General features: G+C 40.4%; 1 protein-coding gene across 2 annotated transcripts; it reads left to right on the forward strand.

Moving 5' to 3' along the window:
• The first annotated feature begins 11,563 nt into the window (after positions 1 to 11,563).
• Positions 11,564 to 53,699, forward strand: LOC148033920 (uncharacterized). Of its 2 annotated transcripts, none has more exons than XM_087681900.1 (5): positions 11,564 to 11,939; positions 33,369 to 33,466; positions 48,551 to 48,670; positions 48,953 to 49,010; positions 53,445 to 53,699. In XM_087681900.1, the coding sequence occupies exons 1-5, from the start codon at positions 11,737 to 11,739 to the stop codon at positions 53,512 to 53,514; spliced, it is 549 nt and encodes a 182-aa protein (XP_087538026.1). In that variant the 5' UTR covers positions 11,564 to 11,736; the 3' UTR covers positions 53,515 to 53,699. The 2 variants fall into 2 exon arrangements, with proteins under 2 accessions (XP_087538026.1, XP_087538025.1); XM_087681899.1 differs by having other exon boundaries at positions 11,588 to 11,939; positions 48,551 to 48,766.
• The last annotated feature ends 18,390 nt before the right edge of the window (positions 53,700 to 72,089 follow it).

A 72,089-nucleotide genomic window follows, 5' to 3' on the forward strand; every position in this document is an offset into this window, starting at 1 on the left:
TACATGCTTTTGACAATCCTACATATGCCTTGTGTGAACTAGACATGACATAGCTTAGGGTTCCAATTTTGCAAGTAAAAGAATCAAGATATTCAAGAGAAGAGAATAATAGGAATATGAAGAGCCAAAGCTTAAAGATAAAGAGGTGGAGTAGGATATTGAAGAAGAACTAAATTTAGATCTTCTGGAAGATGATGGAGATCTTGAACCTATAAAATAGTAAGTGGCACATGTCAAAGGGCATGTAGGTTTAGAGGGGGTGGATGTCAAGATATTACATATCTGAAGTGTGAAAACAAATATATTTTTCAATGTTATAAGATTTTTGTGTGTGTCTATGAAACGAGTTATCCATTGATTTATGTAACATATCTCAAGACTAAGTAAGTGTATGACATAATGTAAAGTATCAGTTCATATACGGACATGTGAGTGACCAAAAGTGATCTACTAATGTGATTATTAGGGCTGAAGTAAAGGACAAGTGATTCTACCTCTTTATGAATGCCTTTAGCCTAGAAAGACTTGCTTATAATAGGTTAATTTTGGGACAAATATGAAGATATCTTTACCTACTATTGTAGCTGAGGACTAATAAGTTTTTATGTGCCTATAATTGAAGTGATCTCACATGGTTTTACCAAACAAAGAGGGTTGAAGTGGTTCCATGTTATTTCATGCATATCTAGGCTATTTTGGCAAGAGTATTCTACATTATTTCCAAGTGTTTCCTTTGTATTTGTTGTGATAATTTTCTTCTAGGCTAAAAAAGTGGCATTGAGCTATCATCTCAAATAGAGTTTGCCTAAGCTTTAATCTTAGGTGCAGTCTATTTAGCTCAAGGGGATTTATTGCACTTGTATTATAATACATTCAAGAGTTCTTGTTCCAATATTTTGTTCTTCCATATATCTTCTCTTTTCCTTGATCCCCAATTGGATTTAGGGCTAGACCTTTCCAACCCCTGACACCATGGATCCAAGAATGATATGGGATCTTAACATCTTAGCAAGCAACAAGCTTGCAACTTGTGTGATATAGGCGAGTCTCCTTGCATGCAATGACTCCACACCCTCCCTTCTAGCTTCATGATGCATATTTGTGGGATTCGATGCTCCTCAAGGATCAACATCTCTCTCTCTCTCTCTCTCTCTCTCTCTCTCTCTCTCTCTCTCTCTCTCTCTCTCTCTCTCTCTCACACACACACACACACACACACACACACACACATTTGAAAGTTTCTACTCACTCTCTCCTTTAATACCTCTCCATCTAGCATCATGTCAATCTCATATTCTTATGTGGAATAGCTGCAATTCACACAATAGTAAGGGTCTTGCCATTGATCTTTCTCATGAATCTTAACAAAAATGTAGGTCCAAAACAAGATCATGCTAGGATATGATGTGTATGAGGTCACAAATTCCTATGGTATACTTCCCACATGTATGGTATTGGTTATCTCAATTAATAGTCCTATCAATTCCAACTAGAGCACCTTGGTGTAAAGAGGCAAAGTGAAAGAAAGGAGAGGAAGGTAGAAGTTGCAAGGAAGGGCAAGCTAGGTAGTCAAGAAAAAAATGGACAAGCTAATGATTACATCAAACATATCCATAATATCTATTTTGACGAGTTTAAGGGTTCTACTAGCACAAGGCTTCAAATACCAATCATTGCAACTCACTTCCATGGACCAAAGCACATGAATAATCCTTATTGATCCAAAAGGAGTCCACTAGAGCATCCCACTCTATCATCTCATGGATCCTCTTATCTACATAATTCAATTCAGTCATAGGGGTTTTTCCCTTCTCTATAGCATGCTTGGCATGAGACCAAATTTTAGCTTTCTTGCTAGACATAACAACACAACTAGGATTTTTTCTCAATGTGAAGACCAAAAGTAGCAACTTTCATTGTAACATAAGCATTCTATATGGCCATATCATCCACCAACTTTTACATTCCGCCCTTTTCAAAAATTAGATTGAGTGGTAGGCTTGTCTCTCCTAGGTGGATCTTGCCATCTTTTCCAATGCATCCCTATATGTCTCACAATCCTTACAGTCATGCTCAGTGATATCATACAAAATACATCATCTATAAGCCTTCCTGAATCAAGGCTTTTGGTGCAACAAAGCGACCCTTTTTCTCCACCATTACAAACTTCAACTACAGGCTGTGTATACCCTTGACCAATTCATCAATTACATCCCTTTTTACTAGAGAAGCTATGGAAGTAAGCTACTTTCTTGCATGCTTTGTCACCTTACTAGTGGCCGAAGACATAGACCCAACATGCATCCTAGCATGTCTTCTTCATCTCTTGATAAGCATAGAGACAATATCCTTGATATCTTGCCAGGGTGTTTTTAAACCTCGGTTTCAATGGTTTCATCCTCAAAAAGCTCTTCCAAGCTCAACTACAAAGCAAAATCTGTGTGAAGTGCCATTGAAAAAGTGATTTTCAGGGCACGATTTTTGTGGTCCATCAGGAGACATTCTTAGGTGATGTCACCATCACTCCTTAGAATAACATGAGGTTTATCACTTGGGTTCACCTAAGTCCACATCACAATAGGAGACTCTATTAAACCCACTAGGATCAACCTAAATCCAGGTTCCTAGACCAAGCTAGGGTTACCTAAAAGTTCAATAGTGTTGGTCTTCGAGTGTCCACTTTGCATAAGTTCACCCAAATTGAAGTGGAATCATGTTGCACTTGGTTCAAAGAGAGTGAGAAACTAGGGGGAGTGTAGAACATCGACCCCTCTATCCATAATGTTGTTGAGATGGCAAGCTCAATATGTGCAGACATTGATGATGGACCGCCTGGCTAGATGGGTCTGCATGTCTACACTTAGCATATCGATAGTAATTATGATCCTCACATGGCCATTGACTTATCACTTATTATATTTAGTTTGTTGCACCTACCTATAGTTGGCATAGTTATAGCACCAATCGATTAGTATAGTCAGTTATGCAAAACTGTTTGACTTAGTAGGCCACTTTTCTTTATGTTGTATCTTATCTATATTTTGTGTGCATTGTGTTGTGTGTGAAAGAAGAAGAAGAAACTAGCAAGAAAACGATTTGGCCTCCATCTCTCTTCTTGTGTTCTTGAGTGAGCTTCCTTTTGTGTGTATGGTATGTGTTTGGCACAACAGCTCAAGCAAGACCACCCCACCATGTGATTTGTGACATGGTATCAAAGCGATGCCACTGAGAGAGGTTGATTTTGAAGGCTAAAGTGAAGGAGAAGAAGCAAGGATTTGGGCAAGTGAGCAACAGGTAAGAAGCTCTCCCATTCTTTTAGTCTTTCTCTTGGATAATGCTTGTGGAGGCACCAAAAGTAGGACGCAAAGTAAAAATCTCAAATTATTGTGAGACTTGGTGTGTGAGCAAAGCACTATGTATTCTAAAAATTAGCCCTTTAGGAATGGTCCGCTGATTTTTTGGCCATTTAAGGCCATTTCGAGTCCTATTTTAAACACACAAGGTTGCAAATAGTAGTTTCAAAGCATACTACAATTTTGGTTATGTCAACTGAAAGTGGGTGCACAGGTTATAGATTTCAAAATTATAAGTTTTGAGGTATTTGCCAAGAAGCAAACATAAGTTTTATCTACAAACAGGTTGTAGACTACATGTATTATTGAGCAGTCATTAGTGAATAAGGTTACTTGGTGTATTGCTATGCACTTGTTGTGAAAGGTTGGAGAAGACTTGCTAGCTGTTTTGTATAATTTTTGTGATAGTTGCATAGAACAGTGGAAATTCCATCATTGAGAAGTTAGACAAGAACAACTACCCATCATGGAAATTCCATGTAATGAACTTCCTTATTGAAAAAGGCCTTTATAAGTTCATTTTAGGTGAAGAAAAGGAGCCAGAGGAGCTAAGTAACCCTACAACTGCGAATGAATTAATGGCATTGAAAGAATGAAATGCCAAAGACAAAAAGGTGATGTATTGGCTATCTGTGGTAGTCATTGATAATACTATATTGGGGCATATCAAGAATGCAAAAACTTCACATGCAACTTGGATAAATTTTTAGTGCTTGTTTTAAATAAATACAAAGGCACAGAATATTCAACTCAAGCAAGAGTTGAATACTTTGAAAAAAGAGAAAATGTGTGTTGATGAGTATGTTTTGAAGGTGAGGAGCATTAATGCTTTGGCATCAATTGATGCAATGCATGCATGATGATGATTTGGTTTCATCTACTTTGGGTAGCCTTAATAATGAGAAGGCTTGGAAATCATTTGTCACTTATGTATATGTACGAAAGCCATTTTCAGATTTTAATGAGTTTGCCTCTTTTATTATTACCAAAGAGATCAATATGCAAGGTGACTCGTCTGTTTTGAAAGAAATGGTGAACATGTCCAAGCATTTTACTCAAGTTTAGAAAGAAGATGTAACAGATCCTCTTCAAGAGGCCATGGTATGGGACGTACTAGTGATAACCACCAAAATAGGTTAAATTAGCAATTTAATAAAATTCAGGTTTCAAGAGGTCGTGGAAACTTTAGAGATAGGGGGAGTTCTAGAGAAAGAGTGGATAACAAAATAGAGGTTCTAAAAATTCTACTATTATTTTTCGTGATTGTAGCAAAACATGTCATATTGCAACCCATTGTTAGTCTAAGAAGGATGATATGTCAGTAGTAAATTATAGCAAGAAAGCTATGCATTATCTTCACGACAAAATGAAGACAAAAATGAGTGTTTATTTGTTATGCAGCATATGATAAGAAAAGGGATGCATGATGATGCATGGTATGCTCATTTGGCATATCTAATCATATGACTAGTCATGGTGAATGGTTTGGGGAGATTTAGGATTTACAAAATCTAGGTTATGTGCAAATGGGTGATGATTCATGCCACCCAAATTCACACATTGAAAAGGTTCCCTTGTCCTTGCATGATGGCAAAAAAGAGAGTATATCAAATGTATTACATGTGCGATTAATCACAAAGAATTTAGTGTTTTTTGGCCAAATGGTAGAGCAAGGGTTGCAAGTTTGATTTAATGCAAAAGTTTGTTTTGTAGAAGACTTTAATGATAAGTGTGGATTAGTCACAAAAGAAAGTAGAGTTGGTTGTATGTTCACTTTAGATATTGGAATTCCTACTATGTATGCTAAAGGGAAAGGAGTGATGGCAAACATTGAAATACGGTATAAATGTATTGGATATGCAAATGTGCAAATGCTAGAATTAATATAGTCCAAAGGATTAGTTATAGGGTTACCTGCTTTTAGAGTTACAGAATTTCATAAAGTATATGAAACATGTCAGTTTCATAAATAGGCAAGGCAACCTTTTTTACATGGTAGAGATGTGAGCAGAAACATTCTTGATGTTGTGCATACCGATGTTTGGAGACTTACACAAAGTGTATCTCTTGGTGGCAGTAAGTACTCTGTCACATTGATTGATGATTGATCAAGGAAGCTATGGGTATATTTCATGAAGGAAAAGAGTGATGTATTTAAGCACTTCAAAACTTTCAAGGCTACTATTGAAACAGAAACATGTTTGAAAGTTAAGTGCTTGAGATCAAATGGAGGGAGAGCATACCTCTCTAATGAGTTTAGTGGCTTCTTGAGGTCTCATGGGATAAAGAGACAGTTTACTTGTAGGTATACCCTATAACAAAATGGGGTCACATAAAGAAAGTATAGGCATATTGCAAAAGTTGCACGGGCATTGATGTGGCTAAAAAGAATATGCCAAAATATTTTTGGTATGAAGTTGTTTATACTATTGTCTATATTATGAACAAAACTCCCACATCTGTGCAGTTCATGAGATGACCCCTAAAGAATTCTTTATAGGCAAGAAGCCTGACGTGTCACACTTGAAAGTGTTTGGTTGTATCACATATTTTCATGTACCAAATGAGTTGTGAAAGAAGCTTGATCTAAAGGCTGAAAAAATGTATTTTTATTGAATACTTGTTAGAGCAGAAAGGGTATCATTGTTATAACCCTATCACAGGTGAGTTTAGATTGAGTAGGGATGTTATTTTTTATGAGATGAGCAATTGGTATGCATCTAGCAGCGATGCATTAGATGATGATAGTTATGTGCAGAAAGAAAAGCAAGAATCATTGAGCTTTAGTGGACTAGAAATATCAATTGGTACTACATCTACAGTTAGCCCTTGGTCTAGGAGACTAAGGAGTAGTCCCACATCTTCAGATGGATCTACAAGCGTTGTATGTAAAGACAAAGAAAAGAAGAAAGCATTGGATAGTAATGATGCATCTACTAGTCATTTGGAATTTGATGGAAATTCTAGTGGTTCAAAGAGTTTGGATGATAAGCTTGGTATTCCTTTAGTCAAGACTCTAGGTGTACAGAGAGCACATGGTAATGTAAAGTCTCCATTAAAACTGATCCAATGATACCAGGTCTAACAGGGTCAGATATCCTATTAACAGATTTGGTTTTGAAGATTATGCAACTCACCGTTATGCTTATATGGTAAAGGTAGTTGAGGATATTGAACCCACTTGTTTTGAGAATGTTGTTGGTCATGCTCATTGGGATGCAACAATAGATGAGGAGATGGCTGCATTAGAAGCCAATAAGACTTGATAATTGGTACCCTTGCCGAAGGGAAAAAAAGCTATTGCCTGCAAGTGGGTTTACAAAATCAAGCATAATGCAGATGGTTTGGTTAGTAGGTATAAGTCTAGGTTGGTTGTAAAAGGCTATGCTTAAACATATGGCATAGATTATGAAGAGAGATTTAGACCATTGCTAGGATGGAAACTATTAGATGTGTGATTGCTTTGGTAGCAGGGGCCAAAGTTTGGAATTAGCAGCAATTGGATGTCAAGAATGTCTTCTTGTATGGTGAATTACAAGAAGAGATGTATACGGAGGAGCCAACATGTTATGAGGATTTAGAGCATCCCACATATGTATAGAAGTTAAAGAAAGTGTTCTATGGGTTGAAGCAAGCACCTAGAGCATCGTCTGAAAATATTGGAGAGTATCTTATTAACATTGGCTTTTATGTTTCTAATGCTGACCACTCACTTTATATGAGAAAGGGAGATGCAGACTTGGTCATCATAGTCATCTATGTGGATGACTTGATTATTACAGGTGACAGTGGTAGTGGGATTGTTGAAGTTAAAAACTTTTTGAAGAAGAATTTTGAGATGAAGGATTTGGGTGAGCTAAGGTACTTTCTTAGTATTGAGGTGATCAGACATGATGATGGTATATGGCTATCCCAAAGGCAATATGGTTTGAATATGTTATCTAAGTATGGTATGACACCATGTAAGCCTCTTTCTATACCATTGGAACAAAATGTGAAGTTGAGTGCTGATGTTGGGGATGAGATAGAAGACCCTAATATATTTAGAAGAATAGTAGGGATTTCGATTTACACGACTATCACACGGCCAGACTTGAGCTATGTTGTTGGCCTTGTTAGTCAATTTATGCAGATGCCTAGAAAGCCTAATTTGGATGTAGTTAGATGCATGCTGATGTATGTGAAGTCCACTTTGCTTTATGGAAATTTTTACGAGGTAAGTAAGGATGTATAGGTGTTGAGATACACAAATGCAAATTGGGCTAGTAGCACGATAGATAGAAGATTTATCAATGGATTCATGTTTTTCCTTAGTAGTGCAGTAGTTACATGGAGTAGAAAAAAAGTAACATACAGTTGCTTTACTGAGTATAGAGGCTGAGTATAGAGGTGTTGCTATGGCACATGTGAGGTGGTATGGCTATAAAAGTTATTGGGTGATTTGGACGTGTAGGAAGATGGTCTAGTTGTCATTCACTATGATAACATGAGCAACATATAGCTAGCTAGGAACCGAGTGTTCCATACTAGGACAAAACACAGATGCACTGCCACTTTGTGAGAGAGAAGGTACTTGCAGGAGAGATTGACTTGATATATGTCAACATACATGATCAGATAACTGACATTTTCACAAGGGATTGGATGCAGAGAAGGTTCGAAAGTTTCGAAGCTTACTTGGAGTTGCAGAGTTATAGTTGAGCTTGAGAGGGAGTGTTGAGATGGCAAGCTCAACACTTGCGAACACTAATGATAGACCGCCTAGTTAGATGGGTCCGCACGGCTACACTTAGCATATCGGTGGTCATTACGATCCTCACATAGCCACTGACTTATCACTTATTATATTTAGTTTGTTGCACCTACCTACATTTGGCATAATTATAACACCAATCGATTAGTATAGTTAGTTATGCACTTTTTGACTTAGTAGCCCACTTTCCTTTATGCTGTATCTTATCTATACTTTGTGTACATTGTATTGTGTGTCGAAGAAGAAGAATCTGGCAATATAACATTTTGGTCTCTATCTCTCCTCTTGTATTCTTGAGTGAGCTTCCTCTTGTGTATATGGTATATGTTTGGCACAACATCTCAAGCAAGAACCCCCACCATGTGATTTGTGACAAACGCATAGTCTCACTTCGGTCCCCTAAAATGACATAGAGTTAAGGGTTCTATTAAGTTCCTAAATTAGTCAACATGAATTTCCTAGCTAACATTAAGTTTTTGAAAATAGCTTTCAACTCACCTAGACCACCTTGCCATAGGATGGGGATCTATCATAGGTCACACCCTGCTCATTCCCTTACTTTTAAAAAATCATTTTTGTTATCTAATTACCTACCATACTTATGCTCGACACATAAAATCAACTTCCTTAATTAACCCTTTAGTCACTTGGTTTGTTTGCCTAATTTAGGCATGAGACAAAGACGATATAAAACAATCCTTCCACATAAAAATCTTTTATTTATTGTGAGAATTTTATTATGAATCTTCCTTCTACCCATAAAAAAGTAAAAATAACCCAAAGGTTGAGTATCCACTAAGATTATGCCCATTAACTAGTATCAAGGTCCCCAAAAAGACCATTTTGGTCATATAGGGACTAGGCGAATCCTTGAAGTATAAGGACTTTACAAGCCATTGCCTCCCTCGCATCCTTACCTCCTCCTACCTAATGAACTCTCTACGAAGCAACCTTCATAATCAATGGGGCCGATTCGAGCTCTCCAAAGTGGTGACTTGACCCCCTTGAACTAGGGTCCCTACAACTAGCCTTGGGGGAGGCCTATTGCATTCTTCCTTTAATTAAACATGATTCCGATTAGATTCAATCAAGACCCTATCTTATGATCACAATAAATTCATTCTTGGTGCATCAACAGTCCATTGTATACACAATCAAAATCACATTTAGTATTTTTTCAAAAGTTGATTTACCCTAGAAGGGAATATTTGAACATTCTTGGATTGCTCATCCCCTTAGGGCTTGTTTGGAGTTTCAACCCACGAGTTGAGTCTAACGTCTTTACCACTCAGGTGTAAGTCATCAATCCCTTTAGGATTTTTAATTCAATTTGATCTTTGTCTAAGATCAAGTGTATGTGAGAAGCAAGCTTTTTTTGGCAACCTCAAGTTTTATTCCACATAGTCCACTTTGTCCTCTTTTTCTCTTGGGCATATATCAAGCACCAATGCTGCTTCTTCATTGCCATCGCCATCGTCGCCACCATCACCACCACATCTTACTCTCCCCCCTCCTCATTAAAGCCACAATCAATTCTCCTCTCCTCTCTCTCTCTCTCTTCTCATATATCGGGGACCAACCACTAACATCTCACTCCACCACATCTTACTCTCCTCCTCCTCATCAGAACCACAATTGATTCTCCTCTCTCTCTCTCTCTCTCTCTAACAACACATTAGTAGTTCTCTCTCCTTAATTGCTTTACATCACTACATTAAGCTCGTGTGATTTTTTTGTAATATTATCACAATGTTAGTGGTTGAATTACACATACACAAGTGATATCACACTCCGTATACATTCACATCTCCCCTCTCTCAATTATTCGTATATATGTTATAATTACATCATGATGTATTAGTACTTCTATTGTACACACATAATCAAAACCAGATACACTTACACATTCCTCTCTCTCTCTCTCTCTCTCTCTCTCTCTCTCTCTCTCTCTCTCTCTTACACACACACACATGTTGGGGATTCACAACATCCATTTCCCTCTCCTCCTTTCTGAATAACAACCTCTTTCACACACTCTCTCTCTTTGTCTTTTTCACCCCCAACTCTGTCATTTATCATCACACACACACACACACACACACACACAAAAAATGAATTATTAGTTCTCTCTCAACTTATTTACATTACTAGATTAATCTTATGTGCTTATCTTTTTTATAATATCATCACAATGCTAATAGTTCAATCACGCATGCATATGAGATATCACACTACATATACATTCACATCTCCCCTCTCTTCTTTACACATATTTTATAATTAAGGAAATGACCAAGAGAGAATGGGTCTTCATTGATCTTAATCTTGGATAGGGCAATGGCCTTTGGTAGAAATTCAACAGAAGATGAAGGCAAGAAGTAACATGAACACAAGAAATAGAAGAAACCCGATCGTAGTATGTATTTATCGCAATAGAGCTTTGGTTCAATTCTTGTATTGCATATACATCCATTTTAAAAAAGCATAAGTTTTCTACCCTATTTTGTCCGCTGAAGGTGCATGTCCATAGCTCATGATTTTCAACATAGTTTGTAGGGCTACCCTAAAGGACTCAAGCACTCAAAATTGACTTCTCCAGTCAACTAGGGACATTTACTTTGTCCACTTGTTGCATAGGAAAGGCCTTGTCACTTGACATATAGCATTAAGGTGTGAACTTACTTCAAAACATCATGACAATTGATCATAAACAAAGTAAATTCAGCATAAACAATGATAGATAAGTCCCATAAGTACACACATCTCATAAGTTTTTTACTTGTAGACACAGAATCACATGAGAGTATGCTCGACAAAATTAGCTAGAACAAAAAAGAATAAACTTTTTAGGCTTTACAAGGCCTAATATTAAGGCCTTAAACAAAAGCCTTAGCTCCCCTTCATATGTGTATCCCATCCATGAAATCTAAACCCTCATCAACAAGATCTTGGGTATTACATGCCTTAAACCTTATTCCCATGATTTAAAAGCACATGCATCGAAATCGTTGATGTTATCCCCATATTCCATCACGATCAACACAAGTTAGTCACGTAGATGGCATGACATCTCCTGTGTTGCATATTGGATGGCCATAAGATATCATGTGCCTTTAGATTGCACCCTTATGCTATCGAATCTAGCTTCACAATGAGACAATTGTCTCCAAATTTAAGACATGGAAATCCAAGTCCTCATAGTCCTACCTCAGCTCAATAGATATTGGTTGTTCCAAGAAAAACATTGTTAGCCATGGGAGAAAACCCTCGGACACTGTCTATCATCCCTCATCGTAGCCACTCCATGAGACAATCTCCTACGAAGAGTCCCGTTTTAGGGCTTTAGGGAAAAGGCCTCATAAAACGCAGTAGTGTGGCTGATTGGCAGGCCAGCTAGTATTTTACAGCACAATAAAGATTGTGTATGCACGAGACTCACTATCCACGATCTAAGTGTTTGGATCGCAACTGGCAAGGGTTCAATACCTGCAACGTAGTGAACTCTGGTTAAAAGCTCTTCTTCTAGGTCTTTCTCCCTCCTTCCTTCCTTCCTCCGTTCCCCCCGCCCCCTCCGCCCCCTCTCTCTCTCTCTCTCTCTCTCTCTCTCTCTGTGTTGTATGAGCGCTCTTTATGGAGAGCTTTCTCGGCGAAGTCCATTTCGAGGACTTGCCCGGCTCCGGAAGGGTTCGATGTGTGGAGACAGGGCATGAGATGCTAGCTGCTGACAAACTCTGGTACGGCAGCAGCAAGAAATGCCGCCGTGCCCTGTTCGATTTGTGCCTCCGCCAGCGAAAGCCTCCTCTTAATGTGTTCGAGCAGAGTCCTACTTTCAAGTATGCTACCTGTGTTAATAGTTTGATGTTATATATGAATGAATGAATGAATGAATGTGTGTGTGTGAGAGAGAGAGAGAGAGAGAGAGAGAGAGAGAGAGAGAGAGAGAGAGAGAGAGAGAGAGAGAGAGAGAGAGAGAGAGAGAGAGATTGCACCTCTTAGGCCTAACCACTCCGTGTCCAGATAATTGGTATGTTTTATTCTATTCAATATTCAGACTATTTGCTTAGGAATCATTGAATATAAATGATCATGCCGAAATGTAGCCTCAACTATTAGTGCGATTCAAGGGTGCTCCGTAATATTATGAACAACAAGGGTGACGCACAAAGTTAAGGTAAGAAATGTGGTTTGAAGGCCAGTGTGGCTTCAACTTGGGGTCATTGTAAGTACTAAGACGGCGTTTATGTGCAGTGTCATATGACAAAGGCAGCATATATACCTGCCCTTAAGTTTGAATACAAAAAGCTTTAATTGGTATGAAGGAAATGGCACTTAAAGGAGGAACTTTGAAAAGGTATTGCCGTACATGCAATAGTTCCAAAAGTTATTGTTGTGAATTGCATGCAAGAGTGCCTCTTGAGAATTTGACCAAGGTCCAAAAAGTTGGATTGTGTTGACGATCATAATTGGACACGGTTTGTTAAATCACCTAATTTGGGAAAGAGGTGATTTATCTAGCTCATCTAAGTGTGCATTGAGACACCATTGTCACTACATGGAGATTGAAAACATCTCAAATTTTTGGAAGCTTGGAGTGCTCTTTTGTTACTAGGGTTTACTATCCCTTGAATTTGACGAAAAAGCCTCCATAATGCATTAAAAAAGAGTGGCACAACTCTTGAAGTATTGACATATCTGGCATTTGGTGGCAGCCTAAAATGGATTATTGATGGATGAAATCGACTAAAGAAATTTGGGGTGAATAGAAAGGAACTTTGAATTGAAGAAAGAATGGGTGATTGTTGTAGGACTTTCTTTGAATTGTATCAAAGAAAGTATCCTTTAGCATTATTTATGCCCCATTTTGGGATTGCTTTCTCAAAATTGTCTTCGTCCTAAGTAGAAGGAAGAGGAGAGGGTCATTAGGGACGAGGAGTTGATCTTGAGATGAGATATTGTTGTTGCTTGTGCACAAACCAAGCTTTCGTAATTGCACTTTGAGTTAGATTGTTAGGGCCTTTTAAGTTTACTATAAGTGCTAGTGCATGGATGAGCCATTGTATGGTTGAAATGAGAAAGAACCTAAGTAAGGGTTTGAGAGAGTATACGTGTCTTGGGGCACTTATGATTAATAAGCCCATAGTTAGAGGTGCAACTGTTCAAGCTAAAAACAAACAGCTCAATAGATAAACAAGAGGAAGCAAAATAATGTGAAGGGAGTGTGGTGGCTAGGCACAACAAGCAATGCACACAAGCTCCCTCTCAAGTGAAAATAAGGTCAAAGTTACCACCGGTTGAAAACCCAAGCTAGAAAAGGTGTAAGTCAGATTGAGATTGCTTAGAGAAGCAAGTTGATTGCAATTGAGAAGAGAATGCAGGTGTTGCTGATCTAAACACATCGTTGGTAGCATACAACAGTGGCAGAAATAAGTCGACTAGCAGTTGGATAAAGTTGTGCAGCAAGGACGTGATTCACCCACATTGACCGAGTTGGAACAATAGCAAAAACCCAAAGTTTCCTAGCCTTTGAAGCAGTCAATTGGCTTGTATTAGACCTACACTAGTAGTCATAGGAGATAGACAAAGCAGTGGGACTAAGGGTCTTGGTTATTTGGTACCATGTGAGAAAGATATAGCAAGGAAAACAAAAGAAAGCATTGATGACTACACAAAGACCACTTGAACTTAGAGAATGAAATATCGGCCATGGAATTTAGATGTCAAAGCATGAATAGAAGTAGTACATGTTAGCAGTGTGCATTTCATGGGTGCTAAACGATCTACTGGGCTTTGTATTGCGTGTCTTGATGGGTAGTTGGGCAGCCCATGTATGGCTAGCTCATTTGTCTTGGGTCTTGTCCTTAAGCTCATATATACTGTGCTTTTAATTGATTCTTGTTGTATTGGATCGCATCCACTTGGAGCTAGGAGATTGGAGGTACTTTTCGTCACCATGTGCCATTCATCTGTGTGGTTTGCATGGTACATCTTAGGTATTGTGGTATGGATTTCGTACTATAATCGCTTTTGCTCAAACCATGCTTTTAGAATAGTGCTCTTGGTTAGGCAATTAATACCATGAAGTTTATCATTAGTTGAGGAGCAAGGAGGTGCTATTTGGAGAAAGTATCAAGGAAACCTCTTAGAAAGTTCAACTTGATAAAATCCTAGAGATCAAGGAAAAGCCTCTTAGGAATCGTAACTCTCTAGGAGTACCTTATTTAGTGGAAAGACTTTCCCAAAGAGGATGCCACATGGATCGAGAAGTTTATTCTTAGGAGAGACCACCTCGAGTTTCTCTCTAGATGAGGATCTCGCTTTTATCCTCTCGCCACCGCACCCTCTATCTCACATTAACACCTCTCTCTCTCTCTCTCTCTTTGACAGACCGTGAGGAATCCCTCCCAATCAAAAATTTTAAAATAGATTTAGGGATACCTCCCTCCCCAATTAGTATGGCATAGGTCGGCAATCATCCCTCCCTTCCCTTCCCCCCACCCCACCTTGGCCCCCCATTTGTAAGTTGTTTATATATATACATATCCCTTGTCTAGTGTTTACAAGCAGTGAGTAGATAAGCTGAAAAAAGAAACCATTGTTGCACATAAAGAAAATCAGGTCAAAATTAGCCAAAGCAACTAGCTGAATATCAAGGGCAAGTATTGAGCCTGAAAATGATGTCACCCAGCTTGCTAGAGGATTCAAAAAGTGAAACCGTAAAGGTGAATGAGTCAAAACATTGAAGATCGAGGGCAAGGATTCAGAAGTGGGTGCAAGAGAGTTCAAAAATGGTCGTACCAAACAAAATAATCAACAATAGCAATTGGTAGACCTGTGTTGAGAAACCCTTCACTCTTCATCCGCAGTTTGCGTTTTTGCGTTTTGCGTTTTGCGTTTAGGGTTTGCAGTCCCAAAAAGGGGCGCCATCTTAGACTGACAGTGCCTATTTATAGGCCACTCTCTCATTTATTCACTGCGGCTAATTCATTCACTCTGTCACCTCTTCTCTCCAGCCTCTCTACTACCCTCACACTCCTTCAGGAGGACATTGCGGTTCGTGGTTCGTGGCTGTCTCCATCATCTTCCTTGTGCTACAGCACCCTTGTTCCCTTGTATCACATTCACTCCATGATTTAAAACTTTATCATTCCATTCATCAAAGTTTTTTCTTTCTTCTCTTCTCTTCTCCATGTTTGCCAAGTTCACTCCGTGTTCCTTCCCGCCAACCCTACTCTCTCGTTGGTATGTCATCTTTTGACATGGTATCAGAGCTGGATTTGCTCAAACAGCGGCAAAGATCCTTTACTCCAGTGAAGGCAAAGACCGGTGGTGGGTTCGGCTTTTACTTCTCTTCTTCTTCCACTCCATCAAAATCTCGTTTTTGCAGTTTCCAGGTGTTTCAGATTGCTGCCCACACCCCGTTCGCGGTGGATAACTTAGCCGAAGCTGTCCATTGCTGTCTCCATTAGTTGGCGCTTGATTTCTAGTACTCTTCACACTGTTTGGAGTTGATTCCAGCCAGACAACTGCTGTTCCTGTGCAGGCTTGCTGCCGTATAGCCTGCCACGTCATCACAGTCCTGCTGCTTGCGTTTTTAGTCTTTCTCTCTCTTGTTGCCTGCGTTTTTAGTCTTTCTCTCTTGCAAGCTGTCCTGCTTGCGTTTTTAGTATTTCTCTTATGTTGCCTTCGTTTTTAGTTTTTCTCTCACCTGCCGTCTATGTTTTTAGTATTTCTCTCTCCTCATCTGCGTTTTTCTACTGGTTGCAACCTCTTACTGTTGTTCGCATCCTCCTCCCACTCGCAGCTCACTTTTAGCCCTTCCACTACCCTCCCACCCCTTGAGACGGACATTGCAGTTTGTGCTTTGCATTGCCCTCACACCCCTTGAGGCGGACATTGCGGTTCAGGGTTTGTGGTTATGCTTTTCCACCTCTTCCTTCTTCAGCAAGGCACATCGGTATCCATGGCTTCTTTACCAATAGATGAGCAGACTATTGGGTGCTCCTATTGTGGAATCACTAGACACACCACCGATGCTTGCCGACTTCAACCTTTGCTCCCCAACCCCCGGAGTATATGCGTCTTCCACCAGACACTCCTTGTGCTACCTCTCCTTTCTGGGCTAGAGAGATCATTCTGCATCGGGTTTCAGAGTACTATGCTCAAGGCAATAAGACACATCCGATGCGCACTAAGTCCTTTTGAGCACATGGAGGATCGATTGGCGCTACAACCTCCTCGAGATTGTCATAGTGTCAGCGGCAGTCTTCTCCCACTTATTTTCAAGTACAGTGGCTTCCATGACCTACGGATCTGCCGTCCGCTCCATCGAGAGACAATGATTGTTTAATACTGTCTCCTCGTCAATTTGCTCCTTCGAGAGATAGTGGTTGCTCGACTCCTTCCTTTTCTTCGGCTACCCAATCTGCTCCACTAAGAGATAGCGCCTGTTGCCCACCTCTTGCTCATTCTGAGCCCCATCCTTTCCCAACCTCTACTACTCAGGTTCGAGAGGCTACATTTGGGAGCTCTTTGGCACCCCAGATACCTTCTTCGGCATGATCGACGGCACTTCCTTCGTCATTAGACATTTCAAAGTCCATGATCCATGAGTTTTTGGATTCCCTATCTACTTTAGAGGGGGATTTAGAGGGGGATGCTATTTCTTTGCTCTTAGAGGGGGCATCTATTTCTCTTCGACTTTAGCGGGGGCCCCTCCACCTCCCACCTCAGAGGGGGAACCTACTCCACATGAAGTTCTTCACCCATCCTCTACTTTCTTGGGATGGCTGTCTTCGACCAGTCATCTTTTCTACTGATACCCAGGATCTTCAGGTACCACCTAGATCGGGACCTCGGAGGTTCAGCTACGACTTGGTGACGAGGCCTTCATATTCCTTCCAGCATGGATGCACGGAGCTGGTGGCTTCTCTCCCGAGGTTGGGTTTCGGGTTCTCAGTTCACTCTGTCTATTGTTCTTTACTGTAGGTTCCCTTTCCGGTGGAAATCTTGGATTTTAGGGATCCTCTACATCTTCTTTCTCCTCTTCTCTTCTTGCCTTGGTCACTTGGTTAGCATGGAGCCACCTTCCGAGATCGAGTATGGGCATATCCTTATGGTTCTCGGCACCACACAAAGTCCCACATTCCTCCTATGCATTGCATGTTTTCATCATCTTTGTACTAGGGCGCTTGGGCAAGTGAACAATTTCCCCACGAGGGACATTGTCCAAGTGGCACCTGCTGCATAAGCATTGCATCTTCACATCACTCCTCTTGTTTCTCTTTTTGGGCATGAGAGGGGGTGTTGAGAAACCCTTCACCCTTCACCCACAGTTTGCGTTTTTGTGTTTAGGGTTTGCAATCCCAAAAAGGGGCGCCATCCTGGACTGACTGTGCCTATTTATAGGCTACTCTCATTCATTCACTACGGCTGATTCATTCAGTCCGTCACCTCTTCGCTCCAGCCTCTCCACTACCCTCATATCTCTTCAGGAGGACATTGCGGTTCGTGGTTCGTGGCTGTGTTTATCATTTTCCTTGTGCTACGGCACCCTTGTTCCCTTGTATCACATTCACTCCATGATTCGGAACTTCATCATTCCATTCATCAGAGTTTCTTCTCTCTCCTCTTCTCTTCTCCATGTTTGCGGAGTTCACTCCGTGTTCCTCCCTGCCAACCCTATTGTCTCGCTAGTACGTCATCTTTTGACAACCTGCAATAGTAAAAAGCAACAAAGAACTCAAAAGAATGCTTGGGAAATGGAATCCATATGGCAAGGCATGAGACGGTCAAATACAATAGTGAATCACCAATTGAGGGAGCTGAGACTCAGCCTTTCTTCTCAAAAAGGGTACCAGGTAATATGATTTAACACTTATTACAGCAAGTAAATAAATTTATAAATGTGAAATAAAACTTTATCACAAAAATCTTGGATAATTGTTACTCGATTGGCCCCAAAATTGGCAACTCTTATGGTCTTTAACTTGTATTCCTACGAAACATTGATATATAGATTGATTTCTCTACAAATTTCGATACATTTGGCTTTATGACTAGCTACATCAAGGTCCAATTTGCCCCTTTATTTTGACACAATTTGGGCACAAATTGAAACTACTATACTTGCATGTTGGTCAATTTCAACGTGGGTGTCCAATCTTCACTAGATCTATTGTAAATACTTCATTTCTAGTAGTTGCTTTAATCTTTGGGCTTTTGTTGGGCATACACTTTGAGGTGGTTGAGAAAACCTAATTGTAGCCACAATCAAGTTTAAATTCAGCAAATAGTGTTGAATAGCTTCAGATTTGTTGAGATGAGGGAGAGGGATGACAAAGGGGAGAGAAACCTTCAATCTAATGCCAAGAAAGTGTTGTAGTAGCTACCCCTCTGTGTTTTAGAGAGAGAAAATCAGATCACCTACTGGGTGTCAGGGTCTTGTTGTTGTTTAAGACCCTAACTTTTGCACCCACAACTATCAATGACCTCGTTTTTATGGTTTTGTGTTGTTTATGAACCTTGAATTTGCTCTAGATCAGATTGCATTGCTGTCATGGAGTTTTAGCAGTTGTCTCCCTACTCACAACTGAGTTCTCCACCCTTAGATCTACCCCCAATGAAACATGCCTTCCTTCTTAGATAGGGTAGTAAGTAACCTGATTAAGCACTAATTAAAGCAAGCATAAAATTCACATAAATTGAAATTGCAAATGTTACCACTTAATCTTGGACATTGGGTTCTTAATTGGCCCTAAAACTTGCATCCATTGCAGTATTTCTTTGACTTGTAGTGCTAAAGGTTGAAGTACACTAAGATCTAACTTGATCTCCTTCAATCTTCACTACACCTTGCTGTCCATAGCAAGTGGCAAGTCTTAAAACCAATTTGCCCCTTGGTTTGTGCTTGGGGATTGGCCTTCAATCTGCTCCTTGGATGACAAATTTTGCCCCAAACTTAATGTTGGCTAGTTGGCCCCTTGAAATTTGTTGGAATCCCCAAGTTTCAGCTACGAAATTTCAAAGTGCCAGGCCCTAATTTTTGAGTACTCTTCCTAGGTGACTTGTAAATTTCAAATTTTGCTGTAAATTAGGGTTTGATAGTAGAAATTCTTTTCTACTCGTTCTTGGTATTCTATAGGTTTTGGCACTCGGCACTTGTCTTCAACATCAACCTTCCTTCCTTGTTGTACCTCTCCTTTGCATTACATAATCATCATCATCTTTGTAATAGGTCACTTGGGCAAGTGAACAATTTTCCCATGAGGGACACTATCCATGTAGCACACTACTATATGCATCTCATTGTACAGAGCACACCTAGGTGGATCTTGAGTTGTGTCCATCAATTGTTCCTTATCACCACATCACTTTACTTCTTCACCTCTTTTCCTCGTCATTGCCACCCTCCAGTGGTTGGGATAGCTTGTTTGTTTTGTGATGTGTTGGATCTAATCATCCCTTTTCGCTCTCTCCTTGGGGCATAGTTACTTGACAGGCCGCAAACCATATCTATTCTCGCTGGTGGAGAAGGGGGGAGGGGGGGGGAGGAGGGGAGGGGGGAGTTCCATGTGGTTCCATTCTCCTTTGTAGTTCTTGGTAGGCCATTGGGCAGCCAACGAGCACCCTTTGTCGATCACTTGAGCTCTCTTGGTGAGATAACCATTGCCTCTATAGTCTTGGTAGGACACTAGGCAGTTGATGTGCACCTTTTGTTCAATGCCCTGGCATGCTTTGGGTTGGCATGCCTTGGTCTAAAAATGGGCTTAAGCTTTTCTTTCAATCTCTTCTTGGCTCGAGTTTTGGGCTTGAGAGGAGATGTTGAGCTAACAATGTATTACCAATTGATTAGCTCTTTAAAACAGCCCCAAAACACCCCATACAGCTTGTGTTGATAGTTTTTAGTTGTCGCTCTACTGAATTGCACTCTGTATAACATCAGGCAGCTGGTGTTTTGACAATGCAGGCCCATTTCATTGCTGTCACCTGTTTTCAGCCTGTATTTTGCAGCTGTTCAGTTTGCCTTGCATCAGTACACTCTCCTCCTCTCTTCCTATTGTCATCTGATTGATTTCAGCCTTGGGCGATTAGTTTCCAGTTCTTTCTTGGTGGTACACTACTGCGTTTACCAATTGGCAGCCTCCAACTGCTGCATTTTGGTGACTAGCTTGCTGTCATTCAGTATTCAACACTTCTACAGCTTGATTGTGGTTACAACACTTAGTATCGATCTTTGGTAGACATCACCCTCTAACATCATTCATTGCTTTGCCCTTAAGCATACTTTACTTTCTCTCATTTATTTATTGCATTCATTTCATGTTTCTCTTCTCTCTCTAATTGTGTTTGTATTTTTGCATTTTGCGTTTTGCATTTACTGTGTTACTATTTGAGTTATTGTGTTTTAGTCATGTTCTTACATTCTATGTTTTCTTAGTGCAAATCCTAGCATATCTTCACATATAGGGGTTGCCACTTGCCTTCAATGGCCTCCTGATTAGCTAATGGTTGGAAAATTGCAGCAACATCTCTCTCTCTCTCTCTCTTTCTCTCCCAACCTCCATAATGTTGGAATGAGACTCCACTAGCCTCATATAGCCTTTCTCTCACTTGCATGAGAAAGTTTTGCCAAGTGGTAGCCTTCTAATTGCATTTTTCAATAATTTTTAGCCCAATTAAGTCAAATTTCAAAACATTAATTTTGAAAATCAATTTAAGTGTTAAGAATAAAAACTAGTCAACAATTATATTGACCAGACCAATTTGTCATCCAAGTATTCCTTAGCATTTTCTAGCTCTTGAATTGCCATTAGGTAACTAATTGTCGCTCAGTTTCTAATGTCATCACTAATATTAACAGCTAATAAAATCTTTTAGGCCAAAATATGATGCTAGGTACCACCTAGTACTTGTCAAAGATAACTTATTACAACTTTTGCCTTTGACTACTGACTTCTTAAGGTCCTTGGCTTGTCATTGTGAAATGTACATTTGATTAACACTTAATCAAATGCTGAGCAAAGGATCAAAATTTCATGGCCTCGAGTCTCAAACATCCTAGAATTGGAGAAAAATAGGCCGACATGGAAGATACATTTGCATGCAACCCAAAACTAATCCAAACTTGACATTTGGCAAAACACCATTTCCACCCATGTAAAACGAGTTTCCTAGCCCTTTGGCTCTACCCTCATAAAAATATCATTGAAGGCTATCCAACCTCAATTTAAAATTTTTGAATTCTTTGAACTTGAAAGTGTTGAAACTTTCCACAAACCTTAGTTTGGAACATTAATAAGTCATTTTAAATCTCTAAACACCACGACATCAAAAGTCATCTCTAAAGGGAAATTTAATATGCTTGACCAAGATGTGACTTAGGCACTCCACTGGCACCTATCCATCACAATTTCTACCAATGTTCTCCATTGCAAAGGCTAGGATTATCCGCGTTACATATTTTAACTTAATCTCACATTTGCACCTCACATGTGCACAACTTAAGTGTCCCAACTTAAGTATCCATAGAGCATTAAGTTAAAAAATTCACATCCTCCTGATAGAGTATCAACATCAGCTCCCTCTATGTAATAGGACCTACAAATAACAAAATATGTTAACAATTAATCTAAGGAGGAGGGAGCTTGGGTATAAATAGCCAAAAAGCAAAGATCAGATCAGTGGCTAGTCAACATTTGGGATAAAAAATAAAGTTGGTTGGCCAAAATGATCAATTGTCCATAAAACAGGGCAAAATAGTGGTGTCCACCATTGATCCATCTTGAAAAAGAAATGCATAGCCTTATAAAACTCGATTAGACTCACACATGGACTGACTAATTTACTGACAACTTCGTCTTTGTTTCGTAGCTTTAGGGTTCTTCATATTCATCTTTTTCTTCGGCCATGTTTTGAGATTCTTTGGTTCATTCTGCATCTCTAGTGCTCCTAGAGACTTCATTGGAGAATGGTGGTGTTTGGTGTGCTTCATTGAGTTCTATTTGTGGCCGCTTTTCGGTGGCTTTGGTGGTTCCATCTCTTTGCTATCAAGATGAGACAATGTCATGTTTCCTTTATGGTGATCATGTTGATCGTTTGACAATAGTGATTGATAAAGAGGATCATTGTGTTTGTTGGTGGTATGGCCGTTTTGTTTATTTGATGGATAGATGGTTGCTACTTTGATTCTTGATCTTTGGACCGACTCGGATAGTGGTTTTGTGTTATGGAGGGAATTCAACTTCTCCTATGACTTGGCTAGGCTAGACTAGTGCTTGATGGGTTTGTGTATGTGAGTTCCAACATTCCTTGATCTTCTCGATGACGGCAACTACGTTGCCCCATTGCATGTTTTGGAGCAGAGTAGGGATATTCATGCTCTATAGTTGTAGAAAGGTGCTCGGGCCAAAGAGGGATGATTGTGAGAGGGCAATGGTAGGACATGTTGACGCTTGCTATGTCAAGATGTGCAACAGTGCATAGCGACAATAGGGTTTGCAGGGAGAGACACAATGTATATATGCAAACCTTGAGAGAGAAGGGAAACATAGAAACACATAAGAAAAAAATGGTGATGATGCATTGAATCATTCTATGAGAAGAAAAGCTGATACAGTGGAACTGATGCTCAGAAAATGACTACATTGTCCTGCCTGAATTAGGCATAGCACATGTGGGAATGCATGGTGAAGGGAGCGAAATGCAATCCTTCGAGTAGTGGGTATCGAAGTAATTAGGAGAAGGTAAAGGATAGCTATTGAGCAAACCAGAGTCCTTTGATGTTGTTGGAGATGAGGGAGTTGATCATTGATTGTTGAGGGAGTGAACCGCAGTCCTCAAATGTCGGAAAGTGGGCCAAGATGGTAAACACACATGCTAGATGTCTCTTGATTAGATGGAAAACACACATGCCGGATGTCTCTTGATTGCCAAACACAATGGTGGATGATGACATTAGTTGGTGGAGACTGATGCTTGGGTGAGGAAAGCTGACGCATGATGCCCCTGATTAGCAAAAGCAAGTTGCAGAAGTGCCACTAGGTAGCAGTGATGTCACCAAGTATAGGAATTACCTCTAGGCTGCGAAATGCAAGATACGGATGATGCTTGATGGGTGGAGGTTGTTGCCAACTGTTGAAGACTGATGTCATATGATGGGGGAGATGTCGCCGCCAAGGGGGAAGGTTGCCAACTGTGGAAGACCTCCAACATAGACCTGATGATGAGGGAACATGGCATTGGCGCTTGAAGGAGAAGAGGAAGGGTGACCACGACTTGGATGTCCTCTAGTAGGGGTATGGGCAGTAGTGGAGTGGAGTGAGAGGAGTATCGGAGTGACGGAGGAAGAGGGGTGAACAATGGCTGAAGTAGTGTGATGAATGATGTAAGAGTGCGTGGCGGAAGAAGAAACACGAGGACAAAAAGAGAGAGAGAAGGAAACAAAAGATGAAGGAAGAAATATTGCACTGACTGAAGAAGAATGTTGAATACAATGATGAGGATGGATCAGTCCTTGCATGTAGCCCGGAGCTTCAGTGAGGCACCAGATCAGGCTTAGATGATGAAGGTAGCACTAATGACGGAGAGTGTTGGAGAGGAGTGTGCTGAAGATAACGTGCAGGCTGCTTGAAGGATTTTGTGGTTCCTACACGGAACTCTTGATTTTGGGATCTATATCTTGTTGGTACAAGTGCTACGGACTTGGTCCTTACAGGTTGGAGTGATATAGATTGGGCTGGTGATGTGGATCATCGGAGGTCCACCACAGGTTATTGTTTTATCTTGGGTGTTGGTGCTATTTCATGGAGCAACAAGAAGCAACCTACGATTGCCCTCTCTTCGACTAAGGCAAAGTATCGGGCGGCATCTTCTACTACTTGTGAGACAATGTGGCTTCGCAGGCTTTTGGAGGAGCTTGGCTGCTCGTAAACAAGTCCTACTGTTCTACAATGCGACAATGAGAGTTGCATTGCCTTGGCCAAGAATCTTGTGTTTCATGCTCATACGAAGCATATTGAGATCCAATACCATTTCATTCGGGAGAAGATTTTGGATGAGACCATTTCCCCGGTCTATTGGAAGACAAAGGACAATCTTGCATACTTGTTTACCAAGGGGCTTTCCCAGGCTTTACTTCGACAACACTTTAGATCCCTTAGCCTTCTACTGTGTCTAGGATCTGAGAGGGGGTGTTAGAGAGTCATCTCCCAAATAGGTAGGACACGTGGCAGGTTGTCGCAGCCGCCACACGGCAGGCTATTGGCCAATCCCCACGTGGCATGCAGTCGAGCTGCACTAGTCGGCCAACAGTTAGCTGCATTAATTGCAGCCGAGCTGCATTATTTTGGGCATTATTTTCAGCAGCCTCTATGAGTTTCTTTCATAGATTTCAAGCTGCAAACTGTGGAGACTGCCCTCGGGGCTGACGGAGACTAAGATCTTCGAGGTGGAGACATACACATATTCTCTCTACACCTGTGTATAATTCTGCATCCTTATATAGCATTCTTCACTACAGATTTTCTGCATTTCATTGTCTCTCTTCTCTCTCTGTTCACTCTTTGTCTTGGTCATTCGCTTCCGCATTGCTTCACTTTGGCGCAAGAGGCCACCTCTTAGAGTTCTTCGACATCTTCAACACCCCAAATACCTTCTTCAACACAACCGATACACTTTCTTTGTCATCAGCTGATTCAAAGCCCATGATCCATGAGTTTTTAGATTCCCCATCTCTCATAGAGGGGGATTCAAAGGAGGAGGTATCCTTTTTGCCCTAAGAGAGAGCTCCTACTTCTTCGGCTTCAAAGGGGGCCCCTGCGTCTCTCTACCCTCAAAGGGAGCACCTACCCATCATGAAGTTCCTCCCCACCATTTACTCTTTGGGGATGGCTATCTTCACATAGTCATTTCTCTTGTTGATACCCAAGATCTTCAAAGACCACTTAGATTGGAGCCCTGGAGCTTTAGCCATCGCGACTTGGTGGAGTTACAGAGCTAATGGCTTCTCCCCCGAGATGGATCCAAGTTCTACAATTCATCCCATCTATTGTTCCTTACTACAAGTTACCTTTTAGATGGAAAAGTTACCTTTCAGATGGAAATCTTAGATCTCCAAGATCCTCTATATCTTCATATCTCTTTGCGCTCCTCTTTCTTCGTCCCTTTTTGGGCTTGAGAGGGGGTGTTAAGAAACCACTTCTTCAATTTTCACACTTCATTTAGGGTTTCACATTGACAGTCCCAAGAAAGGGATGGTGTCCTCATTTTGGTCACTTTTTCAATGGGCACCCGCTTAGTGATGCAACATCCTAAACAATTTATGCTTAGAAATAGGCTGTCACTTCATTCATTTGTTAGCCTACCTACTTTAGTCATGTCAGGCTGTCATCTCTTGCTTGTGAGCTCTTGTCAGAGTCTGATAGAGACATGGGAGCTCTGACAGTTTATTGTGTATTTCTCCCATTTGAGGTACATTTCTTGTGCATTTCCCTAATCTGCCAAGAGGTTTCCACCTCTAGTCAATGTTAGACTGCTCCACAACTATTGGTTATTATTTTGTTATTATTTTCTCCATTTATTTACTGAAGTCAAAACTGCATCGAATGCAGTCATTTTTGGGCATTTATTGCAGTTGGCCAAATTAAGGGTCTCCTACAACAGTCGGCCAGATTTGGAGGGTGTTGGCTATTTATAGCCACCTCATTGATCACACTCTCACTTCTTTTGTGGGGAGGTGTCCGTATGACTTCAATACCAAGGAAAAATTTCAGCCCTCCCAAATCTTTGATTTGAAACGTTTTTTGCAACATAGACTCGATCTCATCAATCCCCTGTGAATCATCACTTGTAATGACCAAATCATCTACATACTATACCAAAATCACATAGCCTTTCTCTGTCTTCTTGGTAAACAAGCTATGATCTGCTTTGCCAACTTGAAATCCAAGACTTTGTAAGTATGAGCCGATTTTTGCATTCCATGCCCATGGTGTGTGTTTCAATCCATATAATACTTTCTTTAGTATGCAAACATAAGACGGGTATTCAAGTTGTACATATCCTTCTGGCGAATCCATGTAAACTTTTTCCATCAAATCATCATTCACAAAAGCATTCTTTACGTCCATTTGATATAAGTTCCAACCCTTGGATGCAACTAATGCAATGATAGTTCATATAGTTTCCATCTTTGTGATATGACTAAATTTCTCTTCATAGTCCAACCATACTATTGTCAAGCATAACCCTTCACAACTAACTTAGCTTTGTATCTCTGAAGTGAGCCATCTGAGTTGCATTTGACTTTATAAACCAATGCACCACTTTGGGTTACTCATGAACCCGGCTAACACACCTATAGCATAACATAACTCAGCACGGGTATTAAGAAGCCAGATCAAGGAACCAACCAACTGCCTATAACGGGTGGCATTCGCCAAGAGAGAATTGGAATGAGTTGTAGCCTTTCAATTCGGGTCCATAGGAGTTGTAAGAGACTTGCATCCCTTCATCTCACACATAGCCAAGAGTTCTTGTACATACCACTGTTGGGAAATAAAAATTCCCCTCGGAGTTTGATAGATCTCATGACCTAGAAAGAAGTGAAGAAGTCCCATGTCTATAATCTCAAACGTCTCATGAAGTGCTGCCTTCGTTTGCTTGACCATTTGAGTATGGTTACTTGTCATAATCAAGTTGTCCACATAAAGGACAAAAAACATAGGACCTCCACCTGAGGTGCGTACATACAGCTAGGGGTCGGCTTTGGAACGCCGATACCCTAATTTCTCCTGGAAGAACAAGTCAGTTTTCTCATTCCAAGCACGAGGAGCTTGGTTAAGGCCATAGAGAGCCTTCCATAACCTGTACATCTTACCATTAGAAGAATAGAAGCCTGGAGGCTCCTCAACATAGATCTCCTCCTTCAACTCTCCATTTAAGAAGGCAAACTTCACATCCAGTTGATAAACCGGCCATCTCCTGTGGCTAGCCAGGGCAAGAACTACGTGAATAATGGCCATCCAAGCTGTAGGGGCAAAAGTATCATGGAAATCAATGCTTGGGCATTGTACAAAACCTTTAGCAACAAGGCGGGCCTTGTGCTCGTCGAATGTGCCATCACTGCAATACTTGGTCTTGAAGACCCATTTGACTCCAATGATCTTCTTATGAAGAGGCTTTGGCATGAGATACCAAGTGCCATTCCGCTCAATCGACTCTAGCTCTTGCACGGTTGCTTTCCGCCAATGATCATGCTGTAAAGCCTCCTTCATGGAAGTGGGTTCCTGATCTTGCATGACACGAGTCATTAAACAGTAATTAGTGTAAACAAGCTCAGTGTGGTGGACTTGGTTTCTTTGAGAACAGTACGGGCCATTTGATGGTTGCCACTCCTCAGGGATCCCCTCAATCCTTGCATCACGAAGAGTGTCACGAGCCCAACGAGGAGGAGGTCAAATCTCGCCTCGTCACTCTCCATCTGTTGAAGTTTTTGGAAGGTCCATTCATGGCGGGGAGCAATCGGCGAATCTAGTGGCTGGGAACTAAGCTCCGAAGAAGAGTCACTGCTTCAAATTTGTCACCTTGTGTTTTTAGGATGTGAACATAGACATCACACCCATCTTGAAATAAGAAACATCTGGCTTGGTCCCAAAGTATGCCTCATATGGAGTCGTACCAACAACAACAGAAGTAGGGGAACAATTACGGATGTGAACTGCGGTAGCCACAGCCTCAGCCCATAGACACTGAGGTGTTTAACAATGCTCCATCATAGTACGGGCCATCTCGATCACATTGCGATTCTTCTGCTCCAAGATGCCATTCTCGTGAGGGGTGTTTGTATTGGCAAACTCCTGGTGAATACCATGATTTGCATAAAAACGAGCAAACTCATTAGAAACAAATTCTTTGCCCTTATCTGATCATAAGGTCTTTAGCTTCTGACCCGATCGTTTCTCCTCAAAGAGCAACCAATTTTTAAAATTGGAGAAAGCCTCTGACTTTAGCTTCAAGAAATAAGCCCATGTCATCCTACTGTGATCATCCACAATTAGCATGAAATACAAGCCCCTCTAAGGGACTCCATCCTCATCGTCCACAAAGATCAGTAGAAACAAGCTCCAAGGGGCTGAAGACTGCCTCGAAGCCTTGCTGGGAACAACATCATGAGTGTGCTTCCCGCGGATGTAAAATACACAAGGCTACTGGCACACCACAATATTCAGCAAACCTTGAAGAAGCTGTCCTTTTGACGCCTTTCGAAGGCAATCATAATTGAGGTGACCAAATTGAGTATGCCAAACCTTGGACTGTGTTTGTGCGGCAAGAAGAAGAGAAGTCAAGGCAGAAGAAGACCGCAACTTGTAGACTCCATTCTCCTCATAACGTGAAGAAAGAACTTGTCTCGATTCTCGATCAAGGATCCGAAAAGAATCCACATCAAATTTGACCAAAAGGCCTAGGGCACAAATCTTGTGCACCGAAAGTAGATGGTACCCCAAAGCCGGCACACAAAGGACCTCGGATGTATGGGCACCACCACGTCCATTTGGAATAAGATGCATGTTGCCCCGTCCTTGTACAGGACTAAACGAACTGTCACCAATGAGAATCTGGCCAAGCGAAGGCCTCAAATGAGCAATACCTGCTGAAGGAGTCATGTGCCAGGAGACACCATTGTCAACAATCCATTCCTGAGTGTATGGGGCCGTCAACGCAATATCAAAAGCCATTAGGGTTGAATCCTCAACCACCTCTAAGTGGAGGAAAGCAATTGATGAGGGAGTAGCCACTGCTTCTGAATTGTTTGAAGATTTCTCCTTCTTCTCCTTGTTGGGGGCAATCCTTCTTCCAGTGACCTGTTTTGCCACAAATGTGACAAGTAGACTTCTTGTCTTTGTCCTTCTTAGATTTTTCCTCCATCTTTTGGGCCATCACTTTATTTTGGGAGGACTGACCAACCAAGGCCTCAAATTTCGAAGCATTGGTTTCTTTCAGTTGCTCCTCTCGGTCCAAGATCATAGGAACCAACTCTTCCCACCAAAGAGTCTCAGACCCCCCTGAAGCAATCAAGGCGGAATAAAAACCATTGAAGTAGGGCAATAGCTATGCAAGAAGAGCTATCACCATATCTTCAGAAGTGATCACCTTCCTTGTGTCTTGAACGTGCATTTGAAGTTGCCTTAGCTTGTTGATATGTCCCCGCATAGAAGATGACTTGTTGATACTCATGGTCTGCATTTGTACTTTCAAAGAAACTCACTTCATGACGGTCATCCGATTATACATTTGATCAAGATTCAGCCATATCTCTCGAGCCACCGTCAAATGCTCAATATAAGAGAGAACAGTTGTAGTATATGAGAGAGATAAAAACGGGCGAATGCGAGCATTGAGTTTATCCCAATGTGCTTGAGCCTTTGCCAACTCTAACTTTTCATTGGAAGAGAGTCTAGACTCGTCTTGTGAAGAAGAAGGACGATGAATAGCCTCCGTAACAAGCTTCGCCAAATCATAGGACTCTAGAATGGCAAGCATTATGACCCGCTAGATGCGGTAATTCTCACCATCGAGCTTTTGATTTGATGGAAGAGCCAATAAGATGGTCACTTTCCAACCCATGACGGCCTAAAACTTTGTCTCGGCCTCAGAAGACATCTTCACCTACAATGCTTGCACAAAACACAAAGAGCACCCCTTTGACTGAAAATACAGCTTGCTAAGGCTATGGTTTGCTCGTCTTGCTCCTTCTTCACCCGCCTGAGGCGATGAAAAGGTAAAATCTGCACTTGAAGGCCCAAAACGCAACCTTCTTCCTTCTATAACAGCAAAAACTAGCAAGCAGCTTCAGCAAATCTTCTCCTTTCTTGCACACTCATGCTTGCATCAGCCTTGTTCTGATGTGTAGCCCACTTGCTCGCACTTGAATGCTGAAAATGCAGCCTTGTGTCGCGCTGAAATCTCCTCTTTATATGGGTCCACCCTAGGTTAGTCCTTCAATGCTTTGATACCATGTCAGAGTGAAGCAATTTGGAAGCGAATGACCAAGACAAAGAGTGAAGAGAGAGAGAGAGAGAGAGAGAGAGAGAGAGAGAGAGAGAGAGACGGTGAAACACAGGAAATCTGCTATGAAGAATGCTGTATAAGGATGCAGAATTATACATGAGTGCATAGAGCATATATGTGTATGTCTCCACCTCAAAGATTTCTCCACCTCAAAGATCTTAGTCTCTATCAGTTTTGAGGGCAATCTCCACGATTTGCAGCCTGCAATCTGTGCAAAGAACTGATAGAGGTTGCTAGAAACATAATAAATAGGCTGAAAATAATGCCCAAAATAATGCAGGTCGGTTGCATTTAATGCAGCTGATTGCTGGTCAATTGGTGCAGTCCGACTGCATGCCATGTGGCGATTGACTGATTGCTTGCCATGTGGCGCCTGTGACAACCTGCCACGTGTCCTGCCTGTTCGAGCGACGACTCTCTAACATCTCGAACTTGAGTAGTTGAGGGTGGGCAACAATCGGTGTCTCTGAATGGAGTGGACTATGGAACCGAAGTAATGGAAGGTCTCTTGAAGGAGTGGATTGATGAGTAGACAGTAGCGAACAATCATTGGCTCTTAGTGGAGCATATTGTAGAAATGTGGGTTGTCGAGGTGGCATTCTTGAAACCCTAGAAGAAGCAGAAGCAACCTTCGTAGCGCATTGCAATTGTTGTGAGGAAGCCATGGCATTGGACAATCCTCCGATGTGGAATAAACTCTATGGCCCAGAAGGGAGAGGTGGCACAACAAGTGCCTAGGGGAAGACACACATACTTCGGTGGTGTAGGGAGCAAAGGTTCATGTTGGTAAGCATTGGGGGGAGGTCTGATAATGTTGGAAGATGGGCACCCGTGGTGGTTCGTCCATTTGCTTGTGGAGAAGTCATAGCACCAGAGTGTCCATTTGCTTGTGGAGAAGTCATAGCACCAGAGTGTCAACCTGTAAAATGGAGGGTGGGTGGGAGAGGAAGAGAAGGGTATCTTTGTCTTCCGTTGATGCAATGAAAGTGAAGGGGGAAATTAGTAGATGATGTCGAACTTGCAACTTGTCTTTGCCTTCTCTGATGAATAGGATCTTTAGCTCTCTGATCTCCTACACTTTGATACCATGTCACGACGTGCGATGGTGTAGAGAGAGAGTAGGGTTTGTGGGGAGAAACAAGAGTGTGTATGGCAAACATTGGGAGAGAAGAGAAACTCAGAAACACAAGAAGAATGTGGTGATGATGTATTGAATCATGTTATGAGAAGAAAATGTGATACCATGGAGCCGAAGCTCAAAAGATGACTGCATTATCCTATCTGAAATAGGTGGCAGCACTTGTGGAAATTCGCACAGTGAAGGAAGCGAAATGCAGTCCTTTGGGCAATGGGCTATTGAAGTAATCGTTGGAAGGTGAAGGATAGTTGTCGAGGGAGTGAACCACAGCTATTTGAGGCTGTCAAAGATGAGGAAGATGATTACGAGTTGTCAAGGGAGCAGACCGTAGTCCTTAGATGCTGGGAAGTAGGCTAGGATGCAAAATGCAAATGCTAGATGCCTCTTGAGTGAGTGCCAAACACAATGGTGGATGATGATGTCAACTAGTGGAGGTTGATGCTTGGATGGGGAGAGTTGACGCTTGATGCCCTTGATCAGCAAATGCAAGTTGTAGAAGTGTTGCTAGGCAGCAATGATGTCGCCAGGTATGGAAAATACGTCCATGCTACCAAACACAAGATACAGATGACACCTAATGGGTGGAGGCTGTCACCAACTATAGAAGACTGACACCATATGATGGGGGGGATGCTGCCAACAAGGTAGGAAGGTCGCCAGCTGCAAAAGACCTCCAAACGTAGACTTGATGATGATGGAACAGGGCGATTGAAGGAGAAGAGGGAGGGTGACCATGAACTATGATGTCCTTCAATAGGGGTATGGGCAACAATGGAGTGGAGAGAGAAGAGTGTCGGGGTGATGGAGGAAGAGGGGTGAAGGTTGACTAAAGTGGTATGGCGAATGAATGAAGTGACGGCCTATTTATAGGCACAAGTTGTCTAGGGTAGCGCACCAATGAGTCGGCGCCCATTGAAAAATTGACCAAAATGAGGACACCAATGCTTTTTGGGGGCCGCTAGTGTGAATCTTAAATGAAGTGTGTAAACTAAAGAAGTGGTTTCTCAACATGCCATACATTCATATGAAGCATTGAACCTTGTGGGAGGCCTTTTGCTTGTATTGACATAGTTTGACAGTTCAAATCTTGGAGTTGGTTTGACATTTAGGTCCATGATGGGAGGTTTGGATAGCAAACAATGTTTTGCTCCTTTTGTTCTCACATGGGGGGACCCTTTGAGGGTCTGGTTGAAGGTGGGAAATCCATCCTCTTGGTGTGCTTTCTATTGGGCTGTTCATGACAGGCAGATTTTGCTATTTCCATTTTCTATGATTAGGGTTTAAGTATGATTGACATTGTGCTTATTCTTTAGATGACTTTTGGATTGGGAGTCATGACCCAAAGTCCCTAGTATATTTGCTTTCTCATCATTGCTCTCATCTTGGGCGAGTCTGCTTGTTCATCAGTGGCTTCATTTTTGGTGCCATTGTAACTGACAATTCATGTCTGCTATAGGTTCATTGAATGCTTTTGTGCCATCGTCTAGAGCTTTCCAATCATATAGGCTTGTGCATGCTCACGTTTTTCCTTTCTGATTTGTTAAGACATATGTAAGAGACATGCTTATGTATTTTTTGTGTCATAAAGGAAGGGCTGTGTCCAGTTTATGCCATTGGTTGTATTGCAGAGTGAGTTTTATATTATAAGGTTTCAGCAAAAGGCAGTCATTGGTAAAAAAGTGGATTACATTAGCCAACTCCTAAAAGTAGTAATATATTTGATTGATGATTACTTATATACAATCATCATATAAGTCAATTAATGTATTTGATTGATGATTACTCGTATAAAAAATCGTATAGGTCAATGTTCAATAATCTATGTGTATTGATATATGTTGCCTTTTCTATATAGTGTGTCGTGTATTATAATATTTTGGCCATCATATGAACTACGTAAAACTAAACAACTAAACCCTTATATCTGCATCACATGAAAGCTTGTAAGGTAGCTGTATTTCAAGCACTTCTTCATTTCATACTTTTTTCTACAAGAGTAAGGTAGAGAGTGGTACACACTCAAAAATTGATTGTATTGATTAGGTGATTGGTCTTATAGGGACAAGATAATATGCAAACTGACTGGAGATCTATTGAACAAGTCAGAAGAGGCTCTGTGGAAGCATATGAATGGCAAGAAGTTTCAACGGAAGCTTGGTAATTTGAGTTTGTACTTTGTTTGGAGTTTAGTATATGCATATCACTTGGCTGTTTTAGAATGGATGATTGGAGCACTTTTCTTGAATCAATTTTCTATAAGCTTCATGAAACAAATTTGCATGAGCATTGTAATTGTAGCATTGAGAATCTACCAACTTGTCTAGATTTGATTGCTATCTGAAAGAATATGTAGAGCAAAGCTCTTTATCATCACTAAGTAACGGTATACACCTGCAAGAGAACTGTGCTGAGCATAGTTACATACACAAATAAGTAGTTCACTAGCAAGAAATTATTACAGTTGTAAAGATTTAGTGCGTTGTGCTCAATTCAAGCAAGACCTCTGAAGGACAAAAGTGAAAACTGGAATTATGATTTTTCCATATTGTTTCTTAGTAAGAGTCACTCTACATATACCAAGCAATTCATATTGCCAATTGGGCTAGTTGGGCGACAACTGTTGGATGTAAATGCAGCAAGTAGAGGAGAGAGAAAGTTAGGGCAGCAACCACAAATAGTAAAGGCAGCTTGGGGAGGAGAGAGAATGTCAGGGCAGCAGCTTCAGATTGTAAATGCAGCCTCTAGAGTAGGTGATAGCTCTAGGGTACCAAGCGACAGCTGCAGGTGGCAAAGGCTGGAATTAGGTGCCAGATGGTGGTAGATGGATGGGGGAAGCTTTCATTGCAATGTCCTCTACAAATGGGGTGTGGGTAGTAGAGATACAACTCTTGAAACTTGCAAAAATGAGATTGAGAGAGAGTAGTAAGCTGCATGTCTATTTATAGAAAGTTTGGGGCATCCAAATTAGGGTTGGGGACATAGTATCTCTCTAGGATCACGTTTCTTTTTAAATAAGGTTTCTTTATTAATTAAGTGTGTTTTAGGGATGTTTAAGTCAGACTAATGCATTTTTAGCTCAATATCCTCTCTCAGGCCCAAAATTAAGCCATGAGAAATAAGCCCTTGACGTTTATTTTTTGTTACCCCAAGGCATCCCATCCCTAAGTAATGAGGGCATCATTGTCTTACCAAGGAAGCCCTAGTGATCACTCTAGAGAGGCCAGGGTATCAGACCAAGGGTGTGTGTCGGCTACCCAGGATCTACCAAGTGTTGCAAAGGTGGATGGGATTAACAATGTACTTTTTGTTTGTTTGTTGTTTTTTTTGTTTTGGGTAATTTTTTTGGTTTTGTGGGCTTTGGGTTAATTTGTTTAAAAGATTTAGCATTAAGTGATGGCTTCAAAGTAGTGTTCGTCCCATTGGGTCATTGTGCTGCAAAGTAGGGGAAAATAAGGATAGATAGCTCCACTACCTTCATAAAAGAAGCAAAACAATTCCATGCAAAGAGAATAGGTGCCTAGGGATTCCTAAGAGAGTGTGTGCATGTATCAATCTTATGGAGAATATGTGGAGAGAAAAGCACTACGACGGGTAAGGAAGTAAGATTGGCAAAGTTATGCAAGCATAGGAAAAAAATGCCTTTGGAGACTGCCATGTGCAATACCATAAGTATAGTAGATTCGGAGTTGATCACTCCAAGGGTGATTGAAAAGGATAAATGCGCACAAATGCATGTTTAGATGAATAGAATGCCAAGGTATGGGTTAATGCAAAGGAAGATACAAGTATTCATGCTCATGTAGAATGCGGTACATCGGTGCCACTTGGACAATGTCCTCATAAGAGAACGGTCCAAGCCCTTTTACAATCATGTTATTGTGACAGTGCGGATGAAGTTGCAAATGTTAGTAATGTACAATACATAATAAATAAATGTCTAAAGGTGAAAAAAACTATCACTATTAAGTGAAGAAAACTGTCCCCTCTCAAACAGGAAGGAGAAGTAACCCCGTCAATTTGAAGTAGAGGAGGGTGTATCCAAGCCGATCTGGGTTAAAAGATACTATAGAATTGGCTTGCTGACTACCTTGGTCAAAATATTTGCAAAATTGTCAGTGGATGGTACAAACTCTTGGCAAATGGTGCCTAGCTCTACCTGCTCTTTGGTAAAGTGGTAGTAAACTACCACGTGCCATGTTTGAGAGGTGATGATAGGATTGCTTGCAAGGGTAATGGTACTTTGGTTGTCGTAGTAGACAATTGTAGGCAACTCGCAAGGAAACTGTAGTGCGGCCAGCAAGTTCCTCAGATAGATGGTCTCTGTAGTACCATCAAAGAGAGCCCAATACTACGTCTTAGTTGCCACCATCTCTTGCTTACATCTAGCCCAAGAGATGGGTGTCGTTCCCAAGGTGTAGAGTAGCCACTATGGGATCGTCGGGTGCAGGATCTTCCGTCCAATCAAAATTAGTGTATCCTTGAAAGTATAAACCATGACCATAAGTTAGTCCATAATTATAGGTATACCTTAGATATCATAATACACGAAGACAAGCAATCCACTGAGACATTCTAGATGCATTAAAATACGAACTAAGCAAACTAACTGAGTATACAAGATTTGGCCTAGTATGAATCAACCAGAGTAATTTTCCTACAATGAAACAATAGGTATGGGCATCAAAAGGCCGACCCAAGGTATTCTTGTGCAGATAGACAATGGGATCTAGAGGTGTGGCCACATGTAGTGTCCGATCAGTGTAATACTGTTTCACCAGTTGTAGGATGTACTTCTATTGTGATAGAAAGATAATTCTCTCCGATCTAACAATCTCCATTTCCAAGAAATAAGACTACAAATCTAAGTTGGTTATCTGGAATATAGAGCAAAACTGTACCTTAATTTTTGCTATAGTTGCAGAATCTAAGCCAGTGAGTAATATATCATCAATGTATACTAGGATATAGCTGACCCCCGTGCTAGCAGTGCACACATATAGATTTGAATCATAGGGGGTAGAATGGTATCCATGAGCCTGTAAGAACTCGTCCATCCTATGGTACCAAGGCCTCAGTGCTTGCTTCAGTCTATAAAAAGCTTTTCACAAGCAAAATATCTTATTAGTTCTGTCACTGGAAAAAAACCAGAAGACTGCTCCACATAGGCTTCTTCCTCCAAATAACCGTTTAGAAAGGCACTTTTGATGTCCATGTGATAGATTGGCCAACCATGGTGAGTGGCGAGCACAACCAATAGACGAAATGATGTCAACCAAGAAGTGCATGCGAAGGTTTTCTCATAGTCAATGGCGTGCTTTTGCTTGAAACCTTGCACTACAAGGTGAGCCTTGTATTTATCTTAAGTATCATCAGCCTTTAGCTTGGTCCTAAAGATTCAGATGATCAGAGAGTGATCCACCAATATCCAAGTGTTGAGAGTCATCTCTTGCCACGTCAGCAGTGCCATGTCAGTAGTGCCATGTGGCAGTTTGCCATTTGGCAGCAATCGGACTGTCCGATTGCAGTCCCCGACTGTAGTTGGCTGCATTAAATGCGACTAACCTGCCTATTTTGGGCATTTTCAGGCATTCTTTTCAGCCTTTTTAAGGCTGAGTTTCCAGCAGACTTACTCACTTGTATCTGACAGATTTGAGCCTGCTAGTGACGGAGACAGCACTCGAGGTTGACGGAGATCGAGGTCCTCAAGGCGGAGACATATGCAGATATTCTCTCTGCACCTGCGTATAATTCTGCATCCTTATACAACATTCTACAATGTAGATTTTCTACGTTTCACTGTCTGTCTGTCTGTCTGTCTCTCTCTCTCTTCTCTCTGTGTTTACTCTATGCCATGGTCATTCACTTCTGCATTGCTTCACTCTCACATGGTATCAGAGCATTGAAGGACTGCTGACCTAGGGTGGACCTATTTGAAGAGGCGTTTTCAGTGTGACATAAGGCTGCATTTTCAGCGTTCAAGTGCGAGTAGGTGGGCTGTGCATCAGAACAAGGCTGAGGTGAGTGTGGGCGTGCAAGAAAAGAGAAGATTTGTTGAAGCTGCTGTTGTTAGAGAAGGAAGAAGGTTGTGTTTTTGGCCTTCAAGTGCAGATTTTACCTTTTCATCGCCTTCGGCGGTTGAAGAAGGGTCGGGATACGGAGACAAGAGCCCTAGCAGGCTGCATTTTCATAGTCAAAGGGGGTTTCTTTTGCATTTGTGCAAGCATTGTAGGTAAAGATGTCTACAGAGACTAACGTGGAGTTCTAGGTGATCATGGATTGGAAGGTGGTTGTCTTACCGGCGCTTCCATGAGATCAAAAGCTTGATGGTGGCAATTACCGCATATGGCGTGTGATGATATTGGCCATATTGGAGTCTTATGATTTGACGGAGCTTGTGATGGAGGAGATAAGGCGGCCCTCGGTGAGAGATGAGTCTAAACTCTCTTCCAGTGCTCCTGCGGAGTTGACCAAAGCCCAATCTCATTGGGACAAACTGAATGCTATGATTCGTTCCTTTCTTTTTCTGTCTTGTATAATAGTCGTGATAGCCCATATAGAGCATCCGACGGTGGCTCGAGAGATATGGTTGGAACTTGACAAGATGTACAATTGGATGACCCTTATGAAGAGGGTTTCTTTGGAGGTGCAAATGCAGATCTTGTCCGTGAATAAGTCTTATTCGCTTCGGGAACACATCAATAAGCTTTGACAACTTCAGATGCAGGTTCAAAATGCGGGGAAGTCCATTTCCTCTGAAGACATGGTGATCACTCTATTGTCCTTGTTGTTGCTACGATTCAGTACTTTTTATTCCACTCTTATTGCTTCAGGGCGGGAGTCGACTCTTTGATGGGAAGAGTTGGTTCCTATGGTCTTGGACCAAGAGGAACAATTGAAGGGACAGAATGCTTCCAAATCAGAGGCATTGATTGGTTAAGCCTCTTAGAAGAAGGGGAAGGACCAAAAGAAAAAGAAGGAGAACAACAAATCCAAGAAGGACAAAGAGAAAGAATCGACATGCCATATTTGTGGTAAGACCGGCCGTTGGAAGAATGATTGCCTCGACAAGGACAAGAAGGACACCAAGAAGAAGGACACGAAGGATTCTGGAGTGGTGACTGCAACCTCATCAACTGCTTTCCTATACTTAGCGGTCATTGAGGACTCTACACCGAAGACTTCTGATGTTGCGATGACAGCTCTCCAGGCTCGAGAGTGGATCGTGGACAATGGTACCTCACGGCACATGACTCCTTCGACAGTTGGTATTGCCCATTTGCGACCCTCACGTGGGTAGATTCTCATAGGAGACAACTCTTCTGTGTTTATTGCAGCATGGGATGAGATGCAGCTGATTTCAGATGGACATGGTGGTACCCACACTTCCGAGGTATTGTATGTGCCAGGTTTAGGGTATCATTTGCTTTCGGTCCATAAGATTTGTTCTCTTGGTCTCTTGGTGGAGTTTGACAATGATGCTGTTCGAGTTCTTGATCGTGGATCGAGAAAGGTTCTCTCTTGAGGGTATGAGGAGAATGGTATCTACAAATTGAAGTCGTATTCCGCTCTTACCTCTCTTCTTCTTACCTCTTAGACGTAGTCTAAGCTATGGCATGCTTGGTTTGGCCACCTAAACTTTGAGTACCTTCAGAAGGCGTCGCGTGGATCGCTTATTCGAGGTTTACTGAACATAGTGGTGAGCCAACAGCCATGTGTCTCTTGCATTTGTGGGAAGTAGCATAGGGATGCGATTCCCAACAAAGCTTCGAGGCGGTCTACTTCACCTATGGAGCTTGTATCTATGGATCTTTGTGGCCCGATGAGGAATGAGTCCTTGATAGGGAGCTTGTACTTCATGTTGATCGTAGATGACTACAACATGATGACATGGGCCTACTTCTCGACGTTAAAGTCGAAGGCTTTCTTCCACTTCAAGGATTTACTTCTCTTCGAGGAGAATTGATCAGGTTGGCGATTGAAGACCTTGTGATAAAAAAGGGTGGTGAATTTGTTTCTAACGAGTTTGTGTAACCGGCTTGTTCTCTTGAAAGGGTGGTAGTGTACAACCAAAATATATAAATGCTTTCACCCAATTCACAGTCGCCCACTTTACCTAAACTTAAAGACACAGAATCAAGAAGAAATATAGGAAGCTAGAATGCTCCTGTTGCCACACAGACACCTTGTTGGCCCCTAAGTCAGGCGCCCCTTGCGGTATTTCTTTATTTTTAAAAAGAGAGAAAGTACAATGGGCTGTCTTTCACCTATTCTGGGTGAAATTTGGCAGCATAACAGTACAATTACTGACCCAAAACAAGCTGACCAGGAGGGGAAACTCTGCCCAAGTCTGAAACTTCTGATTGGAGTGCAGAATTGACCATTTCAGCCTGCTGTAATTACTGGTTCAGACCTGTTTTAACACTTGTTTTCAGCTCATATTGTTCCCTGCACTGTTCTCCAGCATCTGTGCCAAGTGCCCCTTGATTCTGACATCAATTGGCCTCTGAAATAACCTCTGAACAGTCCGAAATCAGTACTGATTTAGTGCTGTTTCAGACACTTGCTTGGTGAGGTTACCACCCTCACCTGTTCCTACTTGTGGGCAGCAAACAACTGCTCCTGTTCCTGGAGAAAGGAGGCTCTTGCCTCATGCAAAAACAACATATTCCCACACAACTGTACATAAATCAGCAGAAAGGCCCTCAACTGAGGCATATCCATAGCTGTCAGGGGGAGAGAAAGAGAAAGTAGGGAGCAAACTCAACCCTCTGTGCATCATAGACAAGGTAGGCCAGCTCTCAATAGCTCTCCATCTGCAGCTATCCATCTTCCCTTTCACAAATGAGCCCCCAATACCCAAAAAACTGCACGCCAGTCCCTCTTTAAAGAGGTAATTGCACAAATTTGTGCCAAATGGCAGCACTGGAAGGTGTTTCCCGTTCTAGCCTTCTGGTCTAAAATTCTCCATCCTCGGTGCAAAATTTGACCTCGGCACAGACCAAAGGATTAATCCTCGTGCAAAAACGAAGATAATGACGCGAACAGATTTTGGGGTCCAAATTTTAGGAGTTGCTTCGATTGCATCCCCACATACTTCTGACCATCTTTGCATACTATGGCTACATCCAAATTTGTAATGTAGCTCAACTGAAAGTGAATTTCCATTGATGACCCCACATGGACTAATCTCTTGGAGATTTGTCCATCTTCACTTTGAACTAGTCTCTTCCAGGCTAGTTCTTCAACACACTTGTCCATATACACTTTCGCAAGTCTACAGTGCCATCAGTCTCTTCCAGACTTATACTAGATCTTAACTGTCCAGTCTTGACTCACTAGATATTCCTATCCGTTTCACATACTGGCCATGCAACTCAGGCGTTTAGATTTTAAGAGGGATCCTCAAAAAGAAAAACCAAATAAAGTATGTAATAAAGAAATCAGCAAAAAGGTAATAGTTGTCACAGTCTTGTGACATACCTCCCTCTCGAAATCGCAAACGTCCTCGTTTGCATGAATGTCATACATGCTTCCAGCTAACCCAGTGAACTTACACTTGGCAGCACATGTACAATACATACATGCTATCAGTTAACATTGTGTATTGAACACACTGTTAACACATGTATGTTCTAATTGTGAAACATGGTAGACTATCATCATGTGACTCCACATCACTGTTTCTAGATATAGTGGCAGGTACACCACAATGATATCCCCATAGTGGCAGATTCTCATTTGATGACTCCACATCACCCTGACTAGAGATCTAGTGGCCGGTACATCAAAATGATATCCCTACTGAGTCAATTCACAGAATACATGCCCGATCGAGTAACCATTGTTACAATATGTATTCAATTCAATAGAAGTAAAAACTGTAATCTTGCAAGCAATACTTACTTCTTTAGCACTGAGAAAACCATATGGACACAATAAGTGTTAACCTGTACAAAATCTGTTTTTGTACATAATTTCTTTCTTGAGCAATTGTCACTTTGACAATCTATTTCAGCTTAGAGATACAAGGGGTCAAGGTAGGTTGGAAGCGAAATGCTTCAAGGTAAAGTTCCAACACATTAGGTGCCTTGTAAGTTCACCTTCGTCCATCCACTTAGCATCTATAGCTGGATAGTTCTTGAACTTAACTAAATACCTTTTAGCAACCTTGCCTTTCACTTTCCTTTCCTTGTGTGCCAGTACCTGTTCTGGAATAAGAATTTCATCAAGTTCCTCAACTTCGGGCCATTCCTCAGCTGGCATATCTTCTAGCACATCACCCACATAGGGTCTAAGAAAACTTACATGGAAAGCATTATGAATCTTCCAATTGTCAGTCAATTTCAGCCTATAGCTGACATCACTAATCTTCTCTGTTACTTGAAAAGACCCATAGTATCGCATACTAAGCTTAGTGAAAAGACTTTCCTTGCCTTTCCGCTTCTTTAAGTGTGCCTTTTCAAACCGCAACAGTACCCAATCACCAAGTGAAAACAACAATTCACGACGGTGATGAACAACAGCTTTCTTTTGCTTTGCCTGAGTCCTTTCAAGGGCATGCTTAACTTTCTGATACATTTCACTCATACTCTGCACATATTAATCTGCTTGAAAGATCTTATCCTTTGTATGCAAAATGGGAGGAACCTTTTTACCACCTTCAACAATTTCAAAAGGGGCTTTGCTTGTTGACGAATGCACAGTATTATTGTATGCATACTCGACCAAAGGCAAATACTGCTCCCACTTTGACTTGTGCTTTGACACATAGCACTTGAGCAGATCCAAGACAGTAGAATTTGCCTCTTTTGACTATCCATCAATCTGTGGATGAAATGACGATGAGAACTTAAGCGTAGTGCCCATGTTCTCAAATATGCCTCTCCAGAATAGACTTGTCATCCGTGGATCACGGTCATAGTTACCTGGAACGGGGAATGGGAACGGGACCCCTTGGAACGGGGGGAACGTCCAAGGTGGGGGAATGGGAACGGGGGGGAACGGCACATATCTTAAGTGCCCCAAATATGCCCTGCATGATCAAGTTGCCCCAAAGAATGTCCCTCTAATTGCCCCAATACCCCCCAATGCTCCAAATCGACCCAAATGTCCCGAAATTGACTTGATTACCCCCACAGCTTCAAATTGCTCATGAATTGTCCCAATTATTCTAGTTTCCCTTGAAATTAGACAATATAAATGGATGATTACCTTGGAATTGAAAATAGGCTGAAATTTGATTGTGCTTGCAAGAGTTCATAATGCATCAAATTTAAGCTTTGCATGGACTCCTAATTGGCTTGTGGGTTGTCTTGACACTTTGAATATTCAAAAGAGAGAGAGAGAGAGAGAGAGAGAGAGAGAGAGAGAGAGAGAGAGAGAGAGAGAGATTAGTGTGTGCACATTAGGCAATGGAGATAGGTGAACATATAGTAGGAGTGTGATATAAGCAAAAAGAAAAAATATGGAAAAATGTAAATTTTTGGTCAACAGGCTTGGAATGGCCGTTCCAAACAGGGAACGACAGGGAATGGCAGGGAACGGCAGGGAATGTTCCCTGGCCGTTTCACCTCCTCCAAGGATCTGGAACGTGTTAAACCGTTCCTATAGGCCGGAACGGCCGTTCCCTGTTTCTATGATCACGGTCACTGACAATAGACTTTGGCATACCATGGTACTTGAAGACATTGCACATAAACAAACGTGCCATTTGATCTGGTTTTATCTTCTTCCTGATAGGAATGAAATGAGCCTGTTTGCTAAACCTGCAAATAATAGTCCATATCCCATCATTTCTTGTTTGTGTCCTTGGAAGATCAAAGATAAAATCCATAGCTATGCTTTCCCATGGTTTATCTTGAATAGCCAATGGCTATAAAAGCCCTGGTGCTTTTTGCCTGTCAAACTTGACCTTCTGGCAAATCAAACACTGCTGCACAAAAGCATCCACGTCTCTTCTCAAAATAGGCCAATAAAAGAATGTCTCTATTGCTTTGACTGTTGCATCAATACTACGATGCCCTGCATACGGTGGGGAGTGACTCTCTGTCATAACTTTCCGTCTCAATGGCATAGTTACACATAGTCTACCATGCATCAACATGAAACCATTCTTGAGAAGATAATACTCATGATGTTGTCCATTGACAAGCTGATCAAAGATCCTTGCAAAATCTTCATCATCAGCATATTGTTCCTTCATATCATCAAGCTCATGATGATAAGGAATTGACACAGCTGAAATTTGTGGCTTCCTTGACAAAGCATCAGCCACAACATTCGTTTTGCCTTCCACATGCACAATCTGAAAATGGAACATTGACAAAAAGTTTGCCCAACACATACTTTTCTGACAGCTTAGTCTGAGTTAAGAAATAACGCAATGTCTGATGATCTGTTTGGACAACAAAATCTGCCCCAAGTAGGTAGTGTTTCCAACAAGAAAGCGCATGAATCATAGCCAACAATTCTTTCTCATAAACCTGCATAGTCTTCTCTGGCCCTCGCAGGATTCTGCTTTCATAAGCCACTATCCGGCCATCTTGCATTAGCACTGCACCAATGCTATTGCCACAGGCATCACAGTGGACAACAAATGACTTCCTAAGATCTGGCAGAATGATCACTAGACTAGAAGTCATCTTTTCGTTAAGAAGATTAAAAGCTGAAATCTCTTTTTGTGTCCACTAGAAAGAGATTCCTTTCTTTTGTAAAGCATGTAAAGGTGAAGCAATCTCTGCAAAGTTGCGGATGAACCTTCTGTAGTAAGAACACAAATCCAAGAAGCTTCTAACATCATGGACAGTCTTCAAATCTGGCCATGTTCTAATTGCTTCAACCTTAGCAGGATCCATTCGGACACCATCCTTTGATACTATGTGTCCCAGGAACTGGATTTCTTCCAAGAAGAACTCACTCTTCTTGCCATTGATAAGCAACCTATTACTGCAAAGCTCATCAAAGATTGCTTTCAAGTGTTCTCTATGCTCCTGTTCATTCTTTGAAAAGACAATCATGTCATCAAAGAATGTACCAACAAACTGCCTGTATGGATGAAAAATCCTGTCCATCATTCGATTAAACGTAGCAGGAGCATTAGTAAGTCCAAATGGCATTACCAAGAACTCAGAGAGACCAAACGTGGTCCTAAATGCAGTCTTATGCACATCCTCTCTCTTAATCTTGATCTGATGGTATTCACTCTTCAAATCTATCTTGCTGAAAATTGACGCTCCTTCCAAACGGTCAAGGATGTCGTCAATTCTTGGAATGGGGAACCTGTTCTTGATGGTACTCTTGTTCAACGCTCGATAATCTATGCACATGCGCCAAGAGCCATCCTTCTTCTGCACTAAGAGCACTGGTGAGCAAAAGGGAGATGAACTTGGCTGAATCAGTCCTTTTCCTAACAGCTCATTCACCTGGCTCAATATCTCTTTCTGTTGGGCTGCACTAACCCTATACGGAGGTCTATTTGGTGGGCTATTGCCTGGCACCAAATCTATCGCATGATCCTCAGACCTCTTTGGTGGCAACTGTGATGGTAATGAGTCAGAAAAACAATCACTGAACTGAGACAAGAAAGCAGACCTAGAGAAATTTGACTCATCATTATCCTTGACATCACGTGCAAAAATCAAGTACGCAGAAAGATGATTCTTTATTACAGATGTAATGGCAGAAGCCGATACAACATGTACAGACTCTCCTTTAAGCTTCACATCAAGCACATGAGTCTTTCCCCTATGTTCCAGAGTCAGTGTCTTGTTAAAGGCATCCAACACACCATGCTTTCTGAACATCCATGGCATTCCCAATAAGACATCACAGCCTTCAAGTGGCATGATATAAAATTCTTGTGCATCAACATAAGACTGTATATGAAGACGCAGCTTCCCAAGAATGGGTGTCACAGACTCTGAGTGGCCAGGACATGCCAACCTTGCCCTGCTGTGTAGCCCATCTCATCTGCTCTGATGCCCAAAGTAGAAGCCAACTCTGGTGAGATAAAGTTTGCCTTAGCTCCAGGATCAAAGAAAATGAGTACATGTTGATCCCTAACTTTACCCCAAGCTCTGCAAAGCTCATTAGCATCCGAGTGTGGCTTGTCTCCCACAGCATATCTGGCACTAAACCTGCTGAAGGTTTGGGTTTCTTTCCTTTCCTGTCCTCTTTATCATCATCAGCTGGTCTCTTATTCTTGTCCGGACAATTGGACACAATATGACCAGTCTGCTCACAGATAAAGCACTTCCTCTCAGCCATTAAAGCCTTTCTCTCCTCAAGAGACTTGCGCACAAAAGGTTTCTTCTGGTTCTTTGACTGCTGTCCAAAGAACTTGGCTGGCTTCTTCTTGAACTGCCAAGGTTTACCTATGCTTTGAGAAATCTGGGAAACCTGTTTACCAAATGGCTTTTTTGCTGAAAATTTCTCAGATTTGTCCTGTTTAATGCTGCCCCCAAAACCACTTGACTATCCCAACAATAGTACATTTCCTGTGGTGGCATTCTCAATTAACTGAGTCAAAGTGGTGATCTTTGTCTTTGTACAATAATTCCGGAGTTCCTTGGGCAGCCCGCAGCAATATTTCTCTATCTACTCGGTCAATGGCACAACCCTGTAAGAAGTGATTGGAAGTAAAGCCTCCCAAAACTTCTTGTTATAGTCTTCCAGATCCTTGCATTTCGATGCATCCAAATTGTGCCAAGCTGACATAACATCAATCTCAAATTCATTGGTCAACCAAGTAGAAGCAAATACTTTCTTAAAGTAAGTCCAAGTGGCGGGAGCCTGTCCTTGCATCAACACTTTGGGTTTGCGCATGATCAATCAGCCCTTCAACGCTGCTGTGATACCATGTCAGAGTGCAGCAAATGTGGAAGTGTTTGACTAGACTAAAAGAAAATGAACATGGAGAGACGAGGGAGAAAGGAAGAGACAGTGGAATGGAGAAATTTGCAATGAATGAATACTGAAATGAAGAAGGTAAATATGTACAAGGGTTGTTGAGTGTATCTCTGCCGGATGATCTCTCTCTCCATGCGAGAAACAAGAGAAAATGACTGGGGGCTAGCTAGTCTATAAATAGGCCAAAAAATAGAAACAACTGATCAGACTCCTGCGAAAACCAGTGACAGCAATAAAATAATCATAATAAAGGCTGCACAAATAATCTGCCTGCCACATGGCATCCTATACAGCTGGCCTGGCCTGCTTGATTGCTTGGAATCATTGGAAATGACATGGCGACTGCATGGAACTATCCAACCTGATCTGTGAAATGCGTAACTGTGCCCGACAGTACTAACTGTAAAATAGTACATTGCTTGTGCCCATCCAAGGGATGATTGAATTTCTAACACCAGATTGTTGCATTTTGAGTCCACGAGTACATTGCTTGTGCCTATCGAAGGGATGATTGAATTTCTAACACTAGATTGTTGCATTTTGACTCCACACAACTTGGTGGTGTTTTCTTCATCATCTCCATTGTTGCATTGGCTGGTTTCACTCCTCCCTAGATTAGTACAATAGATCATCTTCATCATTATTGTGTGTTTCCAACCCGTCTTGTCACCCCAGCACTCAAATGACGGTTCCCAGCCATCAACCACTTTATGGAGGTTGTGTTTGCAGCAGATTTAGGCTGTCTACAGCAGGTTACACACTCTTTATCAGCCCTACATTAGATACTGCGTTTTTGTGTTTTCTTCACTCTTGAAGGGCTGCACAACAGTCACTTGTGTGCAGCCACTTACATGAAGAGATCTTCATCAGATATTCTTGCGTTTTCTTCTCTAGTTGGCTGCCCAGCAGTCACCTCAATAGCAATCATCATCTCAGAGAGGTTTCAATATATCCTTCATCTCAGGTAGCTCCCAAGGATTGCATTTCACTCTCTATTGCTGTCCATTTTTCAGTATCTATTTTGACATTCCATTGTTCGTAGCACTATGTTTCACTTCCTCCATAGAGCAGCCCTTTCCTTGTCATGGACACCTTTGTCCGAAGGACTGCATTTCACTCCCTTCACAACGCAAATCCCTTCTGGGTGTTGTTGCTTTATAAGCCAGGACAGTGCAGTCGTCTTCTAGCTTCAGTCATTGTATCAACATGATTTAGTGTTCATCATTCTTCATTCTTCTTTTGTGTCTTGAGTTTTCTTTGTTAGGGTGCTTCCCATACACTTTGTGTTCTACCTGCAAACTTCAATCTCTCAACATGGTATAAGAGCATATGTTTCTATCTTTTGACATCTATGATGTGGAGTGCGTGTGGAATGTGTTGTTGTTGGACCGGACTTGATTTTCATTGTGTGCCTTCTTTGAAGACCTCCTGAATTAAATGCTTGTTGACTGACAGGGGAAGGCTGTCACAAAGAAAGGGAGCACCAGTTGTTCACCTGTGAGGAATTTGATGGGTATATGCAGGCTAGGGGGCAGCGATGGTGGCATGGAATGGGCTGGGGTTACAGGGCAGGGGCAATAGGCCAGGGAGGATAGGGAGGCTGTTGGCAAGAAGGAGGTGGGCGGGCAGAGGCAGGGCTGATGAGAGAAATTTTGGGGGAGGTGGTGTGGGAATGACAGCAGGTGCAAGCAAGGGAGGAGGCACGTAGGCAGTGGGCAGGCAGAAGTAGGGGCAGTGGCAGGGGGAGCACGCAGGGGGCAAGAAGTGGGCAGGGAGCAGGGGCAGGCAGAAGTGACAGCAGGGGAAGCAGATGTGGTAGAAGGTGGCAGATTCTGGTGGTAGCAGCAGTGCCAACTGGCAGCTTAGGGACAGTTGCAGTTCACCCCATGATTCTCATTAGAGGATATGGTGAATTGGCTAGTAGAAATGACAATCTATATTGTTCAGCGAAAACCATCTCATACCTTTCTGTCAGTAGCTCTTTTGTACATATTATCATTTGTTTTGATATGAGAAGCAAGTTTCTACAAATGCGACTTGACCTCTGCTCACATTGCAGAAAATGACATTGATTGTGTGCTGTTGAGTGGTGGTTTATAAGAAGGCAATTCACATTGTATGGAGCTAATAACCACCATACATTTATCATTCAGCTCGTCTAATTTTGCTAGTCAGTTTTAACTGTAACATGCCAAGAGGTTTTGTAGTAGATGTTTTTCAGCTGCTCAAAGCTTTCACAGTTGCAACTTCTTTTGGCATGCTCTTAAATAAGAGTTTTATACCAGATTTCAACAGTTGTTACTCTTATTCTTTACTTGTGGTTTGTCATAACAGCTCAGAAAGAAGCAGAGAAAGTGGAGACTCAGCAGAGAGCAGAATGTGCCATGGATGTTACTCTCCAAGTTGATGAAAGGCCAGAGGAAGGACAAACAGAGCTTTGCAGCTCACAAAAAGGTGACGATGAGACTATGAATTTAGAAGAGCCCAAGTTTTGGGTCCCTCCTCAGGATGATATGGATTCTGAAGGCTGTAAAGATGGACTCGTGCACTGTAAGAATGCCAGCATGCTACGGTTTTACTTGGCAGCTTGTTTTAATCTCAATGAAATATGAACCCAACCTAAAAGCTAGATTAGATAAGGAAATTGCATCAAAATTTGAGTGTTTCTTCTCCTTAGGATTCTCTTTCTAGGTTTCTACAGCTATAAGAACCCATATTGTTTTCTCGTCTTTACAGGTGTGCAGCAGAGTCCAGGAAATGACTTTGGAGGGGATCAGCCTGATTTTTCTATTAGGTATTGTAATATTTACTCGCATTCTTTCTTTTATGTTAAGAAGGTCACTTTTTAGTTTTTAGAGTGACGTGCATTAGACAATTCACAGAGAGTAAATTTTTATGTTCAGTGAAGATAGGGATGACTTTAGTATCTCTAGTTTGTTTATCATCAAGCAAAAAAAGCTGACCATGCATTGCTTGTGCATATCTCTAATTGCGAGGACCATGCACATGTGTATTGTACACTTCTTTTTGTACAAGTCAGTAATCAGACATCCCAATACATGAAAATTCCTAAGAGTGATACACACTTGTGCACAAAGAATACAAGCACCATGTGCAGTGAGATGAGAAGCCTCTGCTGTAACATGTGGATCCAGAGTTCATATGCTGGTAGTAATCGAAAGAGTACAATGAAAGCATTCATGTCTATTTATGGAACCCGATAAATGATGACTTACAGGAACAGCTGGAATGTTAAAACAATTAGAATTGGAGCCCCCAGATGAGGCCCATGCTCTTTTAGGGTACCTCATCGATAAGTTATGTGGTCACGCAGGTCACTAGTGTGTTCTCAGAATTGCAGTTATCTGTCACTGCATGATACTGCCTGCACTGACACGGTAGATGCTAAGGAAAAGTTGGTTTTTAGAGTGGCTGTTCAAATTACTACAGATGGAGCACACCTGCTGTCTACTAGAGACCCCTTCCTATTGTGATTATATTGGGCGGTCTTGGTTGCCCTATGGGCCTTGGCTGATCTGATTGACTGCAGGCTCACACAGGTAAGTATGTTAGTGAGGAGCACCCAAAAATTTCAACACACTAAAATTTGCATATTGCCTTGGTTTATTGAACTCCAACTGCAATCCTACAAGCTATGTAGCTACAAGACACCACAAATCGAAAAGATGACTTTCTATTAGAGCTGAAAGCTGTAGAAGCAGAGTACATAGGGAACATGGTGTGAAGCTTTCGAAATACTCTATCACCAATGGAGTAGGCTATGAGCTCACACTCAGATATTTGTTGAGCAGCCTATTTGAGAGTTTTTTCGTGCTCTCTTGTGAGGCATACTTTATATGTTTCAATAAAGTGCTGTAGGTAATTAAAAAACTAAAGATGATTCCGTCATCAAAGGAAAGCGGGTGGGCGTGACCCTCGATGGGTTTGGTCCAATGGTAGGGTGGTCTCGGTGAGTTGGGAGCTTTTCTAAATTGATGATAGAAATAAGAAGACGAAAATTTGACAAACTAGTCGTTAGGTAGAACCAATTTGAATTGCTTTAGGGGATCGGAATGGGATTTTGCCTTATGGGCAAGAGGGTTGACGTACTGCACTCCCCTCCGTCACCCATTCTCACATAGGTATCTATGTTAGTGAGGAGCACCCAAAAATTTCAACACACTAAAATTTGCATATTGCCTTGGTTTATTGAACTCCAATTGGAATCTTACAAGCTATGTAGCTACAAGATACCACAAATTGAAAAGATGACTTTCTATTAGAGTTGAAAGGACTTTCTATTAGAGTTGAAAGTTGTAGAAGCAGAGTACATAGGGAACATGGTGTGAAGCTTTCGAAATACTCTTATCACCAATGGAGTAGGCTATGAGCTCACACTTAGATCTTTGTTGAGCAGCCTATTTGAGAGTTGTTTCGTGCTCTCTTGTGAGACATACTTTCTGGCTTGGTGCCAGACTTGCTTGTCTGTAATTTAAGTAAAGCGTGTGGAAATTTGACTTGGATGTTTTTGCTCAGATCTTTTGATTAACCTTGTTTGTGGCCTGATTTGCAAGCATAGAAAGAGCTAGGGAATCCCTCAGTAGAGCATTTTGGGATTAACAAGACAATTGGCTTGGTTTCGAGGGATTTTTGGTGATGTGGAAACTAGTCAACGACTGTGTGTTCTTGTGACACGTGCAATTGAGCTAAAGTCCCTTGTCATCGACCTCATGGCCTTTATCAATCATTACCTATTTGAAGTAAGCCATGGTTATTTTTATCCATGGACTTCCACCTTCTTCCAAAGGGTACGATTCCATCTTGGTGGTGGTTGATTGACTCATAAAAAGTACACGCTTTATCCCAACGACCAAGAGTATCAATGGAGAAGGGACAAGAAGGCTCTTCTTAGAATAGGTATATCGGCACAATGGGTTATTTGATGACATTGTTTGTGATTGCGGCCCCTAGTTTACTAGTGAATCTTTCTTTAGCCAATCACCCGTAGAGTGATGGACAAATAGAAAGAGTGAATTAAGTCTTGGAGCAAAACATTAGATGCACAATTAACTATCATCAAGACAATTGGATGGATCTATTACCCCTTGTTGAGTTTGTATACAATAATTTCTCCCATACCTTCACTCAATTCACATCGTTCTTTGCTAGTTATGGTCAACATCCACGGATAGACAATCATTCAAGATCATAGGAGAAGAATCAAGCTGCTACAGACTTAGCTCAACACCTCTTTGATATTCATAAAGAGTTGTAAGCATAGATCAAACAAGCTCAAGAGAAATATAAGACAAATGCAGATAAGCTTCACATACAACATCCATCATACAAAATTGAAGATCTAATTTGGCTTCTTTGATGTGATTTATGTTTTTCTTGTTCCTCCCAGAAAACTAGATTATCAACAAATTGGGCCCTTCAAGATTCTTGGCCAAGTAAATCCAATCACCTATTGTATCTAGCTTCCCTAGTCCATGAAAATTTATAATGTATTCCACGTTTCAATCTTGGAGCCATGTCATATATCTAGTATCCTTGGGAGAATATTGAAGCCATCACCTCGAATTGTAATTGAAGATCACCAAGAATATAAAGTAGATAAAATCTTGGAGTTGAGAATCTGAAGAGGTAGATTACAATCAATATCTTGTCCATTGGAAGGGCTATGATGCAATTGACTTCATATATTCAAAGAACTCCTATTAAGGTTTGTGAATTTCATCTTCAACACCCAAACAAGTAGAGGTCTATTCAAGAGCGCATGACTGCTCCTCATGAAACTTGATGCTAGAAGGGGAGGGGGGGTGAATGTAACAAATGCTCAAGCAAGGATAATCATTGCTTTGTATGCTAGTTGGTATATGCCTTGGTTGTATGAAGTTTTTAGAAGATTCTAGATGTTATAGAACTTGTTTGCATCATTGCTTATGTCATTGTTGATATTAGTGTGCCATGTGTTAGCATGCATGTCATGCCATGTGGCATCCTCTTGTAATGACGTGTCCCCCTTAATCTCCCTAGGCTATAGTATAAACAAGGGTCATGAGCTACAAGCTCTTCAGTCTTGCCAACACCAGTTGTGAGGCTTTTGCGAGGTAAGCCCTCTTACAGTTCTTGTCTTGTTCTAGTCTTGCCTTGTATCAAGTCTTGTGTTGTAATGAAGCCATGCTCTTGTGAGCATTCTCTTGTAATTGAGTCATCTAGCAATCAAGTTCTAGTTCAACTTCTCTTTCAAGTTCTTCTCTTGCAAAGTTATGAGAGCAATCTCCTTGCTCTTGAGGAGCACTTGTCGTGCTCATAACTAATACCAGGGATAGAACTAATAGTTGGCTAGAATCTCTTAGAGTTAATCACATAATTGATATTAACTTCTTTTGACAGACTCAAGAGAACACTATGATGCCCTTGCATAGAGAAGTGCTTGGACTTGGGTTGCTTTAAGATTAAATGTTTAGAATTATGGATATTCGACCAGGCATTCACATTGATTTGAATGTAGGCTTGGGATGTTTTGTGAATAATAAACTTTGAGATTACATGCACAAGGCAAAGTCGAGAGCTAGAGATGCCAATATGAGACCTCCCATGTGATCGTAGGTCAATATGCTTTTGTTAACATGTGGCAACCAAACATTATTGCATGCAAACCACAAGATGTGTGGGTTGTGGGTGATGTACTAGGCTATGATGTGGTAGTTATCACACCAAGGTTGATGATGGATGATATCAAATGATAGATGATGAAGATAAGTTGAATTGCTATGGTGTGTATCAGGCTAGATGAGGAGATTCTAGAACCATCTCTTTTAATCCGTTGTTTGAGTGTTTTCATTAGGTTAGATGTTTCCAAGAGAAGCATGGGGAAAGTAGATCTCATTGGAGATGGAGGATTTTGGAGTAAGCCTTTGATGAGACATTGAGTAACTTATTTTCTTTCCACAATCAATTGCGATACATAGAAGCATTATAATATATATTAGGATTTGAATAATGTATTTGTATATGCATACGTACAAGATATAGAGTATATAACTAGCACTCTCACGTGCGTACACATTGCGTGGACATGCATGAGAGAGAGAGAGAGAGAGAGAGAGAGAGAGAGAGAGAGAGAGAGAGAGAGAGAGAGAGAGAGAGAGAGAGAGAGAGAGAGAGAGAGAGAGAGAGAGAGAGAGAGAGAGAGAGAGAGAGTAATGACGTTTTATCTTAGGGTTAAACGGGAGTCTTCAAAGCATCTTGGAAAGTCATCAATGCCATCAAGAAAGAAAAGGAAATTGTAGCTTTATCAATGACTTGCGTTGGGCTAAGGGTCGAAGTTCTAGAGTGTTGCAAAGACTTGTACGATTGCCCACCTACACTATATTGAGTTGATTCTATGTTTTAACAAAGTGTAAAGCTTTATTTATTTAAATGGTATGCCAATTGTTAAGCATCTCTACATAATAGTGATGATATTTAACCCTTATATTTTCATCTTGAAAAATTGAAGGACTATTAGAACAAATTAAGCCATTTTTGCATTTGAGGCCCTTAAAATGCTGTTAGTAGCTTGAAAGGAAGAAAATGTGAATACGAATCAACAACTTGAAACTTATAAAAGAATCTCAAATTTTCGTTGTGTTTCATATCATACTTTGTGAGTGTGTTCATGTATGAATGTTTCATATGATAATTTGCAAGAGTGCATGTTTACATATGAACCTTGTTTGAGGGTGTTTTACCATGCAAGAGGGTGAAATGTGTATTTTGAATTATCATCCTATTTTGATGAGTGATGAAGTATTAGAAAGCAACTTTTTGCGATGGCCAAACTTGCAACCAAAATGTTTTACTTATCGTACTCTCTCGAGCAAAATTGGCTTTTGTATTAACTTTTGTTGTTACCCTTGCCTTGTCAGATAGACTAGTTTGATCTTCAAATTTGTACAAAGTTGTGTGCAATGGGCATAGATGTACTTGTATGTTGTTTTGGTGGCATGAGTTCTCTCTTAGGATGCTATAGAGTTCTCTTAGGATCCCATAACACTACCTTCTAGCTTGTATTAGTGGTTGGCATGTGAGTCATGGTTTATATGAAATTATAGTTGTTTTGCTTAGATTTGGACCTTATGCATGGTAATTAAAAAATGCCAACATGTTTATATAGAATTTGTATTTTCAATGTCGTATTTTGGTTTCATTTATTTTACCCCTTTGAATGAGGATTAAGTGGCAAGCTATAAATACAATTTAAAAATCTAGATTCTCAAAATGTGTATCTTTTTCATGCACAACTTATTAATGGAAAAAAATGACAATTGGGAAAAAGTGACCAGTATGGACATTGCATATGCATGCTTATTGTTTTATTTGAAAGTGTATTCTTCATAACTAGGGGTTGTTGGATGGCAACAATAAGGTGTTTCTTCATGTGGTTCAAAAGAGGAAGCAATATATAGTTGGCATACCTAAATGGGATGTCTATCAATCAGTTAAAATTCTAGATGATTAATTGAACAAGCAAAAGAAGAGAATTTATATATTACTTTCTTGATGATGGTAGTAAAGCAGAAGGTTAGAGAATGAAAACACTTTGTTTTTGGGGTTTCAATCGTCTTTGTATTTAATGTAAGATCTTTGACAACATGTTTTATGGTCTTGTAAGTATATAATGCCCTAGGTGAGTCTTCGTATGATGACCAAGATACATAACAGAGGAACATTTTCTGTAAGTGAGAAGTGTTGGGTCTTGGAGGGCTTGTCTTGTTTGAAATAAGCAAAAATTCACTACCTTTAGATAATTATGATTATGCACTCTAAAGACAAGTGAATATTTGTTATTGAGTAGCCCATAGTACAAGCATTAGTAGCATCATTGTTAACCCTCCTCTTTGCTAACACTTCTTAGTAAGATTTTGTATGTTGGGAACATTTTTGTATACGGGAATGTAGGTATAAGTAGTTCATTTAGTCGGGAGCATGTTTTTTAATTGGAAGGCTTAGAAGACCAAAGCAAATGACATGGGGTCTTAGTTGTTGTGTAAAGTTAGCCGATGTCTATAAGATGAGAGCCAACATTGGGGCTCAGTTATAGGTATAAAGTGTGTTTGTGTGCGCACTCATGCATGTGCGGGGGTGAGGAATTTGGGAAGGCTTGACACTGTGCTCTCTTTTTCCTCTTGTATAATTTATGCAAAATGCAATCTACCTTATATGATTAAGAAAGCTTCTTTGTCTGTTGAGGGTTTGGAGTGCATGATTGACTCGCTATAGGTGATTACACCTTGGCATCTATCTTGCATTGGAAGTCCTTTGAGGTAGTTATCATAGGTTTTTCCTTGTTTTTTTGCTTAGTAATGATTACCAATCAACATTATCACATGGTTTTGCCCAAACTTGTAAGTGGTCTCAGTCTATTTTGTATAATGGGTGAGACTTAGGAAACCTAAATATAAACAATATGTATATCCAGATAGCAACCAATATTTGTTTGCGTGTGCACCAATTTTTATGCAAACTCAATAGTTTCCCTTGGATAGCCAAAAGACTCCAATTAGTGTATGCATGTTGTGTCATAAAATAATTTCATGTGAAGGCAATATGGACATTTAAGAATATGGTTTTTTTTTTTTTTTTTTTGGGGGGGGGGGGGGTTGGAGGGGGAGGTTTGGGGGCAAAATTTACCGTTTGTTAACTATATAAGGATTCACAAAGCTAAAATGTGCATCTCTTTTGTAGATTTGTGGCATGTGTTTTCAAGCCTTAAGTTTTAGATATGTCTTAAATGTGAATTCAAAAGTTTTTGCAAACACTAATAAAAAGTCAACAATTGTGCATGCTTAAAAAGTTTTGATAGATACTTGGTTAGGATGTATCTTCACACACACACACACACACACACACACACACACACACACACACACACACACACACACACACACACACACACACACACACACACACACACACACACACACTCAGAGTGTGTGTGTGTGTGTGCGTGCGCGTGCATAGCTCTCTTGTGAAAAACAACTTATTACTTTATTACTAAAATAATAAATAATGAGTATGTACATGTATAGTTAGGGTTGGTGAGTAAGATGGGTAGTTGGTGAGAGAGAGAGAGAGAGAGAGAGAGAGAGAGAGAGAGAGAGAGAGAGAGAGAGAGTGTGTGTGTGAGTGTGTGCGCGTGCGTGTACGCCACGCTTGTGGTGCCTTTAATAGCTCTCTTGTGAAAAACAACTTATTACTTTATCACTAAAATAATGAATAATGAGTATGTTCATGTATAGTTAGGGTTGGTGAGTAAGATGGGTAGTTGGCTACGTTGGCCTTTACACCAACAAGAAGTGATTAATAATTAATATTATCAAAATATTTTCTATATGAGCTCCTCTTTGTGCTTTAAAAGTGCGATTACTTGATTGATACGAATACACATTGGCCTTTATCCCAACTTAAAGGTCAATGTGTCTTTGAGGGAGATAAAAGAATAAGAGAATGTGCGAGGCAAATACAAGTGAGGTATCCTCATCAAATGCCCATCAAATCCTTGCAATGTGCAAAATTTTCGAAGGGTAGACTCTTGTTGAGAAAGTTGGTAGGATTATCATTGGTATAAACTTTGACAAGCCAATTGACTTGTCCTCAAGCACCTAGCAAATGAATGGATAAATCACTTCACTCACTTTTGTGTGTTTGGTTTTCACATGAAGCACATGATTCTTTGCAAATATGATAGCACTCTAATTATCACCATGTAATAATGGCATGTCATCACCAAGGCCTAAGTCTCCCATTAAACAAGTAAAACCATATGGCTTCTTTGCATACCATTGTGGTTGCAATATACTATGCTTCACTAATAGATAATGCCATACATTTTTGTAAATGAGACATCTATGAGATTGCACCACCATAGAAGGTAAAAACATATCTTGTGTGACTAATTTAATGTTGTCATTATTCATTGCACAATCTACATATGTATATCCAATTTCACCATTACCACTCTTCCCATAACATATGCACATCTCTCTTGTATCACTAAAGTACCTCAAGTTGCCTTTCATTGCTTCCCAATGCTTCTTGCTAGGTTTTGACATTTACATACTCACTACTCCCATTGCAAAACAATGTCCAAGCGAGTGGCAATCATAGCATACATGAGATTGCCCACACATAATGAATATGAAATTTTAGTCATTTTAGCCCTCTCCTCATCAGATTTGGGATAAACACCGGCACTAAGTTTCATGTATGGAGGCAATGGAGTACTAATTGTCTTCCTCTCCTTTATATTGAAATGTTGCAATACTCTTGATATAATCCTTTTGGGATAAGTAGAGCAATCTCTTTATTTGATCCTTGATTATAAAACATACGAAGAATGTGATTTGCATATCCTAAATCCTTCATTACAAAGGTTTCCATTAAAGTTTTCTTCAAGGCATCAATCTCATACTTGTTTTTCCTAAGTATATTATCCACTTAAAGGATTAAGACTATCAAGCTACCATATTTAACCTTTCTAGTGTATAAGCAATGGTCTATCTTACTTCTCTTGTAGCCATGGGTGTGTATAAAGGCATCAAATGTATTGTACAATTTCCATAGGGCATGCTTTAATCCATAAAGACTATCATTAGGAAAAAAATAAACTCAAATATGGGCCTTTTAGCCCCCCTCTTAGTCCTCCTTAAAACACGTAAAACTGGAGAGAAGAATAGTAAAAGAATCCTGTTTTCTCTCTACTTTTGCAATCTCATCTTGTCTTTTTTATATTATTTGCACATGATTTGCTTAGATTCCTTCTCTCTCCCAATTCAGTAACCTTTTTTTTATTTACGAATTTTATATCCAAATAGAAGTTAGTTATGAGAGTGTGATGCTTGGTTTTTATTGCAAAACTATGAGTAGATATGGAGTAATTTATTTTTAAATTGATTTTTTTTCAAGGGTTTCTTTTAATATTTTAAAAAAAGATTTAAACACTTTGGCTTTTGGTCAGAAACAAGTATGTTGGTCATTTTTTGGATATTTGAAAATATTTTAGCAGGTAAAATTAGATTTTCTAAAATCCAAAAAATCTTGAATATCCTCTCTCTAAGATATTTTGCTCCACTTTACTACTCTCTCATAGCTTTATTGTGACCTCTTCTATGTTTCTATGCAACTTACCTTGACACAATAAACTACCTTGACCTCTCTTTCTTACAATGAATTATCAATAGCCAACGCTTGCAATCTATGTGTGTTTATAAACTCTAAAGTCACACTCAACTATTACATTTCCATTGATATCTGTGCGTGTTTATGTATCCAATCTTTCACACACTAAGCTACTTGCTTTGCTTTGACATCTCTATGTATCTATATTTGCCTCTCTAGTCTACCTCCTTGAATATCCAACTTCCTATTTTCATTAACATCTTCGTGTGTCTATATGTGCATCTTCAATCTATCTCCATAGAATTAAGTAGGGTAGTAGTATCACTAATATCTTAGTATGTTTATTTGCGTCTCTTTAGCATATCTCCATAGACATCAAACTCCCTAGTTTCATTATCTCTATGTGTCTACGTAGAATATCTTGACATAATCAACATATTTCAATTTAAAATGTATAATCAATTTATATATCTGTAATTGGACCACAATCAATAAGCAGGATGGATATAAGCAAAAAGAGTTATATATTGAGATAGAGCTTGGACATGGCTCATTATTCAAAAGGATAGATGTTGGGGGTAAAGGTGCTTGTGCCTAGTCACTCATCTATTATAGACTACAGGCCGTAGGCACCCATCATTGTCACTTCATTCTTTATTCTTTTAGTGACATTTGAAAAAAGGGAAGGCTAGTCACACATTGTGACCTGTTGGAGTTTCCACATCTTGAGTCTCTCTCTCTCTCTCTCTCTCTCTCTCTCTCTCTCTCTCTCTCTCTCTCTCTCTCTCTCTCCATCTACCATGGTTTACACCTCTCTTGATTTTTCTTGCTTGCGCTTTCACTTGGGATTCTCTCTTCAACTGGTATCAGAGCCTTCTTCTCCATGAGCTCGAGCTCAATCCAGCATTGCTTCATCTCTCATTTAAGTTACATATAGCAAGGTTTTACCATTGGCATCTATAGCTCCACCTCTTGAGGTTCATATTGAGCTCTCATTGCTCTAGGACTTCTTAAGACCTATTGAGGCTATATCAGGGCATTCTTGAGCCTACATTGAGCTTATTTTAGGGAGTATTTAGCTCAGTATTTAGGGCTAGAAATACAAAAACGTTTTTTCAGCTATGGCCATTTTCAAGCACTTGTGCTTGCTGAACCACTTCCTAGTATTGGACAAAGACTTTGGCATTATTTACCACTCCTCCCGGCATTGACCATTAACATTAAGCATTGGTTTTTAGTCATTGAACTTTAGCTATTAATCGTGCAAATAGGATAGTACGGTATCGTAAAATGGACATCCACATCTTCAATGTTTGGAGCTTGTATATGCCTCTTGGGATATTCATATATCTATGTTTTATTGTCCGATACTCGGGGGATCATTTGTTATTGGTTTGAGATACTATTGTACTGATTTGAGCACTCTTTTAGGACAATTTTCTCATAGGCATCATTGCTGTCATAATAGGGCTGAATGCTATTTGTCTAGTTAATGTTATGCTTTTGGCTTATGTGATGTTCACTTGATGCTGCACACTTGGATAATGTTTGGCCAATGTATTGGGAGGATTGATTTGAGCTCATATTTGGCTCAATTTTACTATCATTTTTACTACTTTAATAAGAAAGTTAAAGGCTATTTTATCATGACAGCATATGCCTATTGCTTGTTGATGCTTCTCGACTACTTGGGATGATACATTGATGTCTGTGGTTGATGCCACGTGCTTGGCCATGCTCTCAGAATGCTTTTGGGCTTCGATTGAGCTCACTTTTTCTCAGTCTTGATTATCATTTTACTATTGTACGTATAGTGGATAGTAAGCTTTTAATAGGGATAGTCTATGTCTCATGCTCTTTCATGCTATTCAAGCATTTTATTTGATGTATTGGTGCATGATATTGAAGCTCTATACTTGTTATACTATTAAATGCATTTGAGCTTTGATTTAAGCTTAGGACATTTGACAATGGTTGTTAGTCACTTCATTGGATGCTTCAAAGGTCTATGACCTTACGAGCTTGAAGCTTTTATTGGGTCTTATGCTCTCGGCTATGTATTTGATGTATCTTGGATGCTTGGATACCACTCACATGAGGATTTGAGTTTTATTTGCTCTTTTGGCATTTGACTTTCATTCCAATGGGAGTTGCTTACTTGACACTTGGATGCTACATTGAGTTTTGGATTTTATTTGTAATTGAAATTGAGCTACTTTAACTTTTGCTCGCATGCTGTTGGTTGTTTTGTATCAGTGATTGCCTTGTGTTTGGCGTTGATTTCTTATTGCTATACCTCATTTTCAACATATTGTAGTTGTAAATTGTTGTATTATTTATGAGAGAAGTCCCCTCCATTTGATGCTATTTTGGTCATAGTTTGTGGATTGCTCATGATTTGATCTATACCTCTTGTTTTCAGCTTGTTTTGGCAGTGGTTTTGGGTTTGTTTGCAAGTATTACAATAGTCTATTTGGTTTGTATTGTCTCTTTTTCCTGTAGTATGGCTGCTCATTCAAATAGTAGTCTCGTCTTCAACATTGAAAAGATGGATGGCAACAATTATGACTATTGGAAGACCCAAATTTGGTAGGTTTTGGTGCAAAAATATCAGATTAGGCCAATCAAATGCAAGAGCATTAGCTTGAAGGTCAAGATCAGGATGTATGGGATGACTTAGATGAGCTTTGCAAGTCCATGATTATCATGTCTCTCAACAAGCATGTTTATTATAATGTTGTCATAGATAGGCAGCATGCATGGGATCTTTGGGAGAAAATATGTAATCTCTATGATAAGCAGAGCCCTAGTTCTCAAATGTATTGGCTAGAGTAGCTTATGGAACTTCGTATGAAGGAAGGTACTAGTGTTTTATAAGCATTTGAGCGAGTTTCATGCTATCATTGGCTAGCTGCCATCGCATGATATTGATTTTAAGAACAATCTTTCACCTTTGTTCTTGTTGGTCACACTGTCTGAGTCTTGAAACACATTTCGTACTGTTATATGTGTAAATATACCCAAGAATAGGCTGAAATTGTCTGATGTAGAGAGTGCACTCTTGATAGAGGAGATAAATAGGAAGAATGTGGATGCTTCTCATACTTCTCATACTTTGTCTATTTGGCATTGCCATGATGGCAAGAGTAGGAATGACCATCATGGTAGAGACTTGCAAAAGTCTCATTCTAAGTCTCATGGTTGGATAGTCTCATAGTAAGTCCTATGGACGTAAGTCCGATTTGATATACCATTATTGTGAAAAAGTAGACATGGTAGGCTGCACTTCCATAAAAAGCACGATGACAAACACAAGGAAAATGACAAAGGGAAAGCACAGGGATCAGTTTTATGATCACAGCATTATCCTTGCTAAGTCTAGTGTTAAGATTGAAGAGATCAATGTAATGCAACAACTAGACTTTGATGATGATTACATACTTGCAGCTTCTTCTTTGGATGAGTCACAATCACCTGGTTTTACTTAGTGTTGGTGGTTGATGGATTCAAGGGGTTCCTTTCATGTGACCCCTCATAGAGAGTGGTTCTACTCCTATTGTAGTATGGCAAGATCTGTCCGTTTGGGGAATGACTTGGCATTGCAGATAGTTGGTATTGGTGATATTCAGTTGTAGCTTGGTTATGGCAATATGTTTACTTTGCATAATGTTCCATATATATCGGCTCTCACAAAGAGTCTTATTTCCACTGGCACACTAGATAATGAGGGTTACTTTGTTTCCTTTGGGGATTCTTCTTGGAAGATCACATGTAGGAACCTTGTTTTAGCACGTGGTGCCAAGTTTGGCACTTTATATCCCTTGGTTGTATCTGGATCTGTAGATCATGTTTTGTCTGTGGTTGCAATTCCACCTGCATCTCTTCGGCATCGTTGCCTTGGGCATATGCCCTTAAAGGAAATGAAAATACTTACTAGCTTGTAGTATCTTTCGCCCCTTGGCTATAAGTGTTTTGAGTCATGTGATCATTGTTTATATTGCAGGCAGACACATAGTACGCATAAGAAGTCTGGCACTCTACACATGGGTGAGCCTTTAGCTCTTGTTCACTTTGGTATCTAGGACCTATGCCTGTTAGTTTTTGTTGGAAAGTGTAAAGTACTTTGTCACATTCATTGATGATTACTCTCATAAGGTTTGGGCATATCCCATAGAGTTGAAATTTGATGTTTTGGCTACCTTTTAGCATTGGCTTGCATTGTGGCTAAGAACCATTCTGGGTATAGAATGAAATGCTTATGGTCAAATAATAGGGGTGAGTATATCTCTAAAGCCTTTGAGTAGTTTTGTGATGATAGAGGTATCAAGTGTCAATTGATCGCCCCATATAGCTCACCCCAAAATGGTATGGTTGAGCGCATGAATAGGACAATAGAGAAAATGGTATGTAGTATGCTTAGCTAGTTAGGCTTACCATAACAATTTGGGGTTGAGGCAATGATTACTATCGTACACTTGATCAATCGATCTCCTTGTGATACTATTAACTTTTAGGTTAAAGAGGAGGTGTGTTCTGGAAAACCTCCCTCGTATGCTCATTTTCATATGTTTGGTTGTGAGGCTTTTTGCCATATACCCAAGGACAAGTGCGCAAAACTAGATCCTAAGTCTATAAAATACACCTTTCTTGGTTATGGGGATACATGCAAAATGGGATATCACCTAAGGGATCCACAAGTGCGGAAAGTCATCTGAAGCCATGATAGAGTTTTCCATGAGGAAAAGATACATAAGCAGCCTTGAGCAGATAGTCAATATACATAGGGTTATATTTCAAGAGGAGCCTCCTACTCTCGTACAATCAGCTAGATAGCTTGTAGTAGTAGTGATGCTCCAATGGCCAATGACCATGACGTTAGATAGAATGTGTAGGATCCTTAGCTTGCCTTGAGATGCTTTGCTAGAGCAAGATGTTCTCCTGAGTGGTTTGAGCCCTCTGTTGATTATGTGATGGTGGTGACACATGCAACTGAGCCTCTCACTTATGATGAGGCCATGCATTGTGGTGATAGTCACTCTTGTGAGAGGGCCATGTAGTCAAAGTTTGACTCTTCACAAAAAGTTCATATGTGGGAATTGATGCCTTTGCCTATTGTGGAAAGTGTGCATTTCCATGCAAGTGGGTGTACAAGTTAACGAGCACCCCTGGATGCCCCAAGCTTGTCTATAAGACCATATTGGTTGCTAAGAGTCTTAAATAGAAGCATGGTGTTGAGTGGCATATGCTATATGGGTACACCTGGCGGGCGGCATTGGGATTCTGTTAAGGGTATCATGAGGTATTAAAAGGGCACAACAAATATATGCGTATGTTATGGTGGCTAGGATACAAGAGTCGTGGGATACACTGATGCTAATTATGTAAGCCATGTAAACAGTAGGAAATCCACCTCTGGCTATGTGTTTACCTTTGTTTGGGATGCTGTTGCTTAGATGTCCAGGGTAAAAAAATGCATGGCCCTCTCTACGATAGAAACTGAGTATGTTGCAACCATTGAGACTTGCAAGGAGGCTCTCTAGTTAGGCCGTGTGGTTGACAGATCTTGGTATGACTAACGTGGTCCCTACATTGCATTTGAATTCTGTGAGTGCTATCCGATTAGCCAAGAATCCAGTCTTCCATGCGAAGATGAAGCACATTGAGGTGTGGTACCACTTTATTAGAGAGGTTGTCGAGGACAAGTCTATTGACCTTGTTAAGATCTCAACTGACCAAAATCATGCAGATCTACTCACAAAAAATCTCTTAGCAGAGCGTTTTGCCTTCTTTAGGAAGTTGATGGGGCGTTGGATGAAATGACCTCTATTCCGCATTTTGTTGTACTTTCTATACACATTGTACTTTGTTTTATTTTTTTCTCGTTCCCTCTTCATTTGAGACACATTTTCCTTTAAGTGGAAAGTTGTTGGGGAGTAAAGGCCCTTATGCCTAGCCACCCATGTGTATTACTACATTGATAATACCCACACTTGCACACTATAGGTGACAGGTGCCCATCACTGTCACTTCACTCTTTATTCTTTCAGTGACATTTGAATAAAAAGAAGGCTGGTCACACATTGTGATTATTGGAGTTTCCACATCTTGAGTCTCTCTCTCTTTCTCTCTTGCTCTATTGCTCTCTTGCTCCATCCACCATAGCTCGCATCTCTCTTGCTTTCGCTTGCTCGTGCTTTCAGTGGGGCTCCTCCCTTTAATAGAGCGTACCAACATTAATCCTTAAGTTTTTAAAAGCTATAGGTAGATGTAATTGAAGCATGTGGATGTGAGTTGATGGGGGAATCTACCCAAGTGACCCCCTAACTAGTAAATTGTTAGTTTTCTCAAGAATCACAAACTTCTTGAAATATGCGTGTGAGGATAAAAATGGATTTTTTGGTTACACTAGACGGTTCAACGAACATGTGTTAAGAGTAAACACAACCTACCAAGCAATTGTAAAATATTGTCATGATGCAATCACTGCACATTGACTTTAAACATAACAACTAAAAGGGTAAGTGAAGCAACTGAATAAAATTACAACTTAGAAAGGTAATCAGATTGTCACAATGTAGGACACTATTCATGATATCAGTATCTTGTACGAGGAGACAAAGCTACAATTGGACGACTTAAAGAAGATCAATAGTAAGTTGACATAGAAGCACAAACAAAAGAAAAAGCCAATTTATCAGTTGTGATAGTGAGCCCAGTGGAAGCGATGTATGAAGGCATGAACGGTTGCTTAGAGGAAGACTTAGGTATAAAAGTTCTATCACATGTTGTATGATACGTACAAAGTCAAGATCTTAGAAGTATATGAATTGTGTAAGTTATTCTAGATATTTTTATTCATGTGTGATGCGTGCATCTATAGATATTCTCAAGGTGCATGGGCCTTACTTTATAGAAAAGGGAAGCATCAGAGTTTGGTCTATACAAGGGATGGGAAATTCACATTGGATAGTGTGTGATGCATACAAAGAAAAATTGGTGATGGTGGAGGGGTGAATAACAATAATCCAATGATCCAATTGCTATCCTAGTAGTACAGAATCATAATGGTAGATAAAGCTCAACTCTCATATAAGAAAGCAAATGGGAGTATTGAAGTGGATAATTGGCTTCAAACATGATCAAATCATGTCATGTCACCAAAAAAGTACATTATGATGCATTAAGTGCCAAAGAAAACCATGCCAAGTGGCTAGAAACAAGGATTCTAGAAGGCATCAAATGGGTTCAAAAAGAGTTAAGATCATAAGATGAAGAATGCGTTCATTGTGAACCCAATTTATTCTTTAAGAGAGAAAGAGAGAGAGTGTGTGTCTATGTGAATGATTCTTAGACTTAAAGCACTATATATAAGAACAATTTAGGAATTTTGGTACAAATTAAAAATTTTGTCATTATTTAGTTTTGCCACATGGCATGGGACTTTAAGATCAATCTCATCATAAAGTGATACGACTTATTTTTCTACAAACAAAAAAGTTTCGAAATGGACTTACCACTTCTAGAGTATGTAACTTGGGCTTAAGAGATTGCACTTATCAGCGTGCAAGTTGAAAGATCTTATGATTTTAAAACTTTGTAGAGTCTTGAAGAGTTGTGGTTTAAAAATGCATGGACAAAGACATCATTGTACTAGGAAAAGTTAGTGATTAGTTCTCTAGACTTGTAGGGGAAGGGCAAGAAGCAAGTTTTTTGAGCAAGTTTTTTTTGGTGACCCCTTTGTTGTTCTTATTCCACATAGTTCACTTATTCCAGCCTTAGAGGTACCCATCTCCACTTCCGCTTCCACTACCATAGGCACTGCTGCACCACGACTAGCCCTACCACCACCACCTTTCCTAATGTGTGTGTGTGTGTAGCTCGTTTCCTCTGTCTCTGTCTCTGTCTCTCTCCTCTTATACAACACACAAATTCTCTCTCTCTCTCTCTAATAATTCTATCAATCTCACCATCACCACCACCTCTCATTCTCTCTCTTTCACTCACTCACTCACTCACTCACTCACTCACTCTTTTGCAACCCAAAAATAATTTGTGCTAGCATTGTGGATTGATGAAATTTGTATTATATAGTATTATGAAAGGTGTATCAACAAATAGTTCACACACACACACACACACACACACACTCTCTCTCTCTCTCTCTCTCTCTCTCTCTCTCATGTTTGCAATATGAAAACATTTGTACAAGCACTTTAAATCGATAGAATTTGTATTACATTAGATTATGATATGTGTTGCAATGAATAATTCTCTCTCTCTCTCTCTCTCTCTCTATATATATATATATATATATATATATATATCTCCTTGGCAATACAAAAGTATTTGTGCGAGTGCTCTAGATTTTATATAACTTATTTTACATTGGATTATGATATGTGGCATAACAAATAGTTTAATCTTTACTTGTAAATAGTTCTCGCTCACACACACACACACACACACACACACGCACGCACGCACGCACGCTCGCACACTTACAATATAAAATAATTTTTGCAAGCAATTTGGATCTAGATTTGTATTACATTGATCTTTGGCAAGTGTACTATTGTTCCATAAACCGACAAGCAATGATAGTAAAAGATTATCATAATTTAATAATACCTAACCAAGCAAGGTATGCCTGTATTTTCTCAACAAAATAAAATACATTTGCTCTAAGAATTAGTAGAGTCTTTGCTTTGCTAGTCACACTATACGTGTTGTTGGGAAAGTTCTTCTTTTTCCAAATATGAGGTGTAAGTCCTCTTAAGTTAAGCATGGATTAGTATATAAACATGTCTACATTTGCATCCATTTTAAATACTCATTAAACATTTTTCTTTATACATGGCTCTAGCAACCTCATTAAACATTGGTTAAAAAATAAAAACTCATTATTAAAGCTTGCACATTTGTGGATTATTTGTTGTGATGGCAAGAAGAGATATTGATTGGCAAAAATAAGTATAAAGTTGATGCTCAATTAATATGCTGAGAGAGAGAGAGAGAGAGAGAGAGAGAGAGAGAGAGAGAGAGAGAGAGAGAGAGAGAGAGAGAGAGAGAGAGAGAGAGAGAGAGAGAGAGAGAGAGAGAGAGAGAGAGAGAGAGAGAGCATCATCTTGATATCTCATTGTGTATGTCTTTGCTAACTTGACATCATGTTGTTGTAATATTAATATTTTTAGGCTATAAAAATATAGTTATACTTCTTTGAACTAATCATATGTGTGTACATCTATATGTGGGTATGTTATGATTTTCAACACACACACACACACACACACACACACACACACACACACACACACACATACACACACACACACACGAGAAAGAGGGAGAGAAAGAGAGTTTTTTCGTGATAATAGTTTTTGAATAAGAGAGAGATAAAAAAACAAGTTCTTAATCACACACACACACACACACACACACACACACACACACACACACGTATATGCATGCACACACACATACACATAGAGAGACAAATCAAGGTAGGTTTGTCTAGTGTATATTACAGAACCAAAGACATAGATTTAAAGATTATTGCTTATACAAGCTACCATGACTAAGTAACTCATCAATGGTTTTCCTAGTCTTTTAAATAAAAAATATATTCTAGATACTTTGAATGTAAGGAATTTCGATTGAAAGGATATTAGGATTCAATGGAGAAGAGAGGGAGGAGAGAGAGAAAAAAATAACTTTTAGATGAGAGAGAGAGAGAGAGAGAGAGAGAGAGAGAGAGAGAGAGAGAGAGAGAGAGAGAGAGATTATGTGATTTGCTTTGACTTTTTTTTTTTGTTCTAGAAGGGGGTTGCTAGCAACTCCTCGAAAAGAGAGTTGCAACCTCTTCTCAATATGACTTTTTTTTTCACAAGTCTCCTTCATCATTTCTTTGAGAGGACTTGTGAATTTTTTTTTCACTGAATAAGGGGTTGCCAGCAATCCCTTCTCAGTGAAAATTTTAAAAAACAAGTCCTCTCTACAAATGATTTTCATTGAACATGGAGCTGTTAACAACCCCTTCCCAACCAATTTTTTTTTTCATAAGTCCTCTTAGAGAGATGGAGGCAACTTGTGAATTTTTTTCACCGAGAAGGGTTTGCTGGTAATACCTATTTGGTGATAAAAATTTTCACATCCCCTTAGAGAGATAATGGAGGGAAGTTGTGATAATTGAAAGCTCACTCACTCACTCACTCACTCTCTTGCAGAGAAGGAATTGTTGGCAACCCCCATTGGGCAAAAAAATTCCACGTCTCCTTAGAGAGATGATTATAAAGTTACATAATCTCTCTCTCTCTCTCTCTTAATGAGGAAACTACTACAACGTTCTAGTGGACAAAGATTGGTTCTTCTAGTTCACATAGGAGATAAAGAGAGTTTCAAACCAGATGATGATATTGACTCTCACAAGTCATGCAAGTTAGTAGCATGGAGACTTCTCTACATGCATAACTTGGTATCCTTCTATAGAAGTATATTTACAATGGTATCTTGTTAATGTATTCTCTATATGTAATAGAACAATGAATGGTAAGTTCATGTGTGGGCAATTGAAGAAGGAGATGTTGTAAACTTTGCTAGGAAAATACACAGATTAGATGCACTTGAATGTTGAGATGACAAGCTCAACACATGCAGACATTGATGATGGACCGCCTGGTTAGATGGATCCACGCGTCTACACTTAGCCTGTCGGTGGTCATTATGCATCTCACATGGCCACTGACTCATTACTTATTATATTCAGGTCGTTACACCTATTTACAGCTGGCATAGTTATAGCGCTAGTCGACTAGTGTAGTTGGTTATTCATTGTTTGACTTAGTAGGCCACTTTCCTTTTATGTTGTATCTTATCTATACTTTGTGTACATTGTAAAGTGTGTGGAAGAAGAAGAAGAAATCAGCAAGAAAACGTTTTGGCCTCCATCTCTCTTCTTGTCTCTTGAGTGAGCTTCTCCTTGTGCATTCTGTGTGTGTTCGACGCAGCATCTTGAGCAACCCCCTCCACCATACGATTCTTGACATGGTATCAGAGCCGTGCCATTGAGAGAGGCTGATTTCGAAGGTTGAAGCAAAGGAGAAGAAGCAAGGTTTGAGCAAGCAAGCCACGGGTAAGAACCTCTTCCATCCTTCCACTCTTTCTCTTGGATAGAGCCTGTGGAGGCACCGGAAGTAGGGCAGAGCAAAAATCTCAGATTGCAGTGAGATTTGGTGTGCGCGAAGATTTGGATTAAACCAAATCTCACTGCAATCTCAGACAAGAAACGACCTGGATTAAACCAAATCCAAATCTCACAGCAATCTCAGATTTTTGCTCTTCGCGCACACCAAATTCAAATCCAAATCTCAAAAATCTCAGATTGCAGTGAGATTTGGTTTCAGGGCCCGTTTTAGAGCCGCAAGGTTGCGGACAACAGTTTCAGGGTACGCTGTGACTTGGACTGTATTGACTAAAAGTGGATGCGCAGGTTACAGATTTCAAATCTGTAAGTTCAAAGGTATTTACGAGTGAGTAAACACAAGGTTTATCTGCAAACTGGTTGCAGATTGCATGTATTGTTGAGCAGACAGTGAAAAAGGCTGTCTGGTGTATTGCTGTGCACTACAGGTCCAGGGTTGCAGATGATGCCAGGAGGCATATTCCACGGTGGATTCCGTGAGGTTTTATGGTGGATTCCGTAAACTTAGATGACCGGGGCTCATACACAAAGAGGATTCTTTGTGCGAGAAGTTGATGGGGACACCTGTCCTTTTCGGGCGTTTCATTAATTTAGTGTGTACATGGGTGATTCCATAGCGGGTGATTCCGCAAAATGCATATTAAATTAATAAACGTTTATGAGTTTAGAGTGCGCACTCGTAATAAATTAAGGTTAGGATTTATTTCTAACCAATTGATTTATTTATGTAGCTGAAGACTGCTAGGTATTCACTTTTGTCGGTTTAATTGTATTATTTTACTAACGATTGTGAATGCTTCAGTTGATGTGTAGAGATAGCAGCAGTGGCGGAGGAAAGCATTGGAGTCTAGCGGGTATTCGACCTTTGGATTATATTTTGATAGGCGCCACGCTTATATTTTGTTATGTCTATTGAGACATTAATGATTGATTATTATTTTGTATGCGCCTATGCGCACGGATATATTATTTCTATTTGGACATTGAGATTGGGCGTGCCAGACTCTATGGGCACCGTCCATTAGCTTTATTTTCCTATTTTTGTAGAAAGCAAACTCAAAAGCTAAAAGCTTGTCATATTTTTGTAAATTGGGCTATTATTGAGCATGAAGATTGAAATATACATAAAATACATGCTTTGTGAAGCGCTCACACAAGGCATGGGGGAGATTGAACCCAATTTGTCTCTTGCTTCTTGTCGTGCATGCTTTTACATTGTTTTTTGTGCAAAAAGGTAGAGTTCATTGTTCTTGGGGACCTTCTGGGATTCACTACGTGAGCATTCTGCGTCCGATCTGCGCACCAGCAGAAGATTTGCTTGCTGTTGGTATTAATTTTGTGATAATGGCAGAGAACAGTGGAAGCCCCATCATTGAGAAGCTCGACAAGAACAACTACCCTTCATGGAAGTTCCGTGTTACGAACTTCCTTATTGGGAAAGGCCTCTACGAGTTCATTTCAGGTGAAGAAAAGGAGCCGGAGGTGAGTGATCCTCCAACTACAGAAGAGACAAAGGCACGAAAGGAATGGAATGCAAAAGACAAGAAGGTCATGTATTGGTTGTCTGTAGTAATTGATAATAATATGTTGGGACACATTAGAAATGCAGAGAATGCATATGCAGCTTGGACCATACTTGAAAGTATGTTTTTAGTAAATACAAAGGCACGAAAGATTCAACTCAAGTATGAAGAAAGGGAAGATGTCTATCAATGAGTATGCATTGAAGGTAAGGAGCATTGCAGATGCATTGGCAGCGATTGATGCAATGCCCGATGATGATGATTTGGTGTCGTCAACCTTGGGTGGACTTAACAATGAAAAGGCTTGGAAGTCTTTTGTAACTTCTATATAAGTTAGAAAGCCATTTCCAGATTTCGATGAGTTGGTCTCTCTAATGATCACTGAAGAAATCAACATGCAGAGTGAGACATCTGAAAGAAGTGGTAAACAGGTCCAGGCTTTCTACTCCAGTTCAGGAAGGGGACGTGGTAGGTTCTCTTCAAGAGACCGTGGTAGTAACAACCAGCAAAACAGATTGAATCAGCAATTTGGCGATATGGAGGTTTCAGGAGGTCGTGGTAACTTTAGAGGCAGGGGGAGCTTTAGAGGAAGAGGTGGATGGCAGAACAGAGGTTCTAACAACTCTGGTATTGTGTGTCACTACTGTGGCAAAACAGGTCATATTGCAGCCCAATGTTATGCTAAGAAAGATGATATTCCGAGTGGTAAGTTGCTTCAAGGAAACTATGCATCATCTTCACGACAGAATGAAGATAAAAATGAACGTTTGTTTGTTATGAAGCATATGCTGAATGCTGTTACAGGCAAGGGAATACATGAAGATGTTTGGTATGTTGATTCAGGTGCATCCAATCATATGACCAGCCATGCAGAATGGTTTGGAGAGATGCAGGATTTGCAGAATGTAGGTTATGTGCAGACGGGTGATGATTCATGCCACCCAATTTCACACATTGGAAAAGTTTCCTTGTCCTTGCATGATGG

Source organism: Lygodium microphyllum, chromosome 7 (assembly GCF_053477565.2).
Source record: "Lygodium microphyllum isolate KBCC chromosome 7, Lygodium_microphyllum_v1.1.10, whole genome shotgun sequence".
NCBI classification, from domain to species: Eukaryota; Viridiplantae; Streptophyta; class Polypodiopsida; order Schizaeales; family Lygodiaceae; genus Lygodium; species Lygodium microphyllum.

Bases quoted from the DNA above. Each gene is read 5' to 3' on its own strand.
- LOC148033920 (XM_087681899.1), top strand. From the start codon at position 11,737: ATGGAGAGCTTTCTCGGCGAAGTCCATTTCGAGGACTTGCCCGGCTCC. The intron at 11,940-33,368 runs GTATGCTACCTG...TTGGTCTTATAG, and splicing joins GAGCAGAGTCCTACTTTCAA to GGACAAGATAATATGCAAAC. The intron at 48,767-48,952 runs GTAAGAATGCCA...TCGTCTTTACAG, and splicing joins TAAAGATGGACTCGTGCACT to GTGTGCAGCAGAGTCCAGGA.